Raw genomic sequence first — 72,089 nt, 5'->3', positions numbered from 1 at the left:
GAACCTTGCATATCATTCAAAGACAAAGCACATTGATGTTCAGTATCACTTTGTGAGGGATATGATAGAAGACAAAAAGGTGTTGCTGGTAAAAGTGGACACTTTGAAGAATACTGCAGATGCATTAACAAAATCCGTGAGCTCTGAGAAGTTCTCTTGGTGTAGAGAAACAATGAGCGTTGCAGGGCTGCATAAATGACTAAGCTCTCTTGTGGCCCCCTGTGGAAGGAAAACAACAAGTGGGAGAATTTTGGGTTGTGTTATATTCTTTCCACGACTAGCCGACATAGTTAACTGTGGGGTTAGAAGGGGGCAGAGGCCCCCTTCGTTGCACCGATTGCGTAGCGGGGGGAGTCACAAGGGTTTTGAGGGGCGCTATTTCATATATTTTTGAATAGTAATTAAAAAGAGTTATTTGACGTAACATTTTTATTTAAATAATGTTTCGCATCCACAAGAAATTAAATAGTTATATTTGTAATTGCATCATATTAGTTGTTCAATTGTAGATGGTAAGATTCTTTTTAGCTTGGAAATTAGAGTAAATCATCTTTTCTTTTTACACTATAGTTTTTCTAAGTGGTTCTTAATCTCCTTTTGTTAATACTGTTGGGTTGTGTTATATTCTTTCCACGACTAACCCACATAGTTAACTGGGGGGTTAGAAGGGGGACAGAGCCCCCCTTCGTTGCATCGATTGCGTAGTGGGGGGAGTCACAGGGGTTTGAGGGCCCCGAAATTTTTTGGTGTTGGACCCTATATTAGGTTGGGCGGACCTATCTATGGTTTTGTGCATGTCTTTCACATACGGTTTTGGATTCGATGGTTTTTTGGTCCATGGTTTTGGACGCGATGGTTTTAGGTCCATGGTATTGGATGCTTCGACATGTATAAATATGTATTGTAACATTGAAAGGAACATAATGAAAAATCAAGCTGGTAGTCCTAAATTTGGGATCCAGGGGAAATCTCTGTGTATATGTGTTTTATGTGTTATGCTCTCGCATTGTTTATTTTCTGTGTTTTAGAATTCATATCCAGGTAATTTCTGTACGGGATTAAAACCTACAAATACATCATATCCTATCCCACACACTCACCCTAGCAAGGGATGCCTTATCAATGTATGCCTAGGGATAAAAATGCACATCTTCTTCAACAGTAATGTTCCATGGCTAGTGCACATGAAGAACTTTTGAAATTAAGTCATATGTGGTTAGAACTTGTGTTGTTAGCCATTTAGGAGTCTTTAATCTTTGCTTGGATGATGCCATTGTTACTTTCAATATGTATGCACTAATTGACGATATGCAAGAGATTTACGACATTTTTTGGCTCTTCTTGTTCCAACTTGTTTGCATGAGATACCCCGCCACATGGAGTATAAGGCAAAAAAAAATCGAACAATGTTCCACACATCTAGGGCAAAAGGACACACAAGGAAGAGATGGTCCACATAATCCTGACATTTATACATAGGGTAGACCAACTAGGCATGATCATGCTTCCCTTCTATAAGTTGTCATCTATGGGATCTTATTTTCCCATATGCACCATTGGACGATCCTTTCATTTTCTAAACAACTTAGGTTCCATAATATTTTACATCACCAAGCTAAATCCCCCTGTCAACAATGATATTCAAACAAAACATTTATGGAGAATATTCCCCAAGAGAGGAGTGCACCCAACATAATGTCTGTTCCCTCTCCTTGAGGTGAACATCCAATATATTTAGGGTAGTAGTGTAATTATCCACTGAATTGAAAAATCAAAAGGGATTTTTAGCTAATTAGGATGATGCGATCCATCAACCCAAATAGATATTCTAGTAGGATCTACCACCTGGTTCAGAGTAGACCTCCTATTTTCATTTAGGAATTCAACAAAATTCTTTGGAAAAAAGTAATTTTCCCCACACCATACACATTTGTCGATACCCATTCTTACTTCTTTACCATTTTCTAACTTCTAGGATAGTCCTTCTTCGACCACTTTGAATGAAGCTAATACTACCTTCGAAACGACAAAAAAATGTATCCTTTTCTTTTTCGGGTTCCTAATCCAATGTTCAATAGAGATAGAGTGAATATACTTTATGAATACCACTTCTATCCATAGGTTATTTGTGTATAACAGTCTCCATCAAACCTTAGCTGCCAACAACTTAAACAAAGAATAAGACCTTTTTAGATCTCAACCTTTCAACATCTTTGGAAAATTTATTTTATCCCATTTGAAAAAATTAAAAACCCTACCATATTTCTAACCTGTCCATAGAAATCTACAGCTAATCTTACAAATAGATTTAAAAATCCATTTTTGAATCAAGCACAAAGACATCCAGAAGACTGGCATAACTTCTAGAGCGAATTGGATAAGCATTAGTCCACCCACACTAAACAACCATCTAAAGCTCCAAACCTTTAATATATTCTCAACAGCAAATGGAAATTATTATTCTAACTGTAAATTAATTAGTAGTTTATTTTCCCACAAAAACAACGAATAATTCACAACTACAAGTTTCACAAAATTGAATTATGTTGAAGATAAACTAGAAAATGAGAAAATAATGGTACATAAACACACAAATTTGACACGGTTATTTTTGGAATAAAATCCCCATAAAAACCTTCCTTCGAATCATTATCCATACCCATCTCTACATTTTCTTCCCTTCTCTGGCTCGAAATTGAATTGCCAAAGGAAATCAATCTCAAGTGTATATTCTCCATCTACCCATCGGGCTCTTATTATAATTTCTTCTTGGGACTCTTAATGGAAAAGATTAAAACATAATTGATGGCTGAGGTTATTTCTGGATCGATCCATGTGACTTTCTACAGGATTAACACCTTTCTCAATTAAAATTGATTAATTAACAAATTTTCCTAAGATTAAACTTTGGAAATGTTTAAAAATAGGCTAATAACATAATTGAGACATTTCTAGGTGGAATTTCCATAAATAATTTATGAGATATGAAAAACTTGTGTGTTTTAGCCTCTCCACAAATTTTCGAGACTAGAACACTGATGATGCTACAAAAACTAACACGGATGAAATCCTATATATTTTATCTCATCATAAAAAATATTTGTGTGAAAAGGAAATGGATTATGAGACTTTATGAGCTTTTGCCTAGACAATCCCACTACTGATAAAGTTGACTTATGAATATTTATGAGCCTACATGTAGCCTTATTGGCGAGTGAAAAGTAAAACATGGAGCATCACTAGGATAAAACAATGTCATCCACAAAGAAAATACGTGTGATTGCTAATTCACTGGAAATTGTGGCACTCTTTAATTCAACCCTCCCTTTGGCTTCAACCAAAAGTCAAGTTAATCCCTTTAAAAGTTTTGAAGAACTTTATGTAAGTATGCCTTGGACATTGAACCAATGAGAGATTGATTATTTTCATCATTCATGAAGCTGGGGAAAGAAAGTGCCAACAAGATTACGTTAGTAATGCTTGCTTGCTTTGGGAGGGGCTTGAAAATATTGCAAAAACTTAATTTACCTTGAATTTTTGCATTCTTTTATTTCTTGTAGGTGTAATTTTTCATAGCCATTTTTATAATAAATTTTGACATTTTCTCATATGTATACTTGAGTTATGTATGTTTTTCATGTACCTTGAATTTTGATGTTCTTTTATTTCTTTTAGGTGTAATTTTTCCTAGTCAATTTTATAAGAAATTTTGACATAAATTTCTCAAAATTACAATTTAATATCCAACACTCATAAATAATCCAACACTGATAAATAATGAAATTAAAACTACATTTATATCCATGAAATCTATTTTGGAAAGAATCTAAATATCTATTAAACTTTGATTAAAAAAAACAGTAAGAATTGCAAACTATTTAACCCAAACCCATTTAAATAAAATGATCTCTCATTGGAAATCATCAAGGCTTTGCAAATAATAAATGAATAATCTAAAACTAAAAAAATGTTGTTCTGAAATAATAAAATTTAAAAAGTATAATAAATATAAGCTTTGTTAACCATAGTATTAATGTATTACATTGTAAGAATAGGACATCAGGAATGAAAAACATTCACGTTAATTAACGTAACGTAATTGACATTGATGGTAAACATTAAACATTCTACAACATTTACGTTGAAACACCACACATTCTGCAACATGATTTAGAAACCATCCCAATCTAGAACATTGAAGAAATAGATAGATACGATTGACCTACACCGTACCTAAATAAATAGATACGCTGGACCTACATTGAAGAAATAGATAGCAACAATATCGCTATGGGACATATAATGAGTACTAGACATATAATCAGTGAAACTTGTACTCCTCGTAGCACAAAAAACAATTGTTGTCATTGGCTTGAGCCCAAGCACCGACGGTAGGGCCGCAAATGCTCGAGATGCAATTGACGAGGTAGGTAAGGCAGGCCGTGCACGAGCTCGAATCCCTACGAGTAGAGCAGACTCCTTGCCCGTAGGCAGTGGGAACTTCGTTGGTATTTGAAATCTGGTTCAAGTAGTCAACACTCGATTCTAAGTAGTCTACCAAAATTTTGGAGGGAAGCAGTCGGGATAGCTGTCTATACCTTGAATCGAAGTCAATTAAGACCAAATTATGAAAAAACTCCTTATGAACTATGGAAAGGAAGACATGCTTCAGTAAAGTACTTCAAGATCTTTGGAAGCAAGTGCTTCATAAAAGTCAATGATGGCTCACCAGGAAAGTTTGATCCTTGTGTTGATGAACAAATATTCCTTGGATACTCTACATAGAGCAAAGCCTACAAGTGCTACAATAATCGACTAAGGAAAATAGTGGAAAGCATTGATGTAAAGATTGATGAAGACCTTCCAGAAAAAGAAATTGAAGAACATGAAGTTGATGCTCTCATTGAAGAAGAAGAACTTGAAAAAGAAGAAATAGATCAAGAAGAAGCCAAGGAAAAAGAACCACCTCATACCCCTTCAAAGATGAAGTTTCTCCAGAAATATCATCCAGAAGAGCGGATTATTGGAGATAGAGATGAAGGGATGCAAACCCGAAGAAGGATGATAATTACACCAAAGAAAAATGATATTGCTCTTCTATCCATGATAGAACCAAAAACATATTCTCAAGCAAGTAAGGATCCTCATTGGGTAAAAGCCATGGAAGAAGAAATGTCCCAAATTGAGAAGAATGAGACATGGGAGTTGTACCTCGTCCAAAGGACAAAAGCATTATAGGAACCAAGTGGGTATTCAAAAACAAAATGAATGAAGATGGACAAGTCATGAGAAACAAGGAAAGGCTTGTTGGTAAAGGCTATTCACAAATTGAAGGAACTGACTTTGAAGAAACATTTGCAATAGTATCTCATGTGGAAGCTATCAGGATGTTCTTGGCATTTGCTTACTCAAAAGGATTCAAAATCTATCAAATGGACGTAAAAACAACATTTATGAATGGGGAACTCAAGGAAGAAGTCTACATGGAGCAACCAAAAGGGTTTGATCTAACAGAAGGAAAAGACTTAGTCTGTAAGTTGAAAAAGGCATTATAAGGGTTGAAACAAGCTCCTAGAGCTTGGTATACAAGATTGGATCACTATCTAAAACAACAAGGCTTCAAGAAGGGAGTGGCAGGAAGTAATCTCTACATAAAGACGAATGAAGGTAAGTTACTAGTCACACTTGTTTATGTTGATGATATGATTTTTTCTAGTAACAATGATGAGATGAGCCATGAATTTTCTCAAGACATGTCAAAAGAGTTCGAGATGTCAATGATAGGAGAGTTATCTCACTTCCTTGGACTACAAGTATCTCAAACCAAAGCAGGATTGTTTATATCTCAAGTCAAATATCTTAAAGACATGCTTAAAAGATATGGAATGGAAGACTGTGCACCCATGAGCACACCTATGACCACAAATTGCAAATTGACCAAAAATGATGACTCCCCTCCAGTAGATGCAACTCATTACAGGTCAATAATTGGAGCCCTTCTGTACTTAACTGCTACGAGACCCGATATAATGCAAGCAGTAGGAATGGTGGGAAGATTTCAATCAGCTCCTAAACAATCCCATTTGTTAGCTGTAAAAAGAATTCTCAGATACCTAAAAGGAACTCCTGATTTCGGTCTTTGGTACCCTACGAGCTCAACTCTGACTGTAACTGCATACACCGATGTTGATTGGGCCAGAAGTGTAGATGATCAAAAAACTACTAGTGGAAATGCATTCTTCCTGGGAGACTGTTTAGTATCTTAGCTCAACAAAAAATAGACATCCATATCATTATCCACAGCCGAAGCCAAGTATATAGCTGTAACAGACTATTGTACTCAAATACTATGGATGAAGGAAGCTCTAAAAGATGTCAACATAGGTACAGATCAACCAATTACCATCTATTGTGATAACACAAGTGCTATTAGTATCAACAAAAATCTAGTGATGCACTCAAAGACCAAACATATACCAATCAAGTATCATTTCCTTCATGAACAAGTAGCTAAACAAAACATCATCTTGGAATATATCAATACTAAGGAGCAAATAGCTGATATTTTCACAAAACCTCTTCCTCGAGAAGCATTTGAACATCTTCGTCAAAAGATGGGGGTTATCTCTTTAGCATCACTTAAGTTCATTCATAAAAATGTTGCAGGATAGGGGGAGCAGTTCTACAGGGGGAGCAGTTCGACATGGGGAGTCTGTATGCATTCCTTTGCCATTGATGTCAAAGGGGGAGAGAAGAAGAATATTGCCATCAATAACAAAGGGGGAGATTGTTGATATATATTTTCATTGATGTCAATATGGCAATATTCAAGGAGCTAGAGGAGGCAAAACAGAGCTATCAGAGGCATATCGAGAGTATCGGGAGCAATGTATGGGAAAGAAGGACTATCGGGAGCAATGTATGCCGAAGAAGGACTATCAAGAAAGATATGCCAAAGAGCTAAAGCAGAGTGGAATATATATATATATATATATATATATATATATATATATATATATATATATATCGGTGATATTGTAATCGGCGGTTCTACTATGAGCCACTACCCGAAACCCCTGACAGCGATATACATGGGCGGACCCGACGCTATATCTGTCTGGGTGTATAATCAGGTGAAGTCCGCTAAGTACTTCGATGCATGATTTTGAGTGTATTTAATATATTTTGGCTATATATTTTATAACTGCGATATGTTTCGGACCCGCTGCAACATTATGAAAGGCTCTATTGTTATATCGCATCCACCCATCGGAACTCGCATATCGCAATAGACAAAGGGTTAGCACCACTGAATGCGTCGATTGCGATATAAGTTGCGGACCCAACACAACATTACAGTTTGACTTAATATCATATCGCATCCGTAGGAGAATCGGCCTTCGGCCATCGGCGATGTCATGGGCTCGACTTATAAAGGACCTCCGAAAGCTGCGACTGCCAATTGCGATAACGTTATGGAAGAGCGGACCCGATGCAGTTATAGATGCGGGTGTAATGATTTTGAAGTCCGCCCTTTAGCATTTCGGTTGGTTTTCTTCATATATTCCTATGTATTTCAATATTTTTATTGCTCGGGTTTTTTAGACCAAAAACTTATAATAACGGTTCTGACAGTTTAGTAGGCTTGAACGATGTCGATTGCAATTGCGATTGTGACGTGGTAGGTGGGGGCTCTTGATTGGTACAACCTCTCCATAAAGTTGAAATATTAGTACTCAATGATTTCATTAGAAAAAAGCAGGGTGTAATATAGGACTATAATGCATCCATTGTCTTGCGGTATCAATGAGGCTGTTCTTGGATGTCATCCCCACAAAAGGGCGGTGATCAGTCACTTGAATAGTAAGGTCTTGATAAACTAGAGAAATTAGGATTACTTCTTTGTTTTTAGACACAACCCATATATGCTTGGGTATTAGAGAAGACAGTGCCTGTAGTCAAGAGACATAATTTTCAACCATCTTAATACTTTAGGGATTCCTCTCTTAACATTTTATATAGATCTATATAAAATATATTCCTTAAATTTTCGGCCTATGTAATTTAGATAACATTGTTATTGTAAAGCAGTTGTTTAGCCATATTTATTTTGATTCTTGACATATACACATTTTTAATGTACCTTGTGTATATGGTCAATGAACACTGTGAAGGCATTGGTTTCAACTCATACATCATGCATGAGTTATTACAAAAACTAACATGGATGAAATCCTGTATATTTAATCTCATCATAAAAAATATTTGTGTGAAAAGGAAATGGATTATGAGACTTTGTGAGCTTTTCCCTAGACAATCCCACTGCTGATAAAGTTGACTTATGAATATTTATGAGCCTACATGTAGCCTTATTGGTGAGTGAAAAATCAAACCTTGAGAATCATTAGGATAAAACAATGTCATCCACAAAGAAAATACGTGTGATGGCTAATTCACTGGAAATTGTGGCACTCTTTAATTCACCCCTCCCTTTGGCTTCGCGGACTCCTTGCCCGTAGGCAGCGGGAAATTCGTTGGTATTTGTAATGTAGTTGTTGTAGGTTAGAGTATCCCGCCAAAAGTCAAAATGACCATCCGAATGTGTGTCTTCTTCCAGACCCGTGATTATTGTTGTCAGAGAAGCCTGTAGAGGACTGTTGTCTGGGTATGTCGCGGTGTTACAGTCATGAGAGACACCCGTCGTGCAGTCTTCCTGACCCGTGATTTTGGCGCCCACCACTGCGAGTAGTAATATGAGAGGTAAACCAAAGCTAAATGAGCTGATCCTCATGGCTACCTCAAATGAAATAATAACAATAATTTCAGATGCCAAATGTTATTATTGCGATACTTATCAATCCCTGGAGGACGTCCCCCTTTTATAGCCTTAAAGTTGTGTTGTGTCGGTAAGATAACATCTGTAATGTCAAAGATGAATGATTCATTCCATTCCTTCACACGCACATTTAATCTCATCCACACCCATTTCAAAACACTATGAGTTTCTCATACTCAATTTAAAATATTTATGTATTTTTCATGCTGGACCATTTTATAATTCAAAAAACTATGTGTTTCTCACACCCATGTATATATATATTCTCATAACCATTTTATAATTCAAAAAACTATGTGTTTCTTACACCCATTTCAAAATATTGAAAAAAATTATGTGTTTCCCATATGTGACCATTTTATAATTCAAAAGACTACGTGTTTCTCACACTTCACAATTTAGCAGTGATTCATATTTTAATTCATTATTTCCTAATTTATGATTGAAAATAAATAAACAAATTGGTGGAATGATATAACTATCAATAATCATCAATCCATAATAAGCATGAAAAGAAAAAATATAACTACTATTAATGTCATTAAAATACTAATATTTTATTAATATTGTAAAGGTAAAAATATTATTTTTTCTACACTTTAATATTGAAAAAACATGAGCTAAGTATATACGATTTTTTTAAAATAATTACATCACAATATTAATTTTCCAAATATAATTCCTAATTATTATTTTTTAAAACTTTGATTTTTATAATTTAATTATTAGAAATCATCTAGCTTAAAAATAATTACATACATTAAATTTATCAAATATGTCTAGAATAACTAAACTATTTAATTATGACTCTATCAAAATATAAATACTATTTTTATTGGAGAATTGTAAACTTAAACTATCTATCTATCTATATATATATATATATATATATATATATATATATATAGATATAGATATAATGTTTAAAGTGGATTTATTATTTTCTTTTAGTAAAATAAAATAATTTATATTAAATATTTAAATTATCAATTATATTAAAATTATTTTTGATATTAATAATCTCAATCTATATCCCCCAATCAGGGTGACGGAGTGGGTAATCAATGGAATAATGGATGTCAGGGCTAGGAGGTGAGAGGAACGTTTACCACTGCCCACACGCTTATACCGCAGGGCGTGGTGGCGTCCCGCATGTCTGCAACGACGTCAGAAGGGAGAAGTGGCATTTGGTACACAGGTAAAAGAAGAGGTGGTAAGGATGGCTGCATAAGGTGGATGGGATAGCAGGTAGGTAAGTCAAAGTATGAGAGGGAGTGTAGAGAAGGGAGGATGGATAGATTGCAAGGCAGCACGAGAACGAGAGCGTAGGACTAGCCATACTCGTATTCAGCAAGTAGGCATAGCAACCACAGATACGTTAACTATTTTCTTTTTGTAATTAGTAAAGGAAAGTCCAGCATGCCAGGTGGGGGAAAAGAATTGTGCCTTGTCAGGAAGGAAATACCACGGGGAGAGATTATGCTGAGCAGAAACAATGAGGAAGAGGGGCCCTTTAGCTCTGCGTCGCTGCTGGTCAGGCTTGAGGGCATAGAAGCTAATAGGGAGTGTCGCATTTCGCTCAGGGAAAAGGCTAGTGAGGCTAGAGAGGATTTTATCTAGGTGGAATGGAGGATTGAGGGTTCGACGAAGTTCTTCAGGCCAAATTTCTGGGTATAGAGGGGGAGATATGGCAGCAGAGAAGAGCAAGCCTGGGAGGGGCAGCTGGGTAGGAAGCTAAGTAAGGAATGGGTGGCATGCAGAGGCGATAGCGCTGCGAGGGTAGGGAGTGGTGATGACATGCAAGGTAGGGAATGGGTTAGCCTGAGGGACCTCAATGGAGGAGGAAGGGATAGTGGAGGAGTGACCGAGACCATGCTAGGTTTGACCGAGGGGTAGGACGTGTTGAGCAGGGAGAAGGTGAAGCCCACCCTTGTTTCATCTGAATGCCTAGGAGCAATGGAGTGGGCAGAGGGGATTCAGTGATGGAGAATAGAAACTCCACGAGGCAAACGACATTTGGACTGGTAATGGTTTTATTATCCTGACATTGAACTGTGATCACTGTGAATAGGTAGTAGACAACTGCGACATGGTGCGTCCAGCCAGAGGAAGAGGCCACGGAGGATGAGGAAAATCTGGTTCTTGTTCAAAGGACCCGGGAACCTCGGAATAGAGGAAAGGGAGAAGATCCATAGACGAGACTGTCAGGGAGGCAATGAAAGCATATAAGGAAGGAATAGATGCAGGGATCCGCAAAACTATAGAAGAAATGGATGACCAAATTATGGAAGAGGACTCCGAGGATGAAATGGATAATGGAAAGAACACATTCCAGATCCTGGGAACACCAGAGGGAGACTATCCCAATTCAAACTGACCTTGCATCTGTATTGGCTCATGAAAAGAATGGTAGGACAAGCAATGGAACAAGTGTCCATGGGGATGTCTCTGATCATTAGAGACATGCCAGACTACAAAAAGGACCTGCAAACTATCCAGTTCCAGCTCTGTAAATAGGACATTAGACTGGATCGTATCTAACGACACGTTCCATGCATTATCGAAATGACACTAGCACCTGGAGATTCAGCTGAAGATCCAGCGACAGGTGAGTCAGAACCGGAAGACCTCAAAGAATAGCTGAGCACAAGGATAGCTTAGGTTTTTTGTTTTTTAGCGGCTAGCTTTCTTTTACATGCATGCTTATGGTATCTAAGACTATAGACTGGTTCATAAATAGTTATGTAGACATTGCTTGGGTAGAAAGACTGATAACTTATCATTTTTGGATGGCTTACAATATGCATCGGTGGCCAACAGACTTGGTTTCCCACTGGGCAAGTTGAGGCCACCTATTAACTGTATGTGGTTTCAGTTTGTTTATATATAAATAGAAAAGGATGATCTACCTAAGCTTACAAAAAAAAAAGAAAATCTCAATCTACATAAATTCTATTTTAATGTTGGATTTAAAAATTAGAATTAATTATATATTTAGTAACTTATTTTCTTTCTATTAATAGTTGGCAGACATAGGTATAATCAAAACATCATAACCACTTGTATTTGTAATTATTTTTATCATAAAATTTTCATAAATAAGTTTTGATTTTCTTAAATAATTACTTTATTTAAATTCTATATTATGCTACCCTTTAATTATTCTTACGAGGATTATTTCTATAAACTAATTTTTGCATAAGACGTAGGAACCAAGTAGCAATCATGCATATTGCACTTGTTTTAATGTATATAGAAAACATAATATATTATTTTAATGATACCTAAAGGGGTATATTATGAAAAATTTTGTTGTATATTTTATACCTTGAAAATATGTATAGATATTTTATATGTAAGTTAATGAGATAAATGGATAAAAACTATAAGATTATTTTTCAAGAAAAATATCAGCTTTTATTAAAGAATTGTGAAGGTTACATTTTGGATATGCACAATTGTGCATTAAAAAATGGGTTGTTTTGCAGTACAACCATCCACAAAAAGGAGAAAAATATCAAGCCTTTTAAAATCCCCATCATGTCCTATCAAATCAATCAATACATATCCTAAGCCTAAATACATAGCACAAAATACCATAAGCTACCAATCATCCAACAATTATATCTCGGAGAAAAAAACATAAACAAATTTGAATATGTTATCTTCATTCATGTATGATATCTAGTTGCATGACTTATATGAAAGGCCTATGATACCACTCATATAAAGTATCATATAAATGCTCCATGATCTTCTAAGGGCCTAGATTTTGCTGAGCACCACTTTAGAGAGAGTGTCTATAATAGTGTTCCTTTCGTTCTAGATGTGACAATAAGAAATACGATGAGAACCATGTTTCCGTTGTAAGATATCTTCAATAATAAGTATCATTAATCTCCTTTGGCTATTGTATCATTCGGTATTAGAGTAGTAAGGTAATTAAAAGAGGAATCTAAGTAATGTAGGTTTTCCCTATCACCGATCTATTTGTCAAAGGATGGCATTTAGAGTTGGAAGAGGTAGAGGTCAAGAGGTTGAATAATGGTAAATACAGAGTTGAGGGAATATGTGAGAACTCTTCAGTGAAGGCAATAAGCCATAGAGGCCGCTGGGAATTTTGATCATACATGTGATACAAGTGATGAAGAACTTGCAAGGAGGAAGATGAGATAGTTGTAGAACCCCAAAGGTAAGATTTTAAAGTATATTTTGGTCGAGGCTTCGGGTCAAAGGAAGAAGTACCTACATATAGTGGAAGTTTGGATCCATAAGAATTGGTGGATAGGATAAATTCTTTAAACAAGAATTTTGAGTATGCAGATATACTAGAGTAGAACCAAGTTAACTTTATTATCGCAAAGATGAGAGGACATGCAGCTTTATGGTTGGACAGGGTGCAGGAAGAAAGGGCCTTGAAGAACAAAGTAGAGCTCAAGAGAGGGAGTAGGATGACTGATCAATTGGATCATACATTCCTTCCTAGATGTTATCAATTAATTTTGTTTATGAATATGAATAATCTTATAAATATGAATTTTATAAAGAGAACATTAGACCACGATACATAGAGGGCACACGTGAGAGATTTTCCATCTATATCAATGATTTGAGATTTGACATTTAGGTTGAATATGCTCTAATGTAATAGAGATCTATTGAAGAAGCTTATGAGGTTGCATTGAAAAATGAAGAAACGTTGATGAGGAAGCATATTCAAAGAAGGAGAGTAAGGTGTTCTGGAGGAAAATAATAACAAAAGAAGAGAGAAGCTAGCAGCTCAGACCAACAACTCAAACTACAAAGAATCAGTGATTCCAAAGGGAGAAGGTCTTCTTTAAGAGGATGAGGAAGAGGGAGAGATCAAAAAGTGAGATGTTATACTTGTGGTGAATTGGGTGATTTTTCATGGGACTGTCCAGATAATGCTGCAAGGAGAAGACACGCAAAAGTAATACAACCTGAAGTTGAAACTCCAAAGGGGGAAGAATAATGTGTCAATATTATAGAAGAAGGATGAGATTTAATGATGAAGTGAAAGATACCAGGAAGAGACAATTATGTTGGTGAAATAGTGAAAATAAGAAGCTTATTCATGACAATTTCTAAAGAAAAAGGTAAATGTTGCAAGTTGATTGTTCATAATGGTAGTTCTTACAATATGGTCTTCCTCAAATGGAAGAGAAATTACAGCTGGATATGATGCCACATGCTACATTGTATAAGGTTCCATGGTTGCAGAAGGGACAACAAATATTTGTAAGTGAGAAATTCCAAGTGGAGTTCCAAATTGGAAAATATTAAGAACAAGTTCTTTGTGATATTTTGTAGATGGATACTTGTCATGTCTTTCTAGAAAGACCCTGGAAAGACCTACACTTTTGAAAAATATGGAAAAAATCATATGTTACTACCAATAAAAAATGAAGGGATTAGAGAGATATTGGATCCAAGCATACTTTTGATGAGTGAGAAAAAAATGCCAACTAGGGATGTAGAAAATAGGGAATATGACAAAAAATATAAGATAAAGATTGTAGCAAAAGATTTGAAGGTGATTAATTTGCCTTGAACAAACCAGAATTTATTTAATTTTGAAGATAAAATGCTTAATGAATGGTTTAAAAAAAATTGCAAAACAAATAGTGCTTTTGAATAGAAAAAATGGTTATGAAACATGAGATTCAAATGAATGAGTAGTAGTTAATAATTCTGAAGGATAGTAGCGTAAGAAGTTTTCGAACAATGATGCAAATGGTAAAGTAGTAGGGTATCTTGAGGAAAAATCCAACACAGGACAATGGACCCAACATTGATGGTTCCAATTAATCTATGCAATTTTTTGATTTTCAATTACCTAGATAGTAAAAAGAACGTTTTTCATAATCTAGGAGAAACAAATTTAGGAAAATCATGTTCCATCTCAAGATAAAAGGTGGAAATCTCGACTACATCTAATGAAACTATGATGGAAGAAATGGATGAAAGAATTACTTAAATGGGGGAACAACCTAAAGAAGAAACCTTCGGTATCTTTTGCATTGTTACAAAAAGGTAGTCGAATGGGACCTTATGGACAAGAGTCCATGAACAATTTGATGTTTTGGTGTATGATGCGGGAGCATCATGCAAAATATTTACTTTCCATGTAACTTCTAGAAATCTATGTTTCTTGAGTGGATGGTGAGGTGTGTTCCAATAAATGTCTTATTGCCCAAATGTAGCTTGTTATTATCTAGAAATAGAAAGATACCTATTGTGTGTTGGAATTGTATTAGTTCATTAGGATTTTTCTCCCTATTTTTTCAACTAGATCCTACTGTTTTGGATATAAACAAAATCTGGTTGTAACCATTTTGGGGCTACATATTAAGAAAGAAGAAACCTGTGGAGAGCGAATTAAGGAATAGTGTGTAGAATTGTATTCGAGGAATGAGTTAGATGGAATGAAGAACAAACATTTTATTCTCTTTCAGTGTCTTGAAACTGATATATCTTCTATCCATGCAACTAATTTTACTGTGTACTAACACTTATGTGTGAAATTGAGGTGATAAATAGTTAGCGGTCATGAAAGGAAATTTATTTGACTTAATTTCTAGATTGTTGGAGTGAATCACTAGTTGCATTCCAAATGTGATTTATAAACATTCTCTAGTAAGTCAAAAGTTTCATTCCAAATGAAATTTAGAGACATTATCTTGTGAGCTTATGAGAATGCATAGGAAAAGGGACAATGAAGTAGCACATTGTTTCTAGGTCATGATTTCTTGAGATTAGATTCAATTACAAACAAACCACTCATGTTTCTTAATTCTCTGTGCTAAGATGCAAGATGTTGATTTAAATTTTAATGTTAAGTTTTACTTAAAATACCTTCATTTGGAAATATGTGTAAAGGAACATTCGTGATTTGATTTGGATCATTTCTTGGATGTAAGAAATTGTTGCGATTTACCTGGGAAAATTGAAAAGAAAAAATCATTTTAATCTTATATGAGTTATCAGTTGGATATATCGTATGGCTAGAATGAGAGTTGAAAAGTCAAGTCTTGTTCAATTTTTTTAAGGTTTTAGCTATTTCATATATTTTTGAATAGTAATTAAAAAGAGTTATTTGATGTAACATTTCTATTTAAATAATGTTCCACATCCACAAGAAATTAAATAGTTATATTTGTAATTGCATCATATTAGTTGTTCAATTGTAGATGGTAAGATTCTTTTTAGCTTGGAAATTAGAGTAAATCATATTTTCTTTTTACGCTAGATTTTTTCTAAGTGGTTCTTAATCTCCTTTTGTTAATACTGTTGGGTTGTGTTATATTCTTTCCACGACTATCCCTCATAGTTAACTGGGGGGTTAGAAGGGGGACGAAGCCCCCCTTCGTTGCGCCGATTGCTTAGTGGGGGGAGTCACAGGAGGTTTGAGGGCCCCGAAAATTTTTGATTTTGGACCCTATATTAGGTTTGGTGGACCTACCTATGGTTTGATGGACCTACCTATGGTTTTGTGCATGTTTTTCACACATGGTTTTGGACTCAATGGTTTTTCGGTCCATGGTTTTGGACACGATGGTTTTCGGTCCATGGTATTGGATGCTTCGGCATGTATAAATATGTATTGTAACATTGAAAGGAAGATAATGAAAAATCAAGTTGGTAATCCCAATTTTTTGATCCACGAGAAAATCTCTGTGTATATGTGTTTTATGTGTTATGCTCTCGAATTGTTTATTTTCTGTGTTTTAGAATTCATATGCAGGTAATTTCTGTATGGGGTTAAAACCTACAATTGGTATCGGAGTTGTTTTGGCTTCAAGGGGACGCCTTTTTTGCTGAGGGGTTTTGCTCAGGCCTGTGATAGACCCTGTTCAGTGGGAGATTTGCGGGATCGATTCTGGTGGTGAAAGAAGGTGGCGAGCAGTGGAAAGATAGAGATCGAGAAATTTAATGGTCAATGTTTTGAGTTGTGGAAACTCAAGATGGAGGATCTGTTGGTGGATAAAGATCAGTGGATCACGATAGATCTGGGTACTAAACCAAAGGGAGTTTCTAATGAAGAATGGAAGAAGTTGGATCGGAAGACAAAGAGCACAATACGATTGTGTGTCTATGATTCAATATTGCTGAATGTATCAGGGGAAGCTACAACAAAGGCTTTGTGGGACAAGTTAGGGACTTTGTACCAATCTAAGTCTCTGCTGAATAAAATGTTCCTACGGAAAAAGTTGTACAACCTGAGGTTGAAAGATGGAGACTCGGTGACAAAGAATATGAAATTGTTTAATACTGTGGTAAGTCAGTTATCGTCTGTTGATATTAAAATTTCAGATGAAGATAAGTGCATCAGTTTGTTGTGTTCTCTACCAGATTCGTGGGATAGTCTAGTTATTGCAATAGGTAGCAATGCAACTCCCTTACAGTTTGATGAAATAGTCTCATCCTTGCTGATGGAGGCAATAAGACGGAAAAATATGGAGAGCCAGAATGGTGATGCCTTGTTTGTAGGAGGACAGACCTAGAACAGAAACAAAAATAAGTCATTGAGTGGAAGGTCTAAATCTAGAGGGAGATCTAAATCTCCAGGAAAACTTGTAAATGTGGTGTGCTTGAAATGCGGAAAGGAAGGGAACTACAAAAGGGACTGTAAATCTAAAGCTCCTAATAAAGGAAATGGATCTAATGATGCTCCTTCTACAAAGGCGAAAACCACCTCAAATGAAGCTGGGGATGTGTCCTTGGCTTCTTCAAGTACACATGTAGATCACGAGGCATGGTTGATTGACTCAGGTGCATCCTTTCACTTCACTCCCCATATAGAGTGGTTCTACGAGTATGAGAAATATGATGGTGGTGATGTCTTCTTTGGGGATGACAGGAAAGCTAGAATCATTGGTCGTAGAAAAGTAAAGTTGAAGTTGCAAGGTGGAAGGGTTAGAACGCTTCCAGGTGTTCTGCATATTCCTGCATTGGCTAGAAATCTGATTTCTGTAAGCAAGCTGGATGATGCAGGTGTAAAAATAGTGTTCAAGAAGGATACCTGCAAGATGGTTTGGGGGGCACTGGTATTGATGCGCGGAGTTCGAATTGGAACTTTTGACAAGCTGTAAGGTAGCATTGTTGTTGATGGGTGCAAAAGTTTTGTGGTTCCTGAAAGTGGAGCAGAAAATCTAGTGGTCTCTGGAGAGAAGACCATGTTGTGGCATCAAACGCTTTGACATATTGGAGAGAAGGGCCTTCGAATACTTCATGGTAAAGGTATGGTAGAAGGTATGAGTAATAGCTCTTTGGATTTTGATTTGTGTGAAAATTGAGTATATGGGAAACAGAATTGGGTGAGTTTCCCCTCTGGCGATAAGAGGGCAAAACATATATTAGAGCTTGTGCACAGTGATGTGTTTGGACCTGTGAAGGTTCCATCACTGGGTAAGTCTGTGTACTATGTATCCTTTATAGATGAATTCTCAAGGAATACATGGATATATTTCCTTAAGAATAAATCTGAAGAAGAAGGTAAAGGTGGTGAGGACAGATAACGGTGGAGAGTTTCATAGTAAGGAATTTGAAGAATTTTGTAAGAAGTGTGGTATAGCACTGTAGAAGACTACTCCATACACACCTGAGCAAAATGGAGTTGCAGAAAGAGTGGACAAGACGTTGATGGAAAGGGCAAGAAGCATGCTCAGTGGTGCCGAGTTAGGACAAGAATTCTGGGCAGAGGTGGTGGAGACAACATGTTACCTGGTCAATAGATCACCTTCATCAGTGTTGGAGGATAAGACTCCACAAGAGGTATGGACTGGTAAGAAACACTCTCTTTCACATCTGAGGGTATTTGGATGTGATGCATATGTACAAGTTCTAAAGGAGAAATAAACCAAGTTGGATAGTAAATCTGAAAAGTGCACATTTATTGGGTATAAAGATGGTTTGAAGGGTTATAATCTTTGGAACCCAGTAACAAGGAAGGTTGTGTACAGCTAAAATGTGGTGTTCAGAGAAGTGAAAGATGTTATTAAACATGAATTCCAACCTAAGGAACCTGAGAAGATAGAGTTTGAGATAAAGGAGGAAGAATCAAACTCCACAGCAGAGGAGGAATCAAAAGATGAAGAGCCACAAACTTCGGGTGTGAGAAGATCAGTTCGAGAAAGAAGGCAGCCAGAAAGGTATAGTCTATCTGCTTTCTGTTCAAATTTTACTTTATTTATTACTGATGACGATCCCAGAACTGTGCAGGAAACAATAGATTCGAAGGATGGAAAACTCTGGAAAGAGGCCATGGTTGATGAAATGGCATATTTGCACAAAAATGAGGCTTGGGATCTGGTGGAGTTGTCGGGTGGAAGAAAACCCATTGGCAGCAAATGGGTGTTCAAGAAGAAGACAAATGTAGAAGGAAATGTGGAGAAATACAAAGCTTGGTTGGTAGCAAAAGGTTATTCCCAGGTGCCGAGAATTGATTTTGATGATATTTTTCTCCTGTTGCCAAGGTAACTTCTATTAGATTACTTTTATCTGTTGCTTGCAACTTTTGATTTTGAGGTAGAACAGATGGATATGAACACAACATTTCTTCACGGGGATCTGGAAGAGTAGATCTACATGAAGCAACCTGAAGGCTTTGCGGTGAAGGGTAAGAAAGAACTGGTATGCAAGTTAAAGAAGCCTTTGCATCGGTTAAAACAGTCACCAAGGATGTGGTATCAGAAATTTGATACATTTGTACAGGGACTTGGCTTCACCAGAAGCAAAGAAGATCAATGTGTGTGTTTTAAATTAATTGGTGACCATGTTATTTATCTGTTCTTGTATGTGGATGATATGCTGCTAGTTGGAAATGACAAAGAAATTATCCTGGATTTGAAGATCCATTTGTCCTTCAAATTCGACATGAAAGATCTTGGTGCTACAAACTATATTTTGGGCATGGAAATTAAAAGAGATCGGATAGGTTTAATATGCAGGATAGTAAACCGGTGAAGGTTCCTATTCCTGTAGGTGTAAAGTTATCTGCTAAACAGTGTCCCAAGACACAAGAAGAGGAAGAGGACATGTCTCGTGTTCCATATTCAATTGCAGTCGGTAACTTGATGTATACGATGGTTTGTACTATACTAGACATTGCACATACAGTTGGAATATTGAGCAAGTTTATGTCAAAACCAGGGAAGGAGCACTGGACAACAGTGAATCGGGTTTTCAGGTATTTGCGTGGCACTAGTGATTATGGCTTGTGCTACCAAGGAAGACCAGGATTAGACAAAGCGTTGGATATTCATGGCTTTGTTGATGCAAACCGGGCTGGAGATATGGATTAGAGAAGATCTACGAGTGGGTATGTGTTTAACCTATTTGGAGGTGCAGTCAGTTGTATGAGTAAGAAACAATCTGTAGTGGCACTATCAATTACAGAGGTAGAATACATGGCAACCACTCATGCAAGCAAGGAAGCAGTATGGTTGCAGATATTGTGTTCAAGTATGGGGTTGGTACAGGGAGCTATAAGGATAGACTGTGACAGCAAAAGTGCAATTTTCTTGGGAAAGAACCATGCATATCATTCAAAGACAAAGCACATTGACGTTTAGTATCACTTTGTGAGGGATATGATAGAAGACAAAAAGGTGTTTCTTGTAAAAGTGGACACTTTGAAGAATATTGCAGATGCATTAACAAAATATGTGAGCTCTAAGAAGTTCTCTTGGTGTAGAGAAACAATGGGCATTGCAGGGCTGCATAAATGACTAAGTTCTCTTGTGGCCCCCTGTGGAAGGAAAACAACAAGTGGGAGAATGTTGGGTTGTGTTATATTCTTTCCACGACTAGCCGACATACTTAATTAGGGGGTTAGAAGGGGGGTAGAGCCCCCCTTCGTTGCACCGATTGCGTAGCGGGGGGAGTCACAGGGGTTTTCATGGGTGCTATTTCATATATTTTTGAATAGTAATTAAAAAGAGTTATTTGACGTAACATTTTTATTTAATTAATGTTTCACATCCACAAGAAATTAAATTGTTATATTTGTAATTGCATCATATTAGTTATTCAATTATAGATGGTAAGATTCTTTTTAGCTTGGAACTTAGAGTAAATCATCTTTTCTCTTTACACTAGAGTTTTTCTAAGTGGTTCTTAATCTCCTTTTGTTAATACTGTTGGGTTGTGTTATATTCTTTCCACGACTAGCCCACATAGTTAACTGGGGGGTTAGAAGGGGGACAGAGCTCCCCTTCGTTGCGTCGATTACGTAGTTCGGGGAGTCACAAGGGGTTTGAGGGCCCCGAAAATTTTTGGTGTTGGACCCTATATTAGGTTGGGCGCACCTACCTATGGTTTTGTGCATGTCTTTCGCACATGGTTTTGGAGTCAACGACTGACCAAATAAGCCAAACAACATCTTGTGAAGCCAAATGGCCTCACAACTAGCTAGACTGGTTGCCATATACTCTGCTTCCGTTGAACTCAGTGCTACTGACTGCTGCTTCCGGCTGAACCATGACACTACTGTTGAACCCAACCCAAAACAACACCCTGAAGTGCTCTTCCTATCAGAAGCACAACCTGCCCAATCAGAATCAGTGTATCCTGCCAATCTCACTCCATCCCCCTGCCTGTAGTTCAGACCATAATCCACTATCCCCTGCAAGTACCGCAAAATGTGTTTTGCAGGCACCCAGTGAACCTTCCTAGGCTCACACATAAACTAACTCATCGTGTTGACTGCAAAACATATATCTGGTCTAGTGTTGACCAAATACATCAAGGAACCAATCAGCTGCCTGTACAATGTGGGATCCACCAACTCGGAATCCGAAGCATGAAGCTTCTACCAGTTGGTGATCATCGATGTCGACATGGGTCTATAATCCTCGATGTGGAATCTGCTAAGGATGTCCACAATATACTTCCCCTACCCCAGGAAGAAATGCCCCTCCTCCTGCCACACCTCCAAACCCAAAAAGTAATGCATCAAGCCGATGTCCTTCATCTCAAACTCCGTCGCAAGGTCTATCTTGCAGTGCTCTATGAGTCTTTCTGCACTTGTAATGACCAAGTCATCCACATACAGCACCAAAATGAGAGGCTCCTCACCTATCACAATAAAGTAAAGGTTTGGATCTGCCTCACTCTTTGTGAAACCCATCCCCTGCAAGTATGTATCTATCCTAGAGTACCAAGCTCTAGGAGCTTACCTCAAGCCATAAAGGGCCTTCTTCAGTCTGCACACATGGGACTCCTTCCCATGGCTGCTCAATGTACACCTCCTCCTGTATGAATCCATTGAGAAATGCAGCCTTCACATCCATCTGGTGGATCTTCCAACCCATCTTTGCTGTTATCGATATAATGGAGAGGATCGAAGTATATCGAGCCATGGGAGCGAAGGTCTCCTCATAATCAACTCCCTCTACTTGGGAGAACCCTCTAGCCACAAACCTCGCTTTGAATTTCTCAATGCTACCATCTGCAGCATGCTTTACCTTGTAAAGCCATCTGGAAGTAACCACGGATTTGCCCTCAGGCCTCGACACCACCTCCCAAACATCATTCTTCATGATAGAAGAATACTCCTCCTGCATGGCCTCTCTCCAGACCTGCTGGCTAGCTGCCTCCTCATAGCTAGAAGGCTCAGAGTCAAGGATGTTGGTAACCATCGCCATATAGCTACAAAACCTCTCAAGTGGTCTACTCTCTTTGACTGGCCTCTTCGGCTTAGCAACAGATGTGGCATCTCTCAAGGTGTCCTGAAGCCACTTGGGCTTTCTCTTCCCTAAGCATGCTTCTCCCATAAGAGAATGAAACTCGTCCTCCTCATCACCATCAGTAGCCTGAACTCTTGACTGTCTGTCTGCTGTCCTCCTGCCTACACCTGAACCTGTAGAAGCTGAGGTACCATGTGAACTGTCCTTCAGTGGACTCCCTAGTGAATTGCTTTGCATGCTACCCGAAGCACCACCCCTCTGGCTCGGCGAGCCATTGCTCACTGACGGACCTGACATCGTCATAGATGTACCTCCGGATCCTCCTGATCCTTGCCCACTAGATCCCTGCGACTGACTCAACTGCTGCTGAGGGTCTGGCTGATCCAGATACTCTAACTCTCGTGACCTCCTAAAGGCCCTGTCCTCCTCGAACTTCACATCCCGTCTGACAACAACTCTCCTTTGTGCAGGAATGTAAATTCGAAAGGCCTTTGAGGTCTCACTGTAGCCCACAAAGATACCCTTCTCTGCGGTGGGCTCTAGTTTGGTCCTCTTCTCCTTGGGTATATAGGAGTATGTAATGCATCCAAAGATATGAAGATGACCAATATCAGGCTTCTTCCCAGAGAAAGCCTCCTCCGTAGTCATGTTCCCCAAGGCACGATGCGGACACCTGTTCTGCAAGTAAACAACTGTGTTGCAGGCCTCTGCCCACAAGAACAATGGCAACCCCTAATCATGTAACATGGCTTTGGCAGCCCCTATGATGGATCTGTTCTTCCTCTCCGCAACCCCGTTCTGCTGGGGGGTGTAAGGAACAGTGAACTCCCTCCTAATGCCTGCCTCCGCACAATAATCAACAAACTCTCCAAGGGTGTACTCTCCTCCATTGTCCGACCTCAGGGACTTGATCTTCCAACCTGTCTATGTCTCCACAAGAGCTCTGAACTCCTGAAACCGCTTGAAGACCTCACTCTTGGTCTTCAAGAAATAAATCTAGGTCCTCCTGGAGTGATCATCAATGAATAAAACATAGTACTCATATCCACTCAAGGAAACATGAGACATCCGACCGCTCACATCAGAATGAATCAAATCAAGTATCCCAGTCGCTCTGCTGTCACTGCTGGGAAAAGGGGATTTGGCAAACTTGCCCATCACACAACCTCTACAAGTATCAAAGTGATCAATATTGAAATCTGGCACACCTGTAGTGATCTCCCGCAATGTCCTCAAGGCTCCATGATACATATGTCCCATCCTGCGGTGCCAAATCTCACACAGCTCAGAACTGCTAGCTCTGCTGTCGGTATTACTGCTCAATGCCAAAAGGGGCTGGAATGCAAACTTGTACACTTTTGCATGGTGTACACCTATCACTCTGGCTGAATCAGCTGGAGTGCCCCTAGGATACATCAACACCTATCCTCCCCTGAACAATACCTCATATCCTCTGTCCTCCAACGCTAAGACGGATATGAGGTTCTTCCTCATCCCTGGCACATAAAGAACATCTGACAGCTTCAAGGGAGGTTTGGACTCCTTCTGAAATGTCAGTGTCCCCACCCCGACTGCTCTAACAACTCTGTCATCACCGAGTACTACCTCAATATCAGTGCCACTCTCTGAAAGCTCTGAGAAGTACTCACAAACTCTTGTCATATGACGTGAAGCCCCACTTTCCACATACCAGATACCTGAAGATGCTCCACTAATCGAGGGAAAAGCATGTTCCCTCTGAACCTGTGTGGCAGGTGATCCTGCACTAGAGGACTCACACGTAGTGAACGCAAACTCCCGGTCAAAACGATCTGCAAAGTCCTCAATCTCTGCTCAAGCTGCCACGTCCTGGTTCTTCCCCTTCTTCTTCTTCTTCTCCAGACACACAACTGCATAGTGTCCCGTCTTTTGACAATTCCAACACTTCACCTTGGAATAGTCCTTCTATGTGTTCCCCTGTTTACCTTTACCTTTGCCTTTACCCCCACCACTGCTTGTGGAAGCCTGTTTCTTCCCTTTGCCTTTCTTGCCTCCTGCCACCAGTGCTACATCCTCATCCTGCTCAACTGGCTTGGTTGCCCCAAGCTAACCTTTCCTGATTTCTGTCTGAATACAATCATCCCAAAACCTTTCCTATGTGGGAAGGGTCTCACGTGCACAAACCCCATCAGCAAAGTTCAACCATGAACGGGGGAGGCCATTCACTGCAATCCGCACCAACTCAGTGGGTGAAATGGCCTCTCCAATCGCTGCCAACTCATCTCTCACATTAGTAATCTTTTTGAGATATCCAGTTGCACTATCATTACCCATCTTAATGGTTTTCAGTTTCTCCTTCAGAACCATTTTCCGGTTCTCATTGGTACTCTGGTAGAGATTGGACAATGTTGTCCACATCTCATGGGCATTGCTCTTTCTTCTCACATGAGGAATGCAATGGTCTTTGATTCCGTCTAGAATCAGCCTCTTACCCTTGTTGTTCTTTTTGTTATAAGCAGTCAACTAAGTAGCATCAGTAGGCACAATAACAGGGTTCTATGTGATATGCACTATGATATCTCAGACTTCTGCCTCCTCAAAGATACTCTGCATTCTCTCCTTCCAAACGTTGTAATTTGTATGCCCATCTAGCCTATCCTCCACCCTCAATCCCAATGACATCCTGTTGTCCTAAAACTGAAAAATAGCACTGCTGTAGTAAAGATAAAACTGTTGTTTATGAAAAAATCAGCTTGCTGGAATTTTCTGAGTGAAAAAATCAGCAGCTGTAATTTTTCCTTTTGCTGTCCCAAACTTCTCTTTAGCACTCAAGCTCTCATACCATGTAGAAATTTTTGTTTTCCCACCCCGATTTTCTGTTTCACCTTATTTCTCCCATGTAGTTAAATGCCATTTCCCATAACCATACATTCAACAAGTTGAAAAAATAAATTTGTTGAAAACACAAATTCTGGAAATTTTTATAGAATGTTGGAAATTGCAGAAATAAAAATCAGTAGTAATAAACAGCCATTAAATCACATTTAAACACTGAGATTTTTGGTCAATGTGACCCTGGAAAAACCCCCTACAACTCTTGGGGAAAACCAGTTTGAGAGCTCTTCTTTATTTTTGGAAAATGCCTTTTACAGTGAGAAAATTTTCAGCAAAAATTTCAGCAAAACAAATTTTTCCAGCAAGCAAACTTATCTGTTTTTCAGCCTAACAGACAATCTGGAAACTTGTTGTACGAGCTATACGGACAGTATGGATGTACAGACTATACGGACGTACAGATGTACGGACCGTAAGGACTGTACGGACGGCCATATGGACTGTACGGACAGACCTCAGTTTCTGTGCAGAAAATCGCCTCCTTGAAATTCGTGCCCAAAAATCAGTTTTTCTCTGTTTGCTCAGCAAAAATCTGCCTTTTTCTGCTTGTTCTTTCAGCTGTACGGATTTGCTGAAGTGCTGCCTTGGTATGTGTGCCAAGCTGTTGCCTCCACGGTTCAACTAGTGGCCAAAATAACATCAAAAAATGAACTACATCATTACAAGTAGATGCACCAATTAAAAAAAATATTAAATTGAAAGACAATTTTAAAAAAAAAAGCCATAATCTCATACCACACACATGGACTTGTATTTCATGAACTTAATGATATTTTATGGGAACTTAATGAATATATACTATTAAAGAAAACCTTAAGAATCTGTTCTAGGATGGAAATCAATCAATTACCCATCAATTTCAGCTACGTTGATAGAATCTCATGAATTTCTTTCCTGAGATATATATAGATTCCATCTTTCCTTTTTCGTGTTCACCATGATCTATGGAAAGATCCCTTATTATGTTATCTATTTTTTTTGCTTGTTACCTCATAAGGGTTCAACGCTTCTTCCCTGAAGATCTCTTATAAGTATAACTTCATCTATTAAGCTATGTATTTGATTATATTATGCATAGAAATCTTGCAACCCATAATTTAATTTTAATATGAGAAAAGTAATATGACGATAGTATGTAATAGGAGACCTATCGGCATGCAGTTACCATAAGATTCAAACTTTCATTATTGACCAATACTTCTTTCAATACTTTCTTTCATATTCATAAGACATGATGACGACACCACTAAATTTCATCATCAAGACTCTCCACAATCATAACTTACAATTATTTCAAATGTGTTCGTTCATCAAGCTCGACTATGAGCATCTAAAGCTAGGTATACCATGTGTAAGTTTCTTAAACCAATTTTAAATCATGTTATAGCGACTTTGTGCCATCTCAAGAGCATTTGACAAGAACTTAGTTTTGGAAAAATTCCACAAAACAAAATGAAATAAAAAATTAATTTGCACATAATTCCCAATACTTAATAGGTAGGCACAACAAAACTATAACCACTTTATGGATGACCACTTCTACCTATTGAACATAATCAACATGGTAATTGTTTTAACTTCTTTGCATTACTCTCTGCTCCATCACAGTACTATGTAGTTCTATGTTATATAAGAATATTGCAAAATTATTTGTTCAAATCTAACCTTACAGGGTTTCTTCTCCCATAGTGCTATTATAGCTATCCACCATGGTGTATGAATACAATATATAGACTTAAGAAATTCAAGATAAAGTAAAAATATTACGATGAAGTGTGTATAAAGAATAAAATTCTTAAATTGTGAGCATAAGTGGAAATTATTACCCTGATGCTAAAAGCACTAAGTCAGTTGTTTGGTAGTGATGCCATGTAAGAGACCTACTCTAGGGTTTGCTAGCAGATCTACTTTCTTCTTAAATTAATGCGTTTAGAGGTGATAACTTACTTACTTACACGACTTTTAAACAAGTACAATTTTATCATTACATTCTAATCAGCGTAAACTAAGAGGAATATTTCATTCTGATAAAATTTACAAGAGTAGTCTATGGAGGAATACCTGTACCGGTGGTTGATGGAGATACCTTTGTCCTGCTGCTCTTACTGAACGCTCCTCTTGACAGACCCACTGGATTTACCTCCCAGCCAACTAGGAAATAATCCCTAGCCCAGGAAACTTCCACAGGTTCCCTAGCCCTCCGAGCCCAAGTCCAACCAGATGTAGTGTGTGTATCCAATGAAAGATCCAAACCAAGATAACAACACTTCTGTCCTCTCAACAACCCAAGAAACCTCCACAGGTTCCTAAGGTCTCCAAAAACACAACAAGCCCAAACAATCACAACCAACCTCCACAATCATAAGCAAGACCCCCAACCTCTCCTTCTTCCTTCCCCCTTCGCTTTTTATACCCTCCTTCCCTTCTCCATCTCAACCACCTCTCATTAATGTCATTAACTTCTCATCCATCCTTACAATTGACTTCTCTTCTCCTAAGTAAGCTAGGAGTACATTTGTAAATGTGACATGAATATAAAATTGAGAATTTAATGAGAAATGATCATGTCTTCTCCCAAGTAAATCTGAAAAGTACATTTGGGAATGTGAGGTGAATATATATATATATATATATATATTGATAATTAAATGGAGAGGACTATGTCTTCTCCCAAGTAAATGTGAGGGTACATTGGGGAATGTGAAATGAATATATATATATATAGATAGATATATATATATTGATAATAAGATGGAGAGGACTATGTCTTCTCCCAAGTAAATGTGAGGGTACATTGGGGAATGTGAGATGTAATTACATGGAGAGGACCATGTCTTCTCCTTAGTAAATGTGAGGGTACATTGGGTAATGTGAATTGAATACATATATTTTGAAATAATGGAAGGAGACCATATCCTACCTAATATTCAATTTGAGAAGGTAAGTGGGGAATTTGAATAATGGAAATCATGAATTTTATATTAGACCAATATTTCTCAATATTTTCAGATAATGTAAACATTAACAAAATTTGTAGAATAAGATTTAAGTGGGGAATTACATACACCCCTCCTTCAGAAAACTTCGTCCCGAAGTTAGAATGAAAAGATGCAAGGAGTTTGAAAGCATAGCAACCAGAGAGAGTTATAGCAATAAAATTGGATAAGTCCGACAATGACATTTCTTCCCATCAAGAGTCTCCAACTGATCTATATCCTCCTATCCACCCTGGCCTACTTCCGTTCCCACCCTATCCGTCCTCTGTTGCTTTATCAGTGGCAACGACCATACTAACCACTGATAAAACCGACATGGTGGAAGCGTCGAATACATCGACCTAACTTCCCCAGCAGGCAACTGGCAATCGTCATCACACGTCTAGGGGAGCGTGTCCACCACTGCCCTCCCACGATTCCAGGTTTCGGAGGATACACGGTGGGAAATGCCTCCACCCCTCCTGCAGAACTAGGGTCAATACCCTAATACAGACCACACTACAGAGCTGGTTGGACTTGTCATCGAATAATCCAGTCAGGTCGTCTTGCCACCTGTCATTTGCATTTTTCTCGTGTCATAAGAGTGCATATCAAGTAGATACCAAATGAAGTAAAATAATGTACATTATACCTTCCTCATGAGATGTCTCATCCTTCCCTCTTGGCTATCACATAGTTCTTTTCCCCTGCTGGTTAGTTATCATCCATGCATTTATATAACAACAAGACATATAATCATCACATTACTAAGTCTAGTATCCATGTGTCAATCTAGGAATTCTCGCTAAGTCATTCATTTAAATAAATCATATCCACTTGAGCTATGTATGCACCAAAATAATCTTGATAAGTTACACACTAGATAGTCCGTCACTAAGTGAGTCATACATGTAGTCCATACATCAACCATTTCTATCATTAATATCAAATCTATCAACTGATTCATATAAGTAGTTTTATGTGTCAACCAAATGCATCAATATTACATAATGTTCATAAATAAATAACATGAAAATAGGATCTTAACATAGGTAGCTATCTAAGTCAAAATAGGCATCACAGATGCTCAAAAAGTAAGGGGTAGTCACGATGCATAGTCTCTGCATTCTCCCAGGTAGCAGATCATGGGCTATACTTGTCCCACTGGACCTTAACTTGGTTCACCGTGCGACGTCTGAGCTGTCGAACCCTACGGTCCAATATGCGTAATGGTTCTACCATTACGGTTCCCATGTCCGAGACCTGCAAGTCCCGCCATTCAGTTTGTGAGATTCATCAGAAACATAATGTCGTAAAACAGATACATGAAAAACATCATGAGTTTTATGCAAATGGGGTGGCAGTACAAGACGATAGGCAGCTGGTCCAATCTTCTCTTTGATCCTAAAAGGTCCCACGAACCGAGGTGACAATTTCGTGCCCTTCCCAAACCGGATGGTGCTTTTGTTGGGCCGGATACGAATAAAAACTTGGTCCCCTACTTCATAACTGCGATCAATCCTATGTGAATCAGCATAACTCTTTTGTCTATCTTATGCTTCCTTTAACCTTTGCCGAACCTGTTTTACCTGTTCCTCCACTTCTTGAACTGATTCCGGGCCAACTATCACTCGGTCCTCCAACTTTTCCCAACTCAATGGCGTCTTGCAAGGTCTTCCATATAGAGCTTGATAAGGAGGCATCCTGATTGAACTGTGATAACTGTTATTATAGGCAAACTCTACCAATGGTAAGTATGTTTCCCACTGAGTTTGATTATCCATGACGTACATCCTAAGCATGTCCTCTAAAACTTGATTTACTCTTTCAGTTTGCCCATCTGTTTCTGGATGATATGCAGTGCTTAAGTTTAATTGAATTCCTAGTGCTAACTGCAAACTTGTCCAAAACCTAGAAGTAAATGGGGAGTCTCTATCAGAAATGATCTTTATGGGCAATCCATGCAGTCGGATAACTTCATTGACAAACAACCGCACCACATCCGTAACATCGTAAGTGTCCCTTACTGGGATGAAATGGGCACTTTTGGTCAATTTATCAATTATAACCAATATAGCATTGTGCCTCTGGGAAGTGAGTGGCAAACCCACCACAAAATCCATTTAGATGTAGGGATGTCATGAGGTTGTAGGAGTCCTGCTGGATGGCAATGATCAGCCTTCACTCGCTGACATTCAAGACATTTGGCGACAAACTGGACTATGTCATGCTTCATGCCTGCCCAAAAGAAGAGTTTCCTTGTGTCTGCATACATTTTCTTTACCCCAAGATGTGCACAATAGAGTGCTCTATGAGACTCTCCGAGGATGGTTTCTCTTATACCCCCTTCCTTAGGTACATACATTCTCCCTTGGAATCTCAATAGCCCATCTGGTTCAAGGACATATCCTTCAAACTTTGGTTCTATCTGTTTCCCATTTTGGATAGCTGAGATGACTTTTAAATACCAACTATCTTCAAAGAGTTTCTCCAATATCTGCTCCCTTAAATTTACCTTTAAGGCTACTAGGGAGAAAGTTTGTGGCCTCCTGCTCAGTGCATCCACCACTACATTCTCCTTTCCCTTGATGTATGAGATTTCAAAATCATACTCACTCATGAATTCGCTCCATCGCCTTTGTCTGGCGTTCAAATCCCTTTGAGTGAAGAGATGCTTTAGGCTTTGATGATCTATTCTTAACTCAAATCTTCTCCCAATGAGGTAGTGTCTCCATAGCTTCAAGGCTAACATCACTGCTGCCAATTCTAAGTCGTGGGTAGCATATAACTCTTCATGCTTCTTCAATTTTCTAGAAGCGTAAGCTATTACTCCGCCTTCTTGCATCAATACTGCATCCAATCCCTGCGCCGAAGCATCGGTGCAGACAGTGAAGTCTTTTCTCATGTCTGGTACTTGAAGGATCGGTGCACTAGTTAGTAACCTCTTCAACTCTGTGAATGCAGTGCCACATTCATTTGTCCATTCATACCTAACCCCCTTTCGCTGTAATGTGGTGATGGGTTTTGCAATCCTTGAAAACCCTTCCACAAACCTGCGATAATACCCATCTAGCCCCATAAAACTACGTACCTCATGGGCATTCTTTGGTACTGGCCAATCCATTATGGCCTTCACCTTTTCTGGGTCAACTGAAATCCCTTCTCCTGAAATGATGTGCCCAAGGTAATGGACTTTCTTCTGAAAGAAGGAACACTTTGACAATTTCCCATACAATTGATTTTCCCTTAAACAAGTCAATACTACCCTTAGGTGCTTTTCATGCTCCTTTCATTCTTGGAATATATAAGAATGTCATCAAGGAAGACTTGCACGAATTGGTCCAAATACTTCCTGAACACACCATTCATGAGGCTCATGAATATTGCTAGTGCATTGATTAAACCGAATAGAACAAATACGAACTCATAGTGCCCAAACCGAGTTCGAAATGCAGTTTTTGAGATGTCTTCCTCCTTTATCCTCAATTGGTGGTACCCAGATCGTAGATCGATTTTTGAGAAGACCGCTGCCCCCTTGATTTGATCAAATAAGTCATCTATTTGAGGTATTGGGTACCTATTCTTTATTGTGGCTTTGTTTAAGTCTCTATAATCTATGCATAGGCGCAAGGAACCATCCTTCTTGACAAAAATTACTGGTGCACCCCAAGGGGAAATACTAGGTCTGATCAATCCCAAGTCTAAGAGCTCCTTTAACTGCATCTGCAACTCACAAAGCTCTGGAGTTGTCATCCTATAGGGTGTCTTAGATATTGGTTCTACACCTGGTTTCAGATCAATGGTGAAATCAATCTCTCTTACAGGAGGTAATCCAGGCAATTCCTCTGGAAAAACATCCTTGAATTCAGCCAAAACTGGATGTTGATCCAGGGAAGGTCCTTTCTAGTCACTTACAGTCTTAACCAAATACAATTTGCAACCTTTTCTGAGACAACGTTTTACCTTCATCATGGATATGAATCGTAGGGACACTCCCCTCTTGATTCCACAAATCTCAATTGGCCTACCTTCATCATCTAAACATATCACCTTCTTCTTAAAACAGTGTACCAAAGCTCGATGAGCTTCTAGCCAATCCATTCCAACAATTACATCATACGTTCCCAATTCTGTGACGTATGCCTTCAACTTAGTCATACACACCCCGAGGTTTACCTGACATTGGTCAACACTAGGCCCTACTGCTTGTTTTATTCCAGAAGCCATCTCAACTTGTTTAAAGTCATCGTGCTCATAGGTTGCCAACCCACATTTTTCTAATGCAACTGGTGAAATGAAACTATCTGTAGCACCAGAGTCAAACAAAATTTTAACTTTTACTTTGTTTATCATACCTGAGGTTTCTACCACGGCAGACTGGTGTTCAACTTGCTGATTGTCAACTGCGGCATAGATTCGGTGGTGGCTACCTGCTCTCCCCATTGGTTCTTTTCCCTCTCTTCTGTTGTTACTGGTTCGAAACTCTGGGCAGTCCCGCTGGTAATGAGGTCCTCCGCATCCCCAACAAGTGATGCGTGGTGGACCTTGAACCAAATGTTGTGGAGTTCTTTGGAAAGAGTTTCTTCCCCTAGAACCCCTACCCCCACTTGTTGTTCCTCGCCTATGACTTTGATTTGTACACGCCCTTGAAACTGTGGGTGAAGCTGCACTAGAAACCATTGAAATTCCTACTGTTGGTGTTCTAGGTATAACCCTGTTTCCATATGGTGGTGGCCTCCAACTCCCCCCCCCCCTTGGGAAGGTACGAGGAGCCTTCCCCATAAACCCTGTTTGACGTGGAAAGATGGCTCTGCTTTCACCCTTTAAATCTAGGTGTTCTTCGACATAACGAGCCTATTCTACAGCTTCTGCAACTGAGGATGGTTTCCACATCCGTACCATTGCCCTAATCTTAGGTCTCAATCCATACATAAAACGATCTGCTTGGCGCTGGTCAGTATCCATGTAGGAGACATACTTGACCAATTCCATAAATCGAATTTCATATTCTTCTACAGTACGACCTCCCTGTATCAGGGCATGGAAGGCTCCTACCTGCTGTTCTTCATAATACGCTGGTAGGTACTTCTTCCTGAACCTCTCCTCAAACAATTCCCAAGTAACTGTGTCTAGAGTGAGGTGTAGTTGACGCTCCAAGTTACCCCACCAATTCAGAGCACTATCTCTGAGTTGGAATATTGCTATTTTGGCTTTGGAATTGGAATTGTAATCCCTTAGTGCGAAACACCTTCCCATCCCCTCTAACCAGGCTTCTGCACACTCACTGGCACGACCTCCTGCAAATTCTGGGAGTTTAATCTTCTGGAGCTCCCTAGTAATGTCCTCAACTGGAGGTCTTCTATCATAATCTCTAGATCCCTCGGGGTTCCCTAACCCTGATGAAGGGTGTTCCCCTTCCATTTCATTTGTTTGGCGCCCTCTTAAGGTTTCATTAATTGCTTCCAAGGAACGCAGAATTAGAGTCTATTCTGATGAAGGTAAGGGGTTATTTGAAGGAGGTCCTTGTGAAGACTCTCCAAGCCCTTGGTTCCTTAGCATCCTCACCATTTTGATTTGTTCAAAATATGCATGATATCTAAGACTTATTAGCATTATTCCTAACATTTTCTACCACATTCTAGATAGTCCATAGAGAACCCTAAGCAATAGATCAATTCAAGTAATGCAAGTTACTTCTTAGCCACAAATTTAAACTTTAGAATATGTTATCATAGGCTAGATCACTGGTTAAAAACACTGTTGGTGCTCTATTTAAGTGTTGTGTGCATTTTTACCTGCCTACCAACACCTCATTTCTGTTTGCTGAGCTAGTGTTTGCTATGCAAACTGCTATAACTAAATTTCTCCCTGAATGCACAGCTGGTCAACCTACAACAGTAATTATTCATTTATGGTTTGCAAGTCCACTATATTGGTTTGAATGCAGTGCAATAGCATGGTACAGGCTACAACGATATATTCCCCACCCAAATGCCTCTTGTAAAGAACAAAGAAAAGAAGTCCACAATCTTTGGGATTCTGCAGTATATGAAATCATCCATGTGCCTTGCAATGGAATTATGATTGAAAAAAAAGGTGTATTATATGAACACTGTAAACTTTCATATTGATGGAAAACATATTTTGATAGCTTTCATTAGTGGCTTTCTTATGATGCAACTAGTGTCACCATACTCCAAAAATATAATTTCTTTTCCTTTCATTTTCTTTCTTCATAAAGAATATACAATGTCATTATTACAATTACGTTATAATGAAGACTGAACCTAGTTACAATTTCAATACTAGGGGCACAACAATTACTCTCTTGTACATAGAAAGGAATCTAGTGCTTTATAGAATTTTTATTTATTTATTTATTTTATTTTATTTTATTTATTTATTTATTTATTTATTATTTTTTTTTTTTGTGTCTAGCAACCTATAGATGTTTGCTTGAAGTTCCCATGTTTAATAACAAACAACTAGTGATTGTAATAGATCCTAAAAAGAACAAGTCCACATCAAGACCCCACTTGAATATTCAAAGACCCATGATTCAAGGTTGATAAGCTGATATTCTGAATGTTTCATGTTATCGAGCTCTTCTTCCTACAATATGCAAGTATTGACCAATAACAAAATGTTGGTAAACACATGTTTGCTACAATCATCTAGTTGATGTTGACATCAAATAACAAAGAACACTAACAAGAGACAAATATCAATAAAATGGTGGTAGACCTTTATTACAATTATCTTTGTATGATCCATATTCTGCAAGTAATATTATTTTAACTAGACTACCACTGAAATCCAATCTTATCATATAAATATTTGTCTCCATCTTCTATTTACATGTGCAAAAGCTTATAGATGCTTAACTATGATCCAGATGGCCTTTTGACAACTAAAACTCTTAATTTGTTGCAACTTTTTTTTGTTTCAACTTTGGCTACAATATGAAAGAGATTTGTTGGGTAGCAACCAAGGTCCTCGGCATGAAGACAATGACTATACATTTTCACAAAAGTATTTCTCTAGATGTATCCTTGCTTTCTATAGCCTTTTCACAAATGTATTTCTCTAGATTTTATTTTTATACTTTGCTCATAAGCTACATAGGACATATTTTGCTGCAGAAAATGACAAATTTAAGGCTTCCTTGTACAAGTTCTGCATACCCATCCGATCCTGTTTTAAGTCACATGTTTTGTATCTTGCTAAATTTAATACAAGATGCCAAGCTCTACCTAGATGGTGGCTTCAATTGCTATCCTCAACTCAGAACTGAGTCACAAGAAGTTTTTTTTTTTTACCCATAATATATTGAATGCATTTATGTGGTTGTCTAATTAAGAATATCAGAAAATTGGAGATTTTTCTTCTAAACATCAATACTACTGATAATTCTATATCTGTTTGTTTAACTTTTAGCAACCATCCCTACTTTTCTTGCCAATTATAATCTACAAGAAAGGAGTAGATTTGATGGACAGTTTATTTGGCAGAAACAGTCAAATCACTCTTCTATTTTGTTAAAAAAAAAAAAAAAAAAGAACAAAAACAAAACAAGGTAATTTACTCACGGTTCTTCCCAAGGCACGAACTTCTCAATAAAAAGGTTTTGAATGTAACATAATGCCCCCATTTTGGTGTCTTCTAGTCATCACCCTCTTGCTATTCAATCATGTTTTAGGCCCTCTGATCTTGACTCTATAAGGTAGGGGAATTGTCTTTGAAATAAATAAGATCTCACATTTCCTATCAGCCACATTATTTGATGGAAAGGTTCCTTTGGGAAGTAAGTCTTATTTTTATTTCTTCACAGTCGATCCCTTTGCGTATACATAAACTAAAATATTTCATTCATTTGTAGATTGTACAACACCGAACATACAGCTAGCATCTTGCTTCCTCTCAGCAGGCAAAATTTCTGTTGATTTCCCTAGAAAATATTGTGTTATTTTTATCGTGTGACTGTGTTTTTAATTCTATTTCTATTCTGCTGCAAATTTAAAGTAGAGAAATTCTAGGTCTTGGTGAATCAAACCTAGTCTTGGTTGGTTCATCAAGAAGTTCCGAAATTTCAAGGAAATTCAAGGAAATTCTACAATAGTGTGAAAGCCAAACACCTATTTCAACAAGGTTATATATATATATATATATATATATATATATATATATATAATATATAAAGGTGTGAATGCTTATTTTATGTACCACGTAGATCTAAGAAAAATAATTTACCTATATAGGTCAATTTCCAAAAAGATTACCTTCAAGTTATTTTCTCATGGCAAACATTACACACAATACTAGCTTCCAATTTCATGAAGTCCAAAAGTCTGCATCACTTGGTAGTCACTACACTTCATCATGTGAAAGCTAAAAATAAAGAGTACGTCCTCAATTGTCTTAACGATTTAACCAATACAAGCCCGCTAATAAAAAACATGGTTTTAAACTTATAACTGCAGGTGTGGGTTCACCAGGAGCAGAAATTGAAATAGCTCGAACCTAAGAGGCCAAAAGTTCTATGATATACCAGACCTATTGCTATCATGGAAGTAGAAATATAAGGATCCTATTGTTATCACATACTAATAAGTTCTGGCCAATGACCAATAAGAGCCTGATAATCATAGTCTGCTATCTTTGAGACTGTTGTCAGCTATCTTCTTCAACTTGTTTTAAAGAATTAAATCCACTGGTATGATTTCCTTGAAGGTTTTGGAAATTCTCCTTATAGAAGCTTACAATTTTCCTTCAACTAAGTATCAAGCTATGACAAGTGTTTCTATGCCATCAAAATCACCCCAAATTCACTCGAGAATTTTGAGCTCAGCTCTCTACATTACAAGCCCAACCACCTCACTGCTTGCCAGTAAGTCACACACTCAATCAGGAAGTTTTAAGCTCATCATGAAAACCAGAAATGTACGTACTTATAGTAGTAAGAATTGTATAGTAGCAAGAGCGACGACATCTCCAGCTACAGGCGAGAACTCTCCTTTGCCATCTGATCACCCTGCAGCATGATAACTCTTTCTGTTCGGAATGTATTTAAGTCTTTTGTATATGTAATTTTGTCTATATAAAAGCCAAGTCTCTGGTTAAGCTCTCAATCTCTCAGGTCAAAAACAATGAGTAATTTGATAAATTTGATACACATCAGAAAAGCCTATAACCCCATAACACCAGAAAAGTTTAAAAAAAAAAATTTAAAAGGGACCAATAAATATTCACAAAATTGTCAAATTTTCGAGGAAAAATCAAATTTATCAAAGATTATCAACAGTAAATTCACTGTACACTTACAATATGAAAAATTCACGCAATTTCATAGTAATATCAATTTTCTAAACGTAGAAGGCCAATATGACGGAATTTTGCTACTATCTCTATGTTGCTTCTCAAGATGCTTCATTTCCGATAGAAAGGGTGGGGCAGAAACTTGTTGTAGATAAAGAACAAAGAGTTTAAAGTCAAGAAACACTGGAGGAAAAATAGATGATGAACCAGCTCCAGATCACGCTGAAGCCATTATAGCATTGAGGAAGAATGAAAGACCTTTTGGAGGTCCAAAGGTTGACTCAATTGGTGCAGCATGCCAATGCCAGATTCAACAACAGTAAAAGGATGTGCTGGCACCAGATTCGACGAAGTACAAAAGGGTGAAGTAGTGAGAGACCTACTTTAGTGGGATTCTCCCCAATGATATTCCTTCTAGCGGTACTGAAAAATCCAACGCAGAGGGAAACAAGTAGGACCAAGGAAATATAAAGCACTGATATGCCAACATTTCCCTTTGCTAGTTATATTTTCTGATATTTTAGTATACTCTGGTAGTACAAAACTCTGAACTACCCTTAGCTTTTTAACCTTATAGATAATTTTGGTAGTTTTAAGACCTATTTTTTTTAGCATTTTGAACGGACTTTATTCTTTTAAACTTCTGATGATACTAATAGTAACAATAACACCTGGATTCTTAGGATTGTAACGACTCTCAGCCATTTCTAGTCCCTAGGATTCGATCCTGCGCCATCTAAAGAGCTGGAAAGCCCGTTTCTTCTACTCAGAACCCGCTCTTTAGACAACCTGTAGCAGGCATTGGGTCTGTAATTGAGCTAAAATGGGCCTATTAGGGTTCTTTTTCAAACCCTCGCAATCCAGGTTCCTCGCACTTCTTGCTAAGCTTGGAAATGGCCATGGTAATGGGATGGGGTTTTTTTGAGGCAGTTGTGGAGAAGGCTGGATAAAGTGAACTGATTGGGGCGAATACCTGTTCTTTGCATTTCATTGAAGAGATTCAACGCCTCGTCGCCTTGCCCGGCCCTGGAGTAAGCTGCAATCATGATACTCCATGAGACCCCATTTCGATCAGGCATTTGCTCCAGAAATCTGCGACCATCTGCCAAATTCCCGCACTTGGCATACACGCTTACGAGTTTATTGGGTAGAGAAATGTCATTGCTATTAAATCTGAAAGCAGTTTGGATGATGTGCGCATGGACCAGCTTGGCCTCTGGCAGAGCTCTGTTGTTGAGGCAGCCGAAGTTTCATATTCGATAGTGAACACGTAGCAGAAATCTCATCCTCAAGGGTGCACTTCGAAAGAAACCAGCCACCAGCTCTTTCAGAAAAATGAACCACGGCACGCAATCCTTCAGCCCCTTTAAAATAGTAGGGCAAGGCAAATAAAAAGGCGCAATTTAATTCCCCAACCATCCATTTATAACAGCTACATTCATGGAAAATGAGCCCAATTTTCTCTAGAAGCTGAACCCACTAGAATATGTGCACTCTCGAAACCAGCGTTCACAACCAAACGAAGCCAAGACAAAGTAACAGGTTTCGAGGTCCAGATTTTGAACCAAAGCTCTGATACCATGTGTAAGAGACCTACTCTAGGGTCTGTTACCAGATCTACTTTCTTTTGAAATTAATGCGTTTAGAGGCGATAACTTACTTACATGACTTTTAAACAAGTGTAATTTTATCATTACATTCTAATCAACTTAAACTAAGGGGAATATTTCATTCTGATAAAATTTACAAGAGTAGTCTATGGAGGAATACCTGTACCGGTGGTGGCTGATGGAGATATCTTTGACCTGCTGCTCTTGCTGAACGCTACTCTTGACGGACCCATTAGATTTATCTCCCAGCCAACTTGGAAATAATCCCTAGCCCAGGAAACCTCCACAGGTTCCCTAGCCCTCCGAGCCCAAGTCCAACCAGATGTAGTGTGTGTCCAATGAAAGATCCATTGACAGTGTTAACACTCAGGAATGCATATGATTTTGGTGTTAACTTTGACATCAATAATCCATCCATATTGACATTGTTCTTCAGGGCTTTAATATACATTAATTGAGGTTATTGAGATTGGCTTCCTTTAGACCTCATGCATCTCTGAAACTTCTTTGGTCTTGCAATTCGTAGAGTTAGTTTGTACTTAATTTCTTTCACATCGAGCGGCCTTTTAACCATATTTAGAGAGGTAACGGCAAAAAGCTGATAATTCCTGTCCTCAGCCACTTTTTCAGCATCGAAATTGATGTTTCCATTTTGCATTGACATACATGGACCTGCAACATGGTTGACATTTGGAAAGCTGAATTCCTATTTCAACTTGGCCTAATTCTTTTATGCCAAGGAGCATTCTAACAACTTTTCTAAGAAGTTCATTATGATAAGATAGCTGGTCATTGTGATGGCAGCAAGACTCTTGGGGATCTTCACATGCAATTTTATAAGCAATGCATGCTTCTTGATGTCAAAATACATAGTTGGCCTTGTGTTTATTTTGGCATGGTAAACCAACAGGTAACAGCAGTTATACTTACCTGTTTCTTTGTGATTTCGTTTGTCAGGATGTACCATCAGACTTGTTTACCTCGAACTAAGCTCCTGCTTGTGTTTGTTCTTGATCCTTTTTTCTGAAATGGTTATCATAGTCACCTGGAGCATGATTGTCTCTTGAACACAGGGTAGCTCGGCTTTTGGTTTTTGCATGTATTGTGGCACTTTGACTTACTGACATCTCTTGTGTCTAAACTGTGACCCTATGTTCATTGGCCATTTTTGTGTTAAATTTTCTTAGGGATATATTGTTTTTTGCATAAGATAATTGCATAACTTTACTTACACATTGAATTTATCCCACAGCATTATAACATCGTTACAAAATATGCAATTATGTAGAAATAACAATATCATTAGTAATGCAGCAGAACAGTAAGAGGAACATCAGAAGAAAAACATGTACACAAATAGACACCAGGATTGGTTGGAGACCAGGGCAAACCCCTAAAAGGGAAAACCCTTCCAAGTTCTTCTTCTATTAGATTGTCATCGAAAGTTCAATAGAGGTACAAAGGATAAAAATATTAATCAGAACATCAGACTACCTAGGGTCTATACATCTTGTTCACAACATCGTTTGTAAACAAGATTTATTGTTAATGCTGTTGCTCAATACTGACATCAATGGCTTTAGAGTCGCTTCATAGAAAGATTATTGCTAAACTGTGAGGAACAGAGATGATGATGATACCATACAACACACTGTCATACCATTGTAATATAATACCACTGCAGACATTATATATATGATGTTGATTCCACTGCTCAGCATATACCATTACTTCTCTGGCAAATGCATTCTTTCGGCAGAATTGAGACCATATCATATTCTGATGACCTGAAACCATACCATACTCTAATATGCCAAAACTCCGCAATACTCTGATATGCCGTGATTATAGTGCCAAGGAACCATGCCAACAAGATCACAGAAGAGGGCAAATTTGAATTTTCAAATTAATAATTTCACTTGCCTAATGGTAGTCTTAGATTGAATTCAAATTATTATATAAGATTTTTATTTTTAATATTTGATTGCCCAAAAATAATATTCTCGTTTGACCTTAGGACTTGCACTTTAGGGCTTATGGAATCTATGGGAAATTTATCCTATAGCTGCGCAATTTTCAACATTTTGGAAGGCCTCTGAGTACAATCATTATCTTGCCCACTTTGTATGTATTGTTTTTCTTTGACGTACTTTGTTATGCACACTGTTGTACTTATGTTGAGGACTTAGCACACTGTTGTACTTAAGTTGAGAAGTTACCCTTTACCCAACATGCCTACAACAGAGAACCATCCATGGCTTTACAGGAGATGGTGCTTCCAAGCTTGTTTTAGCTTTCAACTTCTTGCTCCTCTTGATGTTAATTTCTAACTAGTGTTGGCTTCTATAGCACCTACACATGCTCATGAACAGGATAAAGGTGAACAGTTTGGCTTGGAAGATGGATCCTCATTAAATTTTTTTGTTTTTTGTTTTTTTTGGGTTTTAATTTGTTTCTTTGTAAGTTATAGTCTATTCAACTATTCTGAGAGCCCACATATATTAACTGTTATTTTTGTATTGCGAGAGAAGAAGAGAAGAATTAGTGGAATAGAGTTCCCATCTCTTTTGTTTGCCGTCCTACTCAGTTGCTTGCCGGACAATGTCTGTCAAGCATCTCTGCTCTCTCAGAAAAAGGCTTCATGTGAAACACATAGGACATATAATGTATCTGACAGCATTATAGAAGTTAGACGTCAATTACCTTGTGCCAGACATGTATGAACACCTGTGCTCTATGTCTATGAAAGAAGAGGGGAGTTAGCATAAGGGAGTATCTGTCTGCCTCTCTCTCTCTCTGGTTTCCTTTATGCCTTCACAATTACTTGCTCAACTTGACATACAGAGCATTTTTTCTTTCACAGATACAGCTTTGTATGAAACATATTTTGCACACATGTAACATTTATTACAAGGCAATCGAAGTTGATATAACCTTTGTGGATTTATATTGAATGGCCATACTCCAGTCTGATTGAAATGCCCTGCTTATCAGCAACACTGTAATCATTGATTCATTAGGTGGCTAATACACCTATAGATCCTCACATAAGATTGTGATTCTTGGGTTCATGGGTTGTATTCTGACTTTCATCAATTATCAGGAGTGTTAGGTCTCAGCTGATAGTTCTAATGTTGCTAATCATTTGAATTTAAGTCAACAAGTTGTATTTGTGTCCTATCTACTCCATGTCCCAACCAAAGACACTATTAATTCAGGATAGATTAGTGATGGAGGGGAGAGATATAAGATGTCCTCTATTCTCTTACTGAGTTTTCATTTGTTTCTCAGATGTCAATGACGGCAAATGTGTGAGCTCCTGAGTAAAATTGTGTGTGTGATTCCTTTGTCTGCTTGTAAACTATTTTATTGGACATTTCAAGGATTTTGGAATAGTTTCATCTGATGATGATTTAGAAATTAGAATAATCCTCAATCTTTTGACTTTGGTCAACTGGAAGGAAGAGAATGTATCTGCCTTCTTTTTGTGTAGGTTTTATTGATATATTGTAAATTTTGATACAGGATCCTTATTTATCTGTACATAATTCCCAATAAAGTAAAAAAATGAAGTTATAAATTTTGAGTGTGTAAAACTCATGTGGAGAAATTCTGTGCTTCATAAAAATTAATTATTATAAAATGACTAATATAGAATAGACGTTATATAGACATGCATGGTTACCCATGATACTTGAGTAGGCCATTGCAAGTTGGTGATTATAAAATGACTAATATAGAATAGACGTTTTATAGATATGCATGTTTACCCAAGATACTTGAGTAGGCCATCCCAAAATTTAAGTGGAAAGTGGCTACCTTTTAGGGTGCTTGGTGGTGGTTTACGTTGTTATCTATGTTTTAAAGGGAAGGTTCCACAGCTGTTAGGGATGTGTTCCTTGTGTTCTTTGGCATCCCAGTGTTTTCAGCATCCTGGGCAAAGTTCCTGCTTGGTGAGGCCATCCAATATGGGTCATTGTATGATGCTCTTCACTTTAAATATTGGTGGGGTGGTCTGGCTGTTTCTGTTTTCCATTTAATTTCTTATTTTTTTTTTCAACATTGAAAAGAAGGAAACCAATCTAAAACTTTTTGGACTGCTTGCGAAAGTGGATTGAGAACATGCCTTAGGATGTGTATTGTGTTGGAAACACTGAGAAGGGGGTGAATCATTGTCTCTTTCAATTTTTATGTTATGCCAGTTAGGATTTTATCACAAGTTAAATCAGAACACAAGAAGTAGAAAAGAAAATAATTTTATTAATGAAGATAGTGAGGACTCCAATCTTCTTTTACAAAAATTCAGGCTCCAACATGTACAACAAAATCTTTAACTTCTTCAAGGCTCCAACCTTGAATGAGGACTACAATCCTCAAACACAAATCCAGGCACCGACCTGGCCTCGATGAGGACACCAATCCTTTTAGGCTCCAATCTAAACAAATACTTCAAATCAACTTCTCCAAGATTTTCCAAAAACTGCGCCAAGGATGACTACCAAAGATGGCTTCAAGATTGTTGATGAAGGACATGTACAACAAAATCTCTTACTTCTTCAAGGCTCCAACCTTGAATGAGGACTACAATCCATTGTTTTAAGATCCGGCTGGCTCGGAACCGACTTGGCCAAGTTGGTCTAAGCCGGGAATTTTTTTTCAACCTGGCAGAAAATTCGGTTCGGTTGGCCGAGTCATAGCATGACTCGGCCGAGTCGGTCATTACTAGGCTGGATCCGTAACTACTCGACCGGGTAGCTGACAGTGGCCAGTGAACCATAAAAACACACCTTTTTTTATTTTTATTTTTTAATTTTTCTAAGTGTGGGGGACTCCAAAGGGGTTTATGAATTAGTTTGCTGGTCTTTGGGATCCATTCCCCTCTCCCAAACCCTAGTATTTGATCATATTGCCCTACTAAGGCTATGCTATTCATGGTAATGTTAAATTCTTAAAGTAAAAGTGACATTCTCCTTGATCTTCATTTTCATCATTTTACTTAAATTTTTAACATTACCATGAAATGACTTAGGATGTTTGAGAGTGGTTCCGAGCTCATTGGATTTCATATAGAGAAAGTAGAATTTTAGATTTCATTCAAAATCCAGCAGACTTGTCGGTTTTTTAGGATTTCAGGATTGGGGGATTGTAATGTTTCCATTGAATTTTGTCATGTATTAGGGTATGGAACTCGTATTTAATCAAGAGCACCAATCCTTCTATGTACCTTGATGTTAGTGACATTGGTTGTCGAACTCCTCCGGGATTCGCTCCCAAATCGGGAGCTTCCGAAAATGTTGCTCTCGCTCCCATTTTCGCTCCCGCTCCCCGCTTTCGCTCCCGCTCCCAAGTAACACTGAGCCAGATGATGTTGGCAACTCTAGCAGTAGCCAGTAGTATTGGTCACAGACTTTTGTTGTAGAGGCCATTTCTAGCCTCCTTGGTTATGTGTTTTTGTTTTGATCTCTATATCATCATCGTGTATGTATTGGATAGTGCACTGGGTGCCATTTTAATATAATGGATATATTCATGAGCCTACTTTGATCATATGTTGTCTTCTATCTATATTCTAATGCTGTGTGTTTGGAAACATGAATGAAAATCTTTAAAATTATGTGTTTTTGTAAAAAATAAATATTTAATGTATTTTTTACAACGACCGAGTCATTGAAATGGAGCTGACCGGGTCGATACCGAGTCGGAGTCGACCCTCGGCCGAGTCAGAGTTTTAAAACATTGCTACAATCCTCAAACACAAATCTAGGCACTAACCTGGCCTCGATGAGGACACCAATCCTCTTAGGCTCCGACCTAAACAAATACTTCAAATCAACTTCTCCAAGATTTTCCAAAAACTGCGCCAAGGATGACTACCAAAGTTTGGTGTTCAGTTTTTTTTCTTGTTATAGAAGAATCTTGGTTATTTTTTTGGTTAGTTGGTTCAATCTAGAGGAATTGGAAACTACCATGGGTTCGTACTTGTGTGATGCGGGGTTGATTTTGACATACTATAATCTCTAGGTGCACTACATAGTACACACACCTCCAAGTATGACACATGAGCTAACCGAGGTTTGAACCAGTGATGTCACAAGGAGTGCCTTAACAGTACACTATTTCTAAATGAACTACACGTCTGGGGATGCTATGGAATATACGTTCGCAAAAAAATAATATGGATGTGTTCTAGATTTATAAAATTTAGTTTCAATTTTTTTATATGTTTTCTTGTTGCATTTGGCTGCCCCCTCAAATTTGCGGGATATCAACCAGCTGTTATGGAACCTGCCATACCTGAACCTTGGGTAAAATATTTTTTATATTAAGTTGGGTTTTCTGATAAGAGGGGGAATTAGAGTCGCAGAAATTTCTGGTGCAATGTTATTGATGGGTTGAAGGCAGTTGAAAGAAGTTTTTGCTTTCTCACAGTACAAGGATAAAGGAGCATGCTATATAACTAAAATGGTTTATCAAGGAAAAATTTGAAGATTTTGGGCTTTCGTTTGTGATGCTGGTCGTTTGGTAAAAGATGAAAAAAAACTCTATTTGAGTATGTAGGTGCTCATGTTGATGTTTTCAGCTCAGGCTTTAGACAGCGTTTCTTTTTCTCTTTATTCTATATATTTATGCATGCTGGAGGGGATCTATCACGGGACCATAATATACTTACACTTGTAGAATATTTGGCAAGTCTTAATGAATTCCCAAAATCCAAATTGCAAATATATGGGGACACTAAAAAGGATTTAATTTATTTTGTAGAAAATTTGTGTTTTCTTCATCGAAAGACTAAAACAAACCAGTTCGATGCTATAGAATTGGCAAATCCTTTGTGGAAGTAAATGTAAAAATGTTCCAGTGGCAGATGTTAGCCCCTAATTTTCTGACGCAGTTATTGAATTTTTACTTGCCTTTCCTATTCCGGACTCCAGAGAGACAACTCGTTTTGGTTAATATTCATTTTCTCATTGATTAATTTTATGCCGAGTACTAACAATCGATGATTTACCACATACAGGATGGAAATGAAGTATTCTTCAGGATCAAACGTAGTACTCAACTGCGGAAGTTAATGAATGCTTATTGTGATAGGCAATCCGTTGATTTTAACTCCATAGCGTTTCTGTTTGATGGGAGGCGTTTACGAGGGGAACAAACTCCTGAAGAAGTAAGATTTTTCTGTTGTATGTGTTTGAGTACACGCTTCCTTTTTACTGTTATTGGACTATTTTCAGAAATTGGCAGACCTAACAGATAATGTTTCTAAGGAATATTTTTTTAACTGAACAACATTTTTTCTTTGATGTTTAACAGCTTGAAATGGAAGATGGGGATGAGATTGATGCCATGCTTCATCAAACAGGAGGCAGGCGTTAAAGTGCTGCAAACTGGATGACAACCACTTTCACTTGAAAGACGGTTTGAATTTGGAAATATGTCAGAACTTTTTGAACTTAGTTTCGGCATGTAATATTAATTTAGATGTCTTTGTATGCAAAACCTTGCAATAAACAATGGATGTGAACTCGAAGCTGTCTTGATTGCCTTTTCTCTATTATGGTAATATTCTGCTGTACATGTTTGGCACATAATATCAAATCTTTGGCGTTAACATTTGATTGAAGTACGCTCAATTTTGTCAATGTTGGTTTCATTCTTGTGTTTGGCCATAAATTGAGTTGTTTGAAGTGAATTATATTTCTTTTCTTTGAATTGTAATTGCAAATACAGGTGTTCAGTATTAGTGTAATGGTGTGGAGATGCGAGAGGAGAAGTTGTGCAATGTGGTTGTAGGATTTTAGCATTTATCACTTTAACTCTGCTGCTTTTGGTGTTAGGTTTAATCGTAACCTGAGCAATTCATAGGTGCATGGAACGCTACATAAAGGATCAACTCTTTGTAAGATGCTGTGCGCATTTTCTGTGAAGGGAAACCTAAAATTGCAGTATTAGTTACTTTTGTTTTTATTATCAGCTAAATGTTTAGTTGGTTGTTGGCATTGCTAACAAATCTCGAACTTTGATGAAGATACTGAATGCATCCACATTTTTCCACCGTCTTGTAAAAGGAGTGTTGAGTAGCTGTGGTTGAGTAGCATGCCTCACATCTCCGGAATTTCATTGCCATCCTCTCGATTATTGATCTTTGTCAACTGATCTAGCTAGACTCAGCAGGTTGACCTTGTATTTCTGACATCGACTGATATAATTAATCTCTTCGTTATCAATCCCAACATCGATTTCTTTCAATCAGTCTCGTGATTGATCTCTCGATTATCGTAACCTATTTACGCGCTGATCTAGTTTACACTAGGGTAGACGTAATGCATTTCTTAGATATTTTGCATCCAAAGGCTGCCACCTGTGATGAGCATTTAATGGAGAAATCACTGATCTTGTGTAGACTAGGATGGACACGTGGTCCATTTGGATATTGTTGCATCCAAAGGTTGCAATCTGTGATGAGCATTTAATGATGTAATGATGAAATCACTGATCTAGTGTAGATTAGGATGGACATGTGGTCCATTTCTTGGATATTTTTGCATTTAAAGGTTGCAATCTGTGATTAGCATTTAATGATGGTAGATGCTCTTTATTGTCAGAAATGTGAAGTTATGAACCTTTGGATCAGTTAGATGTGGGATGTGAAGAAAAGGCTACAAACACTTTTCCATTAACTTAAGATATGAGTACATCTTTACCTTTGGTCTGTGCAAATTGAAAATATAATGCACTCGAGGCAACTTACTGTCACAAACTCCTTTGGTCTTTGCAGTCGAAAAATATAAGGGCACTCGAGGCAACTCACTTTCATAAACTCTCTCGTGTCTTTGCACTTGAAATATAAGGCACTCGAGTTAACTCACTTCATGAAACTTTGGCTTGTGCTACAACAACTTGACAACACAACAAAATTGCAAGTTGAGAACTTTGGCTTGTGCTAAACAACTTGATATCACCAGCAAAATTTCATGTTGAGAGCTTGAACTACCAGGTGGCTCTCTACTTAATGTTTATTAATATATTGTCACTGTTGAGTCCAGTTGCAATACGAACTTACTAACTTTTATCTCCAATACAGCTCAGGAAATTTAGCTCTGGTTGATCTTCTTGCCGCAAATTGCCACGGCCACGGCGTGGTCTCCTTTATGCTCCACCCTCGCTTCCAGAGCGTGAAGGTGGTTGTTGGTGTGCCTTTGCTGGCATCGTAGATTATCCAATTGGTCCATGATTTCACTTTGGCCAAATTGAATGTCATTGCCAAAAGCTACTAGCTTGTTATAGTCATCATACCTTTGGTTTCTGAGGTTGTCCATGTTCACTTGAATGTTCTGGATTTGAGCAGGATAGACTGCAGCGTTGCAGTCATCATACATTTGCTTCTTGAGGTTGTCCATGTTCATTTGAATGTTCTCTATTTAACCAGGATAGACTCCATTGTTGCTAGAGCAACCACATGCCTCGGGGAGCCATCAACTCTTATTTCTCACGGCTGCCCAACGAACTTGACAAGGCATCATTGTCCCGCTCTGGCTAGTCTGCTTGTCGCAGATTGCCCTCCCCCCCACAAATTGAATGTCATTGCCAAAAGCTACTAGCTTGTTATAGTCATCATACCTTTGGTTTCTGAGGTTGTCCATGTTCACTTGAATGTTCTGGGTTTGAGCAGGATAGACTCTAGCGTTGCAGTCATCATACATTTGCTTCCTGAGGTTGTCCATCTTCATTTGAATGTTCTGTATTTAAGCAGGATAGACTCCAGTGTTGCTAGAGCAACCACATGCCTCGGGAGCCATCAACTCTCTCTTATTTCTCACGGCTGCCCAACGAACTTGACAAGGCATCATTGTCTCGCTCTGGCTGGTCTGCTTGCCGTAGATTGCCCTCCCCCCCACAACGTGGGTCTCCCTTGGTGGCGAGGCGTCTCGACGTATCCAAAACACTTGAAAGGGTGACGGGCGCAAGCACCCTCCCAACCCCCCAAAGCAACAAAAAGCATTGTAACTTTTACCATTGCCCCCAAAGAGAATTGAGGGGCTATCCTGCACCAGTCATCATCGTAATGAACTCCATACCTAGGCAAAGCGAGACGAGGATTCCTCATCATAGGGCTTTGGACGCTAAACGCGGCGTCCTTCTACCTCTTTTACACTTGCCTTTGCGTATTTCCTCTATCACATTGAGCCCATCCCCATTGTAATTCCTCGTGGGGGCCTTGAGAAACCAAAGTCTTGCCACAAGTGCCAATCAGTGTCAAACCACTAGTATCATGAACAAGTTCCCCACTGCTCACGAACCAGAAGAGGATAATTTGCCAATGCTTGGCCAAGATTTGTTAACCCTGGCTCTTCTCCTATCCCTTGTACTGCGTCATGCAAACGAACTGGGTTGATGAGAATGCCAACCATTTTGTTCTCCTTGGAAGTTCTAGGGTCTCAAGGATCATCCAAGGCTACCAACACACCCCGTGTTTTGCACCAATTGCTAGCTTCTTCGCCTCTTCCCCAAGGCCTAGACGACTGTGAGGCGTGCATGAGCCCCACAACCCTTATCACATTGCACATCACTACCATCTCGCACCACGACAAAGCAATGCATAACCAACTCCAAGGATGGGATTTAATAGCCGTGGGTGACAACCTCAGACGCTGGCCCTTGCTATCACATCTATTTAATATGGGGGTGGGGCGCGCGTGGATGCTGGACAAGCTCCGCAGTCGCCTCCACCACGTGTCCAACAATTAAGGCACCCCCATCGAGGAAGTGTAATATGTAGCAAAATAAAAATAAAATAAAATAATTATAAAATATTTTCATTCTGAAATGAGTTATAGTCTTTGGGCAATTGTTATTGATAAGCCATGGTACTAGAATTATGGTATTATAACTAATTTTATTTTGTTATATTGTAAATATTAAATTTCAACTTAAAAAATGTTATAATATTAAATTAAATTGTAATATTTTGATTTTGAAATGAGTTATGGTTTTTGGGCATGTGGTATTGATAAGTTATGACATTGTAACAAAGCCTAAATTACCACGAGACTGTGGATATAATTTTTTTTAGATATATATATATATATATTTTTAATTTTTTTAATATAATTTACATAAAAATAGTTATCAACTCATTAGAAAAACCAATTTTTATATATATTTTGAATATTTAGTTTAATATATATATATATTTTTTTCAAAAACTTTAACAAACTTCATAAAAATCTGTTTAAAAATTTTAAAACCACAGGTTTTTTTTAACCAATTTTTTTTTTTAGATTTTTTTTTTAATATAATTTATATAAAAATAGTTATCAACCAATTAGAAAAACCAATTTATATACCAATTTTTATATATATTTTGAATATTTAGTTTAATATTTTTTTTTTTTTCAAAACTTTAATAAACTTCATAGAAATCTGTTTAAAAATTTTAAAACCAAAGATTTTTTTGGACCAAAATAATAAATAATATAACTTTTGATAGTTATTTTGTTATGTATGGTTAAACATGCTTTGATAATTGTTTTATCATAGTTATTTCGAAGTAGATTGTCATATTCCAACATAAATGATTAAAATGACACAAATGTTAGTTTCAAATGTCATTTTGTTAATATAATCATTTTACTATTTTTATTTTTATGATGTGAATGTTATTTATTGAACAAGGTACACAGTGTTTTGCAGGAGGATGCTGGTACTTGCTATTTTCATATGAAGTTTATGTTTTTCTTAAATTTATTTTATGTTTTTTTTTTTAAATTATTGAAAAGGAAAGTAGCACTAATTGGTTATTAGAAATTACCTATAATTCTAAAAGATTGAATAGGATTTGAATAATTTTTTTTTTGTTAACTTTTACATAAATCAATATAATTTTTGGGGTTTTCTTCAACTAAACTATTATATATAGATATAATTGCTTTTGATGCAAGTTCATTAGGCTAGGTTGAATAGTGGGTATTTTGGATCAAAAAGTTTTTGGTAATCAAAGTTGGAGCCTTGCTCGAGATTGAAATTTGGTTAACTTGCTTAGCGTGCTTGTAGGTGGTTGCGTTAGGTTCAAGAGTAGAGGAACAATCTCTTTGATTTGACCTTGAGCCTCCTCAGTGATAGGGGTCAAGTCTAATCATTCCTCTTGTACCAAAGGACTTTTTTTTTCTTCTTAATGTGTATTTTGTATGTTCTATATACTTGGTTTCTAGCATTATTTAGTGAAAAGTCATGATGTCTTGTGTGAATTGGGTCTAAACAAGTGGTTGTGGGAAATTATATTCTTGTAATGACATATTAATCTCTTATTAATTATATTTATAATGGGTTTGAACAGTATTGTTGACTTAGTCTTGTGCCCCAAAAGATGTATGTTTACCCTCTTATGCTTACGATCCTCATAATATGGGGAAGTACTAAGGGTTTTTCTTGGGTGTTGTAAAAAAAATTAGGATGCCCCTTATGTCAAACATTATCTTTTAGTTTTCTTCATTTTTTTGTCAAGATGCATTTTTCAGTTCGAATGGGAGAAATTTGTAATGCGCATAATGTTGACATGAGTCAAATAATGTTAAAATTAACAAGAATAGGCTAATCTTGTAAATAAATTAATTTAGATCCATCTTAAGCTCATATTATCAAGCATCAAGAGGGTTGAATTCACTCAATGTGCAATCTTTGAGGGGAGCAAAAATGAAATTTGTGTCATAAATATTTGATCTCGCTTGTTGCTTGATATTTTTGATATTTTATTTTAAATTAGATAATTATAAGAAAATGTGTAAGGTCCCACTGCAAATTAAAGTCTTCAGGAAAAAATAATAATTTTACACACTTCAATCACTATTTGACAAAATTCTAAAGAAAAAGCTCAAAAAATAATGTAATTTAATTAAAATAAACATTAACAAGAAAATTAACTTCATCTAAAATAGGTGATATACAATAAATTAAAAACTATCGAAGAATTCAAGCCCTCACGTTACAACACTGAAGTATAGAGATAATACGAATCAAATAACTTTAACCTAAGACATAATAACACTTTCATTGCATGATATTCAATTTTACTATAATTTTCATAAATTTCAAAGGAATTTGATAACTTTAACCTAAAACATAAAAACACTTTCATTGTATGATATTCAATTTTACTATAATTTTCACAAATTTTAAAGGGATTTGATAAGTAAATAGAAAATCTAAAAAATAAAAACATTTTTCTTTTCAAAATCCTTGACTCCTATATATATATATTTCTTTTTAATAACATAATTTAGCTATGGGGAGACAAAAGCAAGATTAATTGTCTTTCCCCGACAAAGAAAAGAAGATATAATTTGATTAGGGATTAGAGATTTCAACAAATAACCAGGCTGAATATTTAACCCTTTGGCAAGGATTGGAATTGGCTCACTCTAAAGTTCTTTAGCAATCAATGGTTTTCGACAATTCTGAGATTGTAATCTACTAAATAAACGAAGTTAAAGAAAATGATGAGCAAATCTCGACATATATTCTGCATCGAATCAAGCTATTATTGAAAAAATTTGATTTGATTAAATTTTTCCATGTCAAAAAAAGCTCAACATGGTCGCAGATTCATTGGCCAATCAAGGGCATTATTAGAACAAGGTTTGTTAAAGATTGATGAAGGGATTTTGGTTACAAAACCAATACCATGATGAGTCAAATTAATTTTTTTTTTTGTTTCTGACATGCATAAGAATTAAACTTGGAATAAGGAATCGAGTTTTTCATGCTCATATTGGAATTTGCTTCAAATTGTAATTTTCTTCTTTCTTCTTTTTTTTTTCCCGGCTTGAGTAGGGAAAGATGTTCAAAGCTTCAGACCAGAAGAAGAAAAAGCTGCATATTATTTATATTATAAATAAAAACTCATGTACAGTTTGGAGAAATAGACAATATTTCCAGCCAAAAAACAAGATGGGTCTCTTTATCTACAGATTCATTGTTTGTGTATTTGCTAATAGATCTAGTTTGTTGATTGATAGAAATATTAGATTCTAATGCAGAGAGATAAGGAGCCAAAAACATAATCCCAGATTAAAAAGAAACGGGATCATGAAACATACCATGATAGATAAGATTTCTATATACCAATGATGGAGAATGGATGAATATAGTATTTGTTGGATTCTACAGTGATGCTCCGATGCCAAATGTGGCTTTGTGTTTGCAAGCTTTTCTTTGATAGCTCGTCCACCACCTCATTTTGTGAACGCTTAATATGTGAAATAGGGAAGAGTGAAGACTTCCATAATGTTGAAATCCCACACAACCATCCAGATAGATTGTCATTTTTTATAGATTGTTTTCCGGTCACATGCTCTATGATAATTTTGGAGTCCTCGAAGATTTGAATTGGGCCAATATTCAAAAGAGAGCAGAGGATGAGAAGACCATGTAGAGCCATGGCCTCGGCTTTGTTGCTAGTCCCTGGGCCTCCATTCCAGAAGATTGAATAATGCTGATCCTTTACAATGCTGATGAAAATTCCGCAAGCACATAGACCATCTTTTGCAGCTCCGTCAAAGTGAGCCCGCGGGAAAAAGTGCTGAAGAAGGGCGTCTGCATTAGCATGAGCTTTCATTCGCTGGGGAATATATGGGAGGATATAGAGATAATAGGGGATAATTTTGTCAAATATGTGCTTGAAGTCCTCTTTGCAGTTTTGAAAAATCTTTCTGTTTCGCCATTTCCAAATGAACCAGCAGACAATAAGTGGAATAGGCCTCTAGATGATTTTCTGGGCACCCCACCATTCATAAGCATCCGTAATGGAAGAATGTGTTTTGATAGAAAAACCAAAGTGAGAAGCCAACTGCTTCCATAGGTCCTGTGTGTGGAGCAGTTAAGAAATATGTGCATGTTGTCCTCTGTCTCAGATAGACAGATTGAGCAGATAGCTGGGCTGTGCCAGTTCCTTTTTTGTAGATTGGTCCATGTAAGGTTTTTATTATGAAATACTAGTCAGGAGAAAAGTATAATTTTTAATGGGCATCCAGATTTCCAGAAAGTATTTGGAAATATTTTCCAGGAAAACTCATGTTGCTCTTCTATTAAGAAGAGATATATATGGCCTCTAAATGATTGGTATCTATAGTTCGAGAAGACATTAATGGTGAATGTAGTGGTGCTAAATCAAGGAAACAAAGCTCATTGATATATATAGAACATTGAGGCAACTATGGAAGCTGTAGTTTAACTAGCCGGAGGAAGCTGCAATCTAATTATGGAAATTGTTTGATTTTCGCTACTTTTAACAGTATGGGCAATTCCTCTGTTTAGTTAGACAACTCCAACTATAAAAACGTAAACTTTGAAATTAAAGCTTTAATTTTTCAAGTTTGTCAATGGACCTCGCATAGTTTCAAGTCTATGGAAAATGATTTTGAAAACGCAGAGGAAGAGCTCAACATCACGCTCGCAAAAATGGCCGGTGCTCTGGACTTTGTCATAAATCTGATCTCACGACATGCTGAGATGATATTGACGGAATCACGAGCTTTGACATAACTTCTAAATCAAAGAATGGGAACACTGGAGGTCAAGATGGACCGTCTTCAGCTGGGAAACGAAATAATGGAATTCCGTAGTGGAAATCATATAATAAATATGATTTTTTCTGAGGTGATTAATGAATATGATTATCATCCAGATGGAAAAGGGATAGACCCAACACAATGAGAGAAGAGACTTGAAATTCTTGAGTGGGAAGAATGCTTTGGAGCAAACCACATGCTTATGTCTGATTATTTTTCATCTTCACCAAGCCCTATAAATACTCAAACTTTGATTTCTCCAAGGCCATAAAGGACCCCTCTCCCTTCTGCCACCCCCCAATAATTTTTGGATTCTCAAGTGCCGAAGATTATGTTGTTTCACCTTGGCCTTATTGAATTATCAAAAGTTTTTTTTTGAGCACAGATTAAAAAAACCTTAGGGAGTCAAAGTATTTAACTCATTGTTTTGACCATATTCTAGTTTATCTTTAGTTTATTCAATATTTCTTTAGTTTATCCTTAATTTATTCAATATTTCTTTAGTTGATTAGGGCTAATTCTTAGGAAATATTGTGTTTTTTTTTATTGAATATGTCTACTTCTATATTAATACAAAATAATTTTACACCGAGGTCATGGACTCGTAAAAGCTAGCCCGAAGATGCAGCATGTTTACAAGCATAGCATATCAATATGCAAAAAAACCCAGCTGAGTATTGCCCTGAAGAACTGCAAAGAACCTGACCATGACTAAAGCAAAAAATCAGAAAACCCCCATTGTTGTACATGGAATTGAGAATTAAGCAGGGGCCATATGGCAACCATAACAGGAAAACTAGAGCATATCGATTGAACCGAGAGACATTGCCTGAAACTCAAAACTGAATACAGACTTCAGAAGTAGCTATGACTACAACCGAGGCTGGACACCTAAGGCTAGCAGAGTGCCCCCTTCGCAGGAGAAACTAGCGATTTGAGCTAGAGCACTTATCATGATAGCAAGGAAGGTTATAAGTGAACATTCTCGAGCTTACTAAATTCCCAAAAAACCAAAAAGCACCAACCTGTTTAAACATCATGAGAGGGATCGGGCGGCTCTTCGATGATGCGACATCCATACTTGTAATCATCGTCGTCCTCAGAGGAGCCCGCCTGATCCTTCATGATTTGGGAAGCTTTGCTTTTGCCTGAGCCTGAAGCCTTGCTCGGTTCAAAGTTCATCTGGATGGAGCCATGTCTATCTTCCGCTAGCCTTTCCGTAGTCGCCCCAAGGGAACCTACTTCTTGACCTGAATTGAGCTCGCTAAGCTCTATGGTGACCGTGGCCATAGAGGAGAAGGTGCCATGACTACAGGGGAATTGTAACCGAGCGGAGTTAGTCGAAGAATTGAGGGAGCTCGCTGCCATATTGTGCAGTCCTCTGCCCCTACCCCATCCACTCCGAGTAGCCGGATACTGATCCATGCGGAAGTCCGAGCAAAAAGTCGAGGAGTCCGTCATGGAAGAGGAGGCCTGGTGGCCCGTTTGCCCCCGGGAGCTGCCTCTTCTGCAGCTCATCCTCTGGCGAAGTTTTGGCATAACTGGAGGAACAGGGTGATCCGGGCGGCTTGATAAACTATGGAGGCAGAGAGGGATGAGGACAAGCTTGGCTTCAGCACTCAAAAGGGCGAAAGGGAGAGCAACATAAGAGTGGCTAGCGAAATTGCAGGTGAGACAGTGAGTAGCTTGAAGGCATAGCCAGAAATTCACCCAACGAACCAGAGCCTAGTGTATTCCTGAGAAAGTTCAAAAGCAAACCGCTGCAGCTGCAAAGGAGGGACTTAAGCGTAAAGGAGAAACGCGAATGTGGCAAGTTGAGAGCGCCATGATCAGGAAATAAACCGGCGGAAGAGGAGGTACTGGCTGCATTAAAGCAGCATTAAACTTGAGCACAGGGGAAGTTATGACCGGTGCTGTGAGAGGCCAAGTGGTGGTGGAGATCAGCCACGCGCCCATCCAAACAGCTACCCACATACTGCGCCCATCCAAACAGCTACCCACGTACCTATACCACCGTCGGACACCCGGATCCGAGAGATTGGGAAATATTGTTAATTATCATGCCTCAAATCAATTAAAAAAATTGCACAAAAATAAAGACATAGGAAAAGACAATTCAAGATAAGATAACTATGACAGGTGGAATTTTGGGATTGAGTCCCTTATAATGGAAGGACTATATAATAAAGTGGAAAGTAAGAAGAGAGAATCTTTTGGGGGGTGAGAAGAAATATACTATTAATTATGGGAATAGTAGATTGAGGGTCGGGGTGGCTGATTGTTGAGCCGAGTCTACGGTTGGGAGGAGAGTTATTCCCCATACCTTCGTTGTGTAGTTGCTAAAGAAAAATCGGGAAGGAGCTGGATATTGTAGCAAGTTCCAGTGAGTAGGATCCATTCTCCAGATAAAGGATCTAGGTCTGAGCTCTATTTGGATCTGCATAGACTGCACTTATCATCATAGAGAACTTATGCAGATTGTTGAACATAAATTTACAAAAGTTGCTTATATCAATTTAACCTTATCTAGACTTGGGCATGCTCTGGATTTGCACAACATACACTTATCCACCATATCTACAATTGTTCTTCATCTGTTGGTTTACTTGGTTATCAATTTTATTATTTCTACTATATATCCAAAATACACATCACTACCATGTTGCAACTCACTATGAATTGAAAATTATAGATTTATTAAAAGAATATATTATAAGAAGGTGGTCATATTTACAAATTGGGCTATGATAGTTTCAGACCTACCATTTATGATAAGATTAAGACCCATAGGTCTCAAGGGTTGGAACCTTATTTGATACCACATGTAATACCATAAAATAAGGCTAAGGTAAATACCTTATATGAAGAATGGATTGTACTTACTAGAATTTGCAACAGTTCTAAGTAAGGTCCATTCTTCAGATAAAGGTGTGTACCTTAGCCTTCTTTTATGGTATTACTGTTAGAAATACTGAGAGGGGGGTGACCCAATGTTTCTTAGCAATTAGTAACTTATTAATCTCTTTAGAGCATTAATTAATTTTCAACATCAATTCAAAGCATAAATAAACAATAGACGGCAGCCACAAAAATTTTTAGGTGGAAACCCCTTTGAGACAAAAAACCACCAAACACTTTTCTAATGATTTTGTGAGTACATCAAATGCTTCAATTCCAATTGAAAAAGGGAAGCCCCAACTCCCTAGTACTCTAAAAATCATTCAATTTTCCATCTCCAACTAGAAGGACATTCTAACACCTTAGTTTAATCACCAATTATTGAAAGGATGCTCCAACACCCTAGCAAGCTCTAAGTTGCCCTAGGACCACCTTACCAACCTACAATGTTTTTAGGCTGCAACCTGAAGGTTACTTCAACCACCTGCGTATCACCACCCAACCACCTTGAAAATGATAATGAATTTGACACTAATTGTGGGCTCCCATATAAGGGACAATTACCCACTTACAATGAGTATACTTCTGCAACATATTAGTGGGACCCCGTATCGAGGACAATGACCCACTTACTAATAAATGCTAATATAAGAATGAGATCCCAACGATGAAACCATTAAGACCCTTATTAAAAAAACCCTTGCTGCAACATAATAGAACCAAGTGTTACAACATGATATGGTGATGACAAACACTCTTACTAGTAATAGTACTGTTGAATATGAGACAATGCAACTTCTTGATAATGATTCCTTTCCTGTTGCAAGATGATGGAATGACGTGTCACTGAATTCTTACTATCTAAACTTCTAGAATTCTTCAAGCACTGGTTGCTATCACTGCCGCTACAAGACCTCTGAAGATTAAGCCGATTTGTATAATGATAAGGAACCTTTAGAAAATAATGCAGAATATGTATCGGTGAAGCCCAAATGAATAATAACCAATACTCCTTATTGCAGGCAATTAACCCTTTGCAGGAGTACTACAATGATAAAGTGAAACCTTTACAAAATTCAACAATTAGAAGACCATAATGCAGATATACTTCAATGGAATAATGAATTCCTTACAAATCAATACTTCTCCATTCAAGCAAGTCCTAATCTTGAGATACACCTTTAAAATATTCAGATTAGATTACTGAGAACAAAGGACAAAACACTTCCAAACCTGGATAAGATGTACCTCTGTTGCGCCTTTCAAGCCCTCAAGTTTGAACCTCTTGCATTAGGTCTGTAACACTAATAAAATATCTTCAAACAATCCCAAAATTGTTGATGGTTTGTACAGAGAAGGATAAGCCAAGATCCAAAGATCGAGGCCTCAATACCATAGGAGATACAATTTTTAGTTTTACATGTGCCTTGGATTGATTGCTTGAAGCACAAAAGTCCGCTTTAATAGACATACATAAATATAAATTTGTGCCCTCAAGACTGTGATTAGATCACTGTACTCAAATGTTTACAAGGTCAAACCCTCAAGGTTGTTCCTCATGACTAAGATATGAAATCTTCCAATTCTAATGCCTCAAATATGTTACTTTATCTTTGAAAGGGATGTGTTAACTGTTTAGAAATCAAGGCCGAAGAGACAAGCTTATTAGACTTTGTTTTGATTCACCTTGATGTTTTAAAGAGATGTAAAGACAAATTTTAATGCTAAAAAATATGATGCCCTAAAAGATAATCACATAGATCAATGAGCTCGCCGGAGACTCCATCACTCTTGTTGTTTAGCTGGTTCAGAGGAGCCACAAAAACACAAGACCAAAACTCAAAACTTCTTTGTTGGTCTTGTCTTATGCTTGTCACAAAAATTTAGTTATACAACAAACTAAGTGTTATAGACAATTTTGTGCCTTACAGCAACAGGCATGAATTGTCAATAATCCAAGGGATCCAAAGTTCCCTAAACATGATGTTCTTACCCCTAGAGGAACAAGGTCAGCAAACCAACAGCTCTCAGATCAGTTCTCCACCTGAAAACACTCAAAAACAAGCAATCCTGAAATCAAAGCAGGTGCTCCACTAGGCTTCTGTGCTGAAACTCAGATCCTCCATGGTGTACCTGCGTTGCAAAGCAAGTGGAACAAAGGCCACCTGCGCTGAGCGAGATGGGACAAGTGGCACACTGAGTCATTGCTCCAAAAATGACACTTGGATCAGGGATTTCGCCTTGTGATGAGTCAGAGGCTCTGTTTCTCCAAGTGGAAGCAAGGTTCTCCAAGTGGACTCAAGAACTGAAGATCAACTAAAGATTAACTGAAGAGAGAGAGGACACAAGGCAGCTACACATCAGTTGCAAGCTGACTCATCCTTTCTCAATTCATCTATATATTGAGCTCTCTCCCATGAGCTCAGGAGGGCTGGAATTTTGTGCAAAGTAATGATATGCTGTTGGTTTCACTATAGAGCTATTGGGTGATTGCTTGAGAGAGGTGAAGAGGAGAAATTCTTTCTGCTGGGAGGTGTTGCTGGATTGGGGCCTTCAATGGTTGTAACGCTCTCAGAACCTTTACTTCTTCATTAATAAAAGCTATTGAGGTTCTTCTATATGCTCTTGTTTCAATGATATATTGCGATAATTGTATATTTGGTTTACACTAATCCTTGAACCAGTTATGATTGCATGCCTCTTGTAGTTTCCTTCTTTGTTATTTTGCAGGATCTCATTGTAGCTGGGCCAGCAAAAGAGCAAGGAGCTAGGAGCAAGCGGCCAAAGAAAAGAGTTTGGATTCGACATTAAGCGCAAGGCAACGGTTAGTGCATTTCTCCACTCTCTTTTGATTTCATAAAGAAGTAAACCTTAAGTAGTTTGCTTTACAGTTGTTGCTGAGGTACTATCACCCTTAGAGTGGGATAGGGTCATCCGAGTCGGATACTTTTCCCTACAACAAACTGGCGACTCCGCTGGGGATCGTATCCGTTTGATTGTGTTTGTAGTATTTTGCTATTCATTTCCTGAACAAAAGAGTACCAAATCGAAAAGCTTTTGACTATATCAAAAGCGAAGTAGAGGGCAGCTACTCTAGCTCATTTCTGAGCAAGTTCATGATTTGAAGAGCTGATCTACAAGGATCCTTGTAAGCTCTTAGTGATAGCTTTTCACCTTCCTTATCATCCCTTTGAGTGTGCTTGACTGATTGCTTCTGATTTGAGCAAAAACTGTGCATTTTTGAGAAAATTATGACCCGGAAACTGTGAAAACGCAACTTTCGTTTTCCAAAGCAGGTAGTACACAGGCTACCTGCTTTGCAACGCAGGTCCCGAAGGGGCTACCTGCGCTGAGAGCCAGACTGGCTGTGCAGCACCTGCGTTGGCCCAATTTTGCCTAGTGCTGTTGGGGTTTCCTCCTTTTCTCTTGCCTGTTTTCACTATAGATTTGGCTGCCAGTTACCAGTCTTGCACCTGTTCTGAAACCAACATTACTTGCCATCATTCTGCCTCTGTTATATAATGAAATTGTACTTGTTCTTTTGTATTTCTTACTCATTTACAATTTCCCATAACGAAGAGTAAACTAGTCTTGCTTTTGGCCTCTTAGATCTGAACCTGTGTTAGGCATTTTGCTGATCTAAAGAGTTAGCTTGTTTGTTGTCCATAGCTGATTAGTCATTTTACTTTCGTCATTATGGTTTGATTTCATGCATTTCCAATGATTAAGCAAGTAAATCTTAAGGTGTCTTTTGATTTTGGACAAGCTTGTTTGTTTTCACTTTAAATCGAAATCAAAGTTATATAACAACTTTCTTTTTGTAACCCATCTACATTAAGAAAGGGAAAAGAAAATACATGCATTGTGCATTTTGCATTTGACTGTTTGCTTGACGATTTAGGAAAAATTTGCATTTAGTGTGTGCTCTATGATCTGTGTGAAAAGATTTGCCTTTCTTTTCCCTCAATAGTTAAGGTTTTCAAAGTTGAAAGATTGAAAAGTTTGCTTCTCATCTTAGACTGCATTCAGGAATTTGTTACATACATCTCGTGGTGATCCTTAAAGGCAAACTGCTAAGCAAGATCAACATTAAAATAAATCCAATTTACATAACAACGCTTTGTAACATAACGCAAACACATAGAGGTCTAGGTAGAGACGTGTTCCGGCGTCGTTAAACATAGTGACTGTCGATCTCTACGAAGGTGGGTGATTCCTCCTGAGATTCGGTGGCACTAATACGGACTTGTGCTCCCACGTACCGTCGCGTATATATTGGGAGACCCCTATAGGCAATTATCCTTTATCCATAGGAAGCCGTGTCGGCCACCCTACTGATCGCGATGCATTGAACACAGCATTCACGAAGATCGACCACCCGTACCGTAAAACGTATTCTGTGGTTTCGCGAAAAGTTTGGCACACCCTCTGCCTAGAACTCCAGAGAAGTTTCTTTTGGCCTTTTTCAAACTCTATAACAGAAAAAGTCCATCCGAGCATTTGTCACTTCGGGCTCGTTAAAACATCGAAGGCGACTAGAGTCATCTTTAGCTTTTTCTCGACTCTTAAAACATGAAAAAGCAAGTTTGTGTCTAAAAGCGTCGTTAATAAAATTTATTTTAAACGGAACATAATCACCTGTTATTCCCACGTTGATCTTTCAGTTGAAAAGTATGGAGCCCACCAACCAAGGAAGTAACCTTGGTGGAAGTCCAAATCCCTTCTCCTCTTGGGGAGATGTTGGTGGGCCTCATATGGCCACATTGTCACTTCCAGGATTGACAATTGGCCTACCTGTATGGCTCTTTTCAACTAATGTAGTTCAGATCGCCACTAATCCTGAGCAGTCGAATCAACAGTCAGACCAGTCTAGAACTACCCACCAGCCTTCCACTTCTTACAATTCTTCCTCTGATCCTTCATCTTCACAAGGTAGAGCCGGCAAAAGTCAGCCTCCCATGGAGAAGAAGGAAAAGAAGAAAAGAGAAAAGAAGCAGAAGGGGCCTATGGCGAAGGCGACTGGGGGCAAGCAAAAGACAGTTGACAAAAATCCACACACTGCACCGACCGGGCCTAAATCGCCATGTGTCATTTGCAAAGGGGCCCACTTCCATCGTGATTGTCCTTGTATTCCCCGGATACTAAGGGACTGGTCCCCAAGGTTGCACAATCCGGTAGCATCAACCTCTGGTAGTCATGTTGATTGCAGTTCGTCAACTAGCAAGAGTGAAGGACGAAGAGGGAGACCAAGATCACCCTGTATGTTGTGTGAAGGCGATCATGCCATCCACCGATGTCCATTCTTAGATGAGGCAAAGAGAGTTTTGGAAGATCGTCCGGTTTCACTGTTACGACTTCCTCCTGGATACCAAAAACTCGCGCCTAATCCTTCGATAGTTGAAAATCCAGCTGACCCGCTCAAGTGGTCGATTGAAGTGTCGGTCATTGAGAATGAACCTGCTGAATCCAGACCAGACGAAAGTCTAAAGGTCGAAACGGCAGTCGACCCGGTTCTTCCTTCAGAGGTTTCATCCTCCAATGACTCCGTCATTGAAGACCCATCTTCAAATGACACCCTCACTGAAGAGGATAAGGATGACACCGTCCATATTCTTTTCATCAACACAGACTCTGATGAGCATCAGGGTAATGCGCCCATTCCTTTATCGCAGGAAGGAACATCGTCAGGGTCGTATCCGGCCGTATATTCGGTCCCACCACCAAGCAACCTAGTTGTATCCTTTGATTGGAATCAACTAGGCAGACCCCGGTTACCAGCCAGTATCCCATTCAGAATCATAGTCCAAATCTACAGAATGGTGATGGCTGGAACTATCATTGATGAAGGGGAATCTGTGAGTATCCTTTCCTCTATTGCTTGGAAAGCACTGGGTTGCCCGGCGCTTTTACCTGAGATAAGAAATCTATCAGGTTTTGATAAAGGAACCAGTCACCCGTTAGGGATTCTCCCCAATGTTCCAGTTACATTGAAAGGGAAGACAGTTCATATGAACATCATGGTCGTCCAGGGACCCTTGGTTTATAACTTACTCCTTGGACGAGACTATATATATTGCATGGAGGCAATAGTGTCCTCGCTCTTTAGAGTCATGTGTTTTCCGCACGAAGGAAGAATGGTCAAGCTCGTAGACCAACTTTCATTTCCAGGATCACGCATCGCAAATAGTCAAATACCATCCCTTAACGGTTTATTCACTCAAGGAATGCCACCACCCCCGGTTCTACTTCCCGATGAATGCGAGTAATTCGGAAAGGAAGAACTGGGACCCAGGGGGCATGCACCCTGGCCTGCCTTGGGCAGAGAAAACCTTGGGTATAAAGTTAATTTCCGCAGAAGATTGGACTAGTCCGTACCCCGTCCGAAAAAGGAAGAGAGGGTTGTTCTAGGATAAAATTCTTTTGTTAAAGTTATGTGAGCGAAAAGATCGTCTCCCTTTGTCTAAAAAAGTAGGCTCTCCTAAGGAGGAGATCCATTTGTGGCAGCAAGTAGCCACCATCTTTGAATGTCAAGCCTCACCCATTAAAACAATATGTTTTGAAGGATAAGTAGGGGCAGTCTCCAAAGAAAGAGATGAAATTGCTGAAACAAGTAGTCACCATCCTTAGCAACCTAATGATAGACATCGCCGAAAAGAGAGTTTAGTTTGCGGCAGCGAACAAAACCATTTTTCGGATAATAAGTAAGAGGACAGAATCTCGAAATTATACTTTATACCTGGGGGCATGCAAACCTTTTGGAGTGCAAGCACGGGACGACTATTTATTTTTTAAATTTTTAGGTCCTCCCTTTAAACCTGTAGGTCTAACCCGTTAAACTCGTAGGATTAGCCGTTTCCAGCTTGCATAAAGAAAGGATGAAGGGCAAAAGTTAAAACCTGCCAAATTGGAGTAATTAGTGAGGTATCGCTCCTTAAATAAGATTACCTCACCTAAGGCATTCCTTGTATTAAGACTGGTATAAATTGAGCAAGGTTTGAACGCATTCAAGCTCGTTAAAAAATGAACTGCCCCTTAAAGTTTAGGGGGCATATGCCTCGTCTGCATTATTATGCTGGGGGCATCCATAATCGAGCAGTTTTAGCAATGTTCATGCTCGTTAAAAAATAAACGCAAGAATCGAGCAGTTTTTGTATAAGAGTTCATGCTCGTTAAAAAATAAACATAAGTCGTGAGCAATCTTTCCCTACAGTTCAAGCTCACCCAGAAAAAATGAACCAGTAAATAACCTTGAGAAATGTAACCTTTGACAGCCATATTAAAGCCCTTGGTTGTGTTTATATGCCGTCACCTCCATCCGTTCATTTGGCCAATCGTTCATCTCCATATGTTTGTTTACCCATTTTGAGGAACAGCTGCGAAGAGTGATTTCACTTAGCCATCCTTGTGACACTGCCGTGATTGGAAAATTCCAACCTGTACCTGGAATTTGCTGCTATCCCCGTTTATCACTCGTTCCTCAAAAGACGAGTCTTCTTTGAGCTCTTTTCACTGACTCGTAAAATATGAAAAGTTTGCCGAGTTTTGGCCTTCCAGCTCGTTAAAAGGTCCGGAAGAGCTATCCCTCCTCTAGATTTTAATCTTTTTGGACCTGAGGGATTATTGCACAAAAAGATCGAGCGCTTGTTTTGTTCGGCTCGTTAAAGCAATCGAAAACTCATCCCTTTTGTATTGTTTTATACTTTTTCGGACTTAAGGGATTAAATGACGAAAAAGGAATTTTGGAGTTAACTTTCCGTACCTTTTCAGACTCTCTAAAAATGAAAAGGACCGAGTTTTCCTTGTCGTTAGACTCGTTAAAATGATTAAATAGCGACAAACTTGTCTTTAGACGAGAACGAGTTTCCCTATCGCTAGGCTCGTTAAAACATAGCGATGGGCTTGCCCAAAGGGCAGGTTATAGAACAAGCATATGTTATCCTCCTCAAGCTTGACAAAAATAAAGAGGTATTGGTCAGCAATGACTGGGGAAAAATTGGGAGAACCTCACAGCATTAATGGTAGCAAGTCGCTCTTGAACATGACACTTTGTCCTCTGTATCACATCGGGTTGGGTTGTTTCATTCACCGGTCTCATAACCATGGTCCTCGCCACACCATCCACAATTGGGGTAATGCTACCAATCCATCACATCAGTGTCGTTATATGTTCAAGAGATGTGGTTCTGGAAAGAGTCAACCGTGTCCCATCCACTGCCATACATTATCCTTCATCCACTTCATGGCCGCCACCCTGAATCATACATCACAGTTTGTTTTCACCTCATCACAATCACTAGCTCCGTTCCGTGTCACTGATGTGGGATTCATTAAGGCCCTCCTTTGACGGATCGCTCCTTGTCGACATCAGCTCATTATCCAAGGAGTTGATCTAGGAACACCCCCTTCAGTACTTTGAAGCTTGCATGCCTCAATGGAAAGTTTCTCACTTCCGGCGACATGTATACATCAATGACCTTCGACCAGAAGATTTTGCATGGTGGTCGACGCCAAGTCCTTTATTCCCACCATGTGAATTGTACTGCCGTACCTTGAGGGTCATCATCCTTATCGGTGATTCCTCTCGCGCTTGTTAACGGTTTACATCATTGACCGGTAATCAAGCAATGTCTTTCCATGTTCGACTTCAAAAAATTCTCACATGGATCGACTTGTACATCGAGTGAAGATCGGAAGAGATTGAAGACCCCAGATCTAGTTTCATCCATCCGGGCTGCGATATATATTCAGGATATAAAGACATTTGATATGTACATCATTACAGCAGATGATCATCCTTCTCAAAGGATGATAATTTCAGCAGAGAATTATCGGTCTACAATCAGACGATCGTCTGTTCTATGTACCAAAATGTATTTATAAAGCTGAGCATGGGAATGCCCGCCTCAGCTAGATCATGAAAATATATGAAAAATAATGTATTGTATTGTATCTTATTACAGGACACTTCTCAGCATATTGAATGAACTTCGGATCCTCTCAATAAAGCATTTCACCCGATAAACGACCTCATACTTTAGGGGGCATCTGTTATAGACAATTTTGTGCCTTACAGCAACAGGCATGAATTGTCAATAATCCAAGGGATCCAAAGTTCCCTAAACATGATGTTCTTACCCCTAGAGGAACAAGGTCAGCAAACCAACAGCTCTCAGATCAGTTCTCCACCTGAAAACACTCAAAAACAAGCAATCCTGAAATCAAAGCAGGTGCTCCACTAGGCTTCTGCGCTGAAACTCAGATCCTCCATGGCGTACCTGCGTTGCAAAGCAAGTGGAACAAAGGCCACCTGCGCTGAGCGAGATGGGACAAGTGGCACACTGAGTCATTGCTCCAAAAATGACACTTGGATCAGGGATTTCGCCTTGTGATGAGTCAGAGGCTCTGTTTCTCCAAGTGGAAGCAAGGTTCTCCAAGTGGACTCAAGAACTGAAGATCAACTAAAGATTAACTGAAGAGAGAGAGGACACAAGGCAGCTACACATCAGTTGCAAGCTGACTCATCCTTTCTCAATTCATCTATATATTGAGCTCTCTCCCATGAGCTCAGGAGGGCTGGAATTTTGTGCAAAGTAATGATATGCTGTTGGTTTCACTATAGAGCTATTGGGTGATTGCTTGAGAGAGGTGAAGAGGAGAAATTCTTTCTGCTGGGAGGTGTTGCTGGATTGGGGCCTTCAATGGTTGTAACGCTCTCAGAACCTTTACTTCTTCATTAATAAAAGCTATTGAGGTTCTTCTATATGCTCTTGTTTCAATGATATATTGCGATAATTGTATATTTGGTTTACACTAATCCTTGAACCAGTTATGATTGCATGCCTCTTGTAGTTTCCTTCTTTGTTATTTTGCAGGATCTCATTGTAGCTGGGCCAGCAAAAGAGCAAGGAGCTAGGAGCAAGCGGCCAAAGAAAAGAGTTTGGATTCGACATTAAGCGCAAGGCAACGGTTAGTGCATTTCTCCACTCTCTTTTGCTTTCATAAAGAAGTAAACCTTAAGTAGTTTGCTTTACAGTTGTTGCTGAGGTACTATCACCCTTAGAGTGGGATAGGGTCATCCGAGTCGGATACTTTTCCCTACAACACTAAGTAATGCTCAGAAGGGTTAGGTCGAAGACCACTTTAGGAAGCCATTTATCAATGCAGTGATCATACAATGAATCTAGAACTTGATGAACCCAAGGTTAGAATAGATAGCCTTCTTGAATGTCATTTCAGTAGATCCCGACCTAGATGGAAATAAATAGATCCTTCGTTGGACTGAAATGCTACGGAGACAAGAGGTTGAGCCTCTGAAATAACTTTTTGTCTGAATCCAATGAATCCCTGAGCCAAAAATAAACACAAATAAAAAATACCCTGTCATCTGATGTATCCATGTCTCCATAGGGGCTAAATAATATTGGAGCAATGTCACGAAATATTTGCGTTAAAGTTCATGCTTTGGAGGACAGATCGAGTGCCTTGTTATAGTTTTGGCGGAGATCATAAGGGGCAGTCCGAGCTGCTATTTTGGAGGGGAGACCAACATTTAAAACTTTGAATTTAAAAAAAATCGGATCCCAAGCAATGAGGTCGTCTACCTTTAGATAAGGAAATGATTTTTATTTGAAGTAAAAAAACCCATTAATGGCTTGTGAATTAAAAAATCATCTTTGGAACTTTTCATAAAATATTTTAATCATGGGATTTTTATGTAAAACCTTTTTGTATGATTGGTATAATATGATGGCCATTGATGGGGTGCCACATCACTATCCTTTGGGGTTTTTATCCATAACTTGGGTCTTTCATATTCAAATTGGCATAACTCACAAACCGTGAGGGTTCTCCACGCGTGCTACATACAAGTAGAATCAGATTGACGAGGAGAATCCAACAAGGATGATCTAGACTTGAAATACCATGATTTTACATGTCATTTTGGTAAACAAAGGTGAGACATCTTTTGGTGCTGCTTGGGTTGACATCAATGACAACCACGTATCAACAATTTCCCCCTTTGTCGTTGATGGCAACACGCGTACTCCCCCTGCGATAATTTCTCCCCTTGACTCCATGAATATGATATTTTTGACCTGTTTTCTCTCCCATTTTGACACCAATAGAAATGAGTCACTCCCCTTGAAAATATGCTCGCTGTTGTGTACTTGTAACCTGCTTCTGCTCCCCTTTTCTGTTTGGATGGATAAAAATGATTTCAATTTGAACTTGGGAGAATCCCACATTTTTGTCGAAGATACTCAAACGAATCATGCGGTAAAGGTTTGGTGAAGATGTCAACTATTTGCTCCTTTGTCCCAAAATATTACGCCTTTATGTTCCTCTCTGCAACTTGCTCATGAACAAAATGATATTTGATAGGAATGTGTTTTTCTTATGAATGCATGACAAGATTCTTGGAGATACTTATGGCACTGGTGTTGTCATAGAACATCGAAATGGGCTCATCAATCTTCACATGAAGATCCTGGAATGTTTGTTTCGTCCAGAGGACTTGAGTACAAAAATTTGCCGTTGTTATGTATTCTACTTCCGCTATAGATAAGGAGAATGAAGACTGCTTCTTTCTCAACCATGATACAAGACAACCACCTATGTAGAAAGCTGCTTCGTTGGAAATTTTTGGATCATCAATGCTGCCTACCCAATTTGCATCTGTATAAGATGTGATGGTTGAGTCATTTCCTTTTGGATACCATAAGCTAAAATTTGTTGTTCGTTTGAGATATCAAAAGATTCTCTTCACTACAACAACATGGGATTCTTTTGGTGCTGCTTGGAAACGTTCCACATCCAAATGCTTGCATCACATTTGGCCTGGAAGCTGTCACATACAATATACTACCAATCATAGATCTATACATCCTCTGGTTTGCATCTTTAGATATATCATCCATGCTCAACTTGCAACCAATCATCATTGGGGTGCTAATTGGTTTGCAATCCTCCATATGAAATATATTTAGCATTTCTTTGATATACTTGGTTTGATAGATGAATATGCCCTTATCTTCCTGAGATATCTAAAGTCCTAAGAAGAAAGTAAACTCACCAAGCAATGACATCTCAAGCTCACTCAAGATATTTGAGGCAAACTCCTTGCTTAACCTGTCATCATCACTGCCAAAAATAATGTCTTCCACATATACTTCAAGGATGGTCAAACTGTCATGTTCAACCTTTACATAAAGGTTGCTATCAACATTTCCTCTCTTGAACCCTTGTTTCTGCAAGTACTTGTCAAGATGGGAATACTAAGGTCTAAGATCCTATTTAAGACCATATAATTCCTTCTTCAGCCTGCAAACATAATATTTCTTATTAGTAAGAAAAACTCCTTCATGTTGTTCTATATAGACTTCTTCCAATTCTCCATTTAGAAAAGATGAATTTACATCCATCTGATACACTTTGATCTTACTCGAACATGCATAGACCAAGATAATCCTAATGGCTTCCATCCAGACAATAGGGAAAATGTCTCTTCGAAATCTATTCCTTCAACCTGTGCATAACCTTTGCAGACTAATCTTACTTTGTTTTTGGTGACCTGTCCATCCTCATTCAACTTGTTTTTGAAGAACCATTTTGTACCAATGACATTTTATCCTTCGTTCGTGGAACCAATTCCTATGTGTTGTTATTTTCAATATGATCCAATTCTTCATGCATAGCTGCAAGACAATGTTCATCATGACTAGATTCTTCAAAGATGTTAGGCAAAGAACCCGATATTTATCTGGATGGATATCCACATCAAGGTTTTGAATTTTGAGGTTGCATACTTGAGTTACAAAAATTTACACATTGAAATTTGAGTGAACTTGGGAATCTGCTCTTGAGATTTTATTTAATATTTCCTTACTACTATTAATCAAGAAGCACTAGGAGTTGATTTTACATCCCTATTATGTATTTACACCATATCTACCTTCCAGTCCCTCTCCCATCGACCTACTTATGAAGGTCATAAGATTATTAACGTGTAATGTCTGATTCAACATGCATAGAGTGAGTTGTATTACATTTGTGCATACACCTCACAGATCTGACCTTAGTTTAGTTTAAATGACCCTTTCATCTCTTAGATATAATTATTGAGATATTTCTTTACTAAAAGAAACATTTAGGTTCCAAACTATCCTTGTCCAATTAAATATGCATGTTGCTACTCAATATCAGAGTAATGACATGGTAAGGTTTAGTTCCTTTCACTAGCATATAATTGAATAATTTTCCCCATAAGGGTGTTTTAACGGTTCAACCAGTTTCCATAATCACATCAAAAAATGAACTGCATCATTACATGTAGATACACCAATTAACACAAAATATTAAATTGAAAGACAATTTAAAAAAAAAATCCATTCTCTTATATCACACACAGGGACTTGTATTTCATGAAATCAACAATATTTCATTGGAAATTCATGAATAGATACAATTAAATAAAATCTCGAGAATCTGTACTATGATCCAAATCAATTACTTACCCATCAATTTTAGCTATGTTGATAGAATTTCATGAACTTCTTTCGTGAAATGTATATAGATTCCATCTAGATTTTTTCATGTTCACGATGATCTATGGAAACATAACTTATTATGTTATCTATTTTTGTTTTCCCGTTACCTCATAAGAGTTCAACGCTTTTCTTCCCTTAAGATCTCTTATAAGTATAACTTCATTCTATTAAGCTATGTCTTTAATTATACTACGCGTAGAAATCATGCAACCCATAATTTAATTATAATACAAGAAAAGTAATATGGTGACACTATGTAAGGGGAGACCTATCTACATGCAATTACCCATAGGGTTCAAAATTTCCTTATCCACCATTACTTCTTTCAACACTTGCTTTCATATTCATAAGCCATGATGACCACACCAGTAAATTTCATCATGTAGACTCTCCATAATCATACCTTACAATTATTTCAAATGTGTTCATCCATCAAGCTCGATTATGAGCATCTAAATCTAGGTCTATCATGTGTAAGTATCTTAAACCAGTTTTAAATCATGGTATAGAGACTTTGTGCCATCACATGAGCATTTGAAAGGAACATAAGTTTGGAAAGAACTTCCACAACATAAAATGAAATAAAAAATTAACTTGCACATAATTCTCATCTCTTAATAAGTATGTATTATAAAACTTATGGTTGACCACTTCTACCTATTGAACATAATCAAGAGGTTAATTGTTTTCACTTATTTGCATTACTCTCTACTCCATCAAAATACTGCAAGGTTCTATGTTATATAAAAATATTGTAGA

The 72,089-nt window shown here is 38.1% G+C and overlaps 1 protein-coding gene across 1 annotated transcript; it reads left to right on the top strand.

The window, feature by feature from the left end:
* The first annotated feature begins 46,295 nt into the window (after positions 1–46,295).
* Positions 46,296–46,946, top strand: LOC149265435 (small ubiquitin-related modifier 2). The gene is made up of 2 exons (XM_089393068.1): positions 46,296–46,487; positions 46,634–46,946. The coding sequence occupies exons 1-2, from the start codon at positions 46,320–46,322 to the stop codon at positions 46,694–46,696; spliced, it is 231 nt and encodes a 76-aa protein (XP_089249194.1). The 5' UTR covers positions 46,296–46,319; the 3' UTR covers positions 46,697–46,946.
* The last annotated feature ends 25,143 nt before the right edge of the window (positions 46,947–72,089 follow it).

The sequence above is a fragment of the Pinus tabuliformis genome, chromosome 6 (assembly GCF_031772625.1).
Source record: "Pinus tabuliformis cultivar Carrire ecotype Pingquan chromosome 6, CPIR1, whole genome shotgun sequence".
Lineage (NCBI taxonomy): Eukaryota > Viridiplantae > Streptophyta > Pinopsida > Pinales > Pinaceae > Pinus > Pinus tabuliformis.
Note: the sequence above shows the minus strand (reverse complement) of the source record. Positions and strands in the feature narration are given on the sequence as shown.

Excerpts from the sequence above, each read along its gene's own strand:
- LOC149265435 (XM_089393068.1), top strand. The coding sequence starts at position 46,320 with ATGATTTACCACATACAGGATGGAAATGAAGTATTCTTCAGGATCAAA. Across the intron at positions 46,488-46,633 it reads GGGAACAAACTCCTGAAGAA|CTTGAAATGGAAGATGGGGA; the intron begins GTAAGATTTTTC and ends GATGTTTAACAG.